The sequence below is a fragment of the Alligator mississippiensis genome, chromosome 7, assembly GCF_030867095.1.
Source record: "Alligator mississippiensis isolate rAllMis1 chromosome 7, rAllMis1, whole genome shotgun sequence".
NCBI classification, from domain to species: Eukaryota; Metazoa; Chordata; order Crocodylia; family Alligatoridae; genus Alligator; species Alligator mississippiensis.
In genome coordinates this window covers 45432987-45504359 of record NC_081830.1, presented here as the reverse complement: position 1 = coordinate 45504359, position 71373 = coordinate 45432987, and the positions used below count along the sequence as shown (strand labels likewise).

The 71373-nt window shown below is 43.5% G+C and overlaps 2 protein-coding genes across 2 annotated transcripts; one reads left to right on the top strand and one right to left on the bottom strand.

Annotated features, from left to right (window-relative positions):
- The first annotated feature begins 27839 nt into the window (after positions 1 to 27839).
- COPB2 (COPI coat complex subunit beta 2) lies at positions 27840 to 50504 on the top strand. The gene is made up of 22 exons (XM_006257987.4): positions 27840 to 27949; positions 30462 to 30599; positions 31808 to 31894; positions 35099 to 35225; positions 36630 to 36778; positions 38392 to 38538; positions 39896 to 39995; positions 40487 to 40629; positions 41785 to 41984; positions 42584 to 42694; positions 42969 to 43057; positions 43186 to 43292; positions 43579 to 43722; positions 44535 to 44665; positions 44949 to 45156; positions 45497 to 45607; positions 46164 to 46378; positions 47010 to 47102; positions 47189 to 47369; positions 47500 to 47568; positions 49571 to 49663; positions 50140 to 50504. The coding sequence occupies exons 1-22, from the start codon at positions 27947 to 27949 to the stop codon at positions 50236 to 50238; spliced, it is 2745 nt and encodes a 914-aa protein (XP_006258049.2). The 5' UTR covers positions 27840 to 27946; the 3' UTR covers positions 50239 to 50504.
- A 597-nt stretch (positions 50505 to 51101) lies between these two features.
- On the bottom strand, positions 51102 to 60907 carry MRPS22 (mitochondrial ribosomal protein S22). Its single transcript, XM_019478708.2, has 8 exons — positions 60769 to 60907; positions 60331 to 60494; positions 58853 to 59017; positions 57639 to 57782; positions 56554 to 56637; positions 53632 to 53777; positions 51585 to 51693; positions 51102 to 51317 (listed from the first exon to the last, which is right to left on the bottom strand). The coding sequence occupies exons 1-8, from the start codon at positions 60896 to 60898 to the stop codon at positions 51225 to 51227; spliced, it is 1035 nt and encodes a 344-aa protein (XP_019334253.1). The 5' UTR covers positions 60899 to 60907; the 3' UTR covers positions 51102 to 51224.
- Between the last annotated feature and the right edge of the window lie 10466 nt (positions 60908 to 71373).

Here is a 71373-nt window from a genome sequence, read left to right as displayed (position 1 = left end):
GGCACACACAAACAAAGACACCCAACCACTTCCTGCTGCAGGCAGCCAGGAACGCAGCTTGGCCGTGTTTGGAGCAGCACCCAGCAGGTAAGTGTGTTAGGGGGGAAGGGACATGGAGGAGGGAAGGAGTGGGGGGGGGCAGACTGAGTTCCCCATGGTGAGGGAGGGAGTGGGGCAGAGGCAAAGGCAGGGGCTGAAGTGAATGGGGCCCCGGAGCAGGTTGTGGCATGGTTGAAGCCCCGGGTGCCTTATCCAAGGGTGCAGAAGTGGGGGCGGGGCGGGGCGGGGGCTGCTCCCACTGTTGCACATACCCCGGGGGAGGCATGGGGGGCACATGCCCCCCAGATTTGTGTGCAGGGCAAAGGTGGGCTGCCTGCTGCATGCTGGGCTCTGCATCCTGCTGCCATTGCCTTGGGAGCCACACATGATGCCTTGTGCCTCTCATGTGCTGGCTGCCAAGACAACAGCAGAGGGGTGCAGAGCCCAGAGTACAGCAGGCAGCCCACCTCCACCCCATGCTCAAAGCTGGTGGGTATGTGCCCCCCAAGCCTTCCCCAGGGTGCACGCAGCAGTGGGAGTCCCTCCGCACCCATGGAAAGACCCAGGCTGCTCTGGGAAGGGCCTGGGTGGCGGGAGGGCCCAGGGCCTTCTGTGCTGGCCTGCTGGGGAGGATTAATTAACATGTATATACCGTGTTGATTTAGGAAAAACAGTCCTTAGGAACTCAGATAAGCATTGCAAATATCAATCCCCTCAAGGGACACTCAATTGGGTTTTTGTAACACAATAGAGCCTATCAGGAACAAAGTTACACCTTTATAAAGTCAAATGTGCCAACACCTCACGCTGACTAAGTATCAGGTCAACTGCACAGCACTTTAGATCAGTGGTTCTCAACCTTTTTTGTACCAGGACCCATTTGTAAACATTGATGGTCAGTCCCAACCCAGTGCCCCTCACTCCCACCCTGCCACCCCCTACCTCCCAGTGTGTGGAGCAGGGGGTAGGTGTGGGGGCAGGGGGTGCTCCAACCAGCCCCTTGCAGGCAGGAGCTCTGCCAGCCTGAAAGGGAAAAGCCATGGTTTCCCATGTTTTTCTCTTTTAAAGGAGAATCAATTTTTAAAGTTTGCTTGTGACCCTTTCATATATTCTTGTGACCCACTTTCAAGAAATGCTGCTTTAGATAACTGCAACAACATAGCAATGCTTACAAAGGCTTATTACCACCTCCTAATTATATACAACAGCATAAGCTCCCTCACAGAGGCTGAGAACTGGGTCTGTTAAGGGGATGTCAATGATAGTCTATTAACCCTTAATTTGAACTGAAATTTGATTTGAACTCTGTGATGCGAATCAGTTAACACAGTTTAGAAAACAAGGAGCAAGTTACAAACTGCCAGAAGGTTCACCTTGTCTGAGGTCATCGTTATAGGCATGCTTTGGCAAGCCATTATGATAGAAAATATTCAGAGCTAACGCTAGTATGAGAAGAACTTTGGTCAATTCTCAAAATGTGTGAACCATTTTTTTCAGTTAAATAAGTGAATATAGATTTTTCTTTGTACTGTGATGAAAAGTATTTCTTAGCAAATCAAGAATTAAGTATAAATCATTTATAGACAAACTGTGACTGGGAACACAGCTCAATAACCCTTTTTTCAAGGGATAATTTACTACTATAAGGAATATTGACAACAGAATTAACTGTGCACATTTCCATGCATGAAAAATGTGTACTTTTTGGTTAAATAATTACTTTTTTATTATTGTGTATCTGGAAAATCAGTTCAAAATAACATGTGGAAGGCAGTCACAGTGGCCAAGACTTAGCTAAAAAGGGAAAATGCTGCTTAAGAGTCCTATGCATTGCAGCTGGAATCCACTTCCAAGGATGCAGTTTAAGAGTGAATGGATTTCTTTTCTTCACTCTAGAGACCAAGGCATAATCTTTTAGGGAGTATAAATAGTATTAAGAAATGTTTAATGCATTCAGGGAGCAGCTTAATAGTAATATTTTTCTGCATCTTGGCTCTTTCTGAAGTCCTCTGTGGCAAGGACAGCAAATAACCTGTTTTTTAGGACAGCAAATCACCTATTTTTTTTAGAAAAATAATTGTGACACTACCAATTCTAACAGTAAATTTACATTTCGAAAACCATTTCCATGACACTTACTTTTTACCTAAAAACTGGGATTAGAATAAATATGCTATCAAAACCTGGAAGACAACCGCTGCCTAAGAGGGCTCCAAAATGACCCGCTAAATGGAACTGGAGAGCTCCAAGAGACATAAGCAGTTTTATGATAGTAATAGTACTGGTTAAGGGTCACAATGATTTGGAGGGGAACCTGAAACAAGGGATATGGCAATCACTTTACTCAGACAGATATAAAAGAAATGATGTTTAACTCAAGTGGCTGTGTGTACTCTGCTTAATAAAAAGGATATGGCTGTGTGAAAAATAGCTAATGAAGAAACACTGGAAATTTCAAACTGAACAACAGGTCAACAGGCTAATTTAATACCCAATAGTGTATGCCTGCTATTTCAAAAGAAATTGAAGAAAGATGTTATAATGTCCCTAGAAAAGCATGTAATACTATTTCATTCTTGGAAAAAAATTCTCATTTTCTTTCCAGTTAATGGTATTTTTCCCCTCTTAATTAAGATCAATTACTCTTGTAATATTAAATCCTATATTATAACTGCAGATGCTAGTCATATTCAAATAAGTGTTCATTTTTTTTAGTGTAAAAACATAATATTTATTAATCTTACTCAGGCTTACACTCAGGTTTACACTCATGCTACTGACTTTCATAGAGTAGTTGTGCTGTGCAGAAATGTATTTATAGTGCTATCAAGTGTATTGCCTTTCAGATAGCACTGTATACCTGTAACTTGTCTTCCTCCTAGGAACTGGACAAAAACAGAAGGAAATGCATCAGAAAATGATTGAAAAAAATATGTAAAGAAAAAGCAACAAAGGCACTTGGGGGTGAAGGAAGGTGTCAGTTATATGATGAAAAATGAAGTGAATGCCAATGTCTCTCTATAGGAGTTGCGGATATGTGGTATATTACAAAGTTTCAGTCTATCTATTCTTCAGCAGCAAAGAAAGAAGAGAAAGTCAGAGGAACTGGTCAACCACATTAGCAACTTCCTGTAACACTAGCTCCATAAATTATTTCTGAGCACCTCAACTATAGGCACACAAAGTTTACTTAGCTAAAAGCCACTTGAACTGCTTGACAGGAATCGGAGCGCCAGGTGTAGCTGTCATGTTAACTGGAATTTCCTCCTTTGATTTAAAGTCAAGTCACACTTCTTGCATCCGATGAATAGCCTACTTTTTTGCTCTGTCCTCAAATTTTAATGGAGCCTGTTCAGTCTTAAATGTCTTTGGGTATGAATACTGCTCTGCTGAGGCCTAGTGGAACATTAATACCATTTTCATGGTTGCTACCACAGTGCTTCCTAAATAGGCTGTTACCAGAGTGCTTCCTTTTCCCTGGCTTTCTCTTCAAAAGTGACTGTGGTTATTATATGGATGAAATACAGCTGTGTCGCTTTGCACTGAGAGGGCAGTAAGCTGCAGAGCTGCACATGAGGGCCAAGAGCTCCCCCAACCACTAGCAGTGAAGGCAACTAGAACCTAGCCTGCAGGATCAGGAGCCCTTGCTCCTCTAGAACCTCCCCCTACCCTGCCCTGTCCCACCACTTCTGCCACTGCCTTTGACCCCACCTGGGATTGTGTCCAACCCTCTCTCCAGCCGCACTGACTCTACCGCTGCAGAAAAAGCTCAGGCCATCCCCAGTCTCTTCCTCGTATAGTTCAGACCACAGCTCCTACCATGCACCATGTCACCTGGAGCCTGCATTTAAACAAGGCAGAGCAAGCTGCTCTTGGCATGGATGGCTCCTCAGGAACCGAGTGCTCACAGCTCCACATCTCACCCCTGGATAGGGACTGCAAGCGCTGAACCCCACTTACTATTGGGGCTGCTGACTGCCGTCTGTCCTTGCGGCTGAGCAGCAGCCTCCAGTGACAGAACATGCCTGGGTCGGCCGTGCAGTGAAGCCAATGTGAAATGCTAGTGGAGGGATTTGCTTCTCTGCCCACCTAGGCTGAGCAGCAGGGGTGTCACTGCAGATTGGCACCTGCCCAAATGCTGTTTAGAGGCACTTAATTCTGGAAGCACTTCAGGCCTTGGTGAGGGGTCTGGTAGCTTGGCTGCATGGACAGGAGGGGGTTTCACTTCAACTGTCTTTCCTCACAGATGTGTGATTTGATTGTGAAACAAGCATGGCACTGATGTTCCAAGGCATCCTCCACTTAAAAAACAGCCTTGACTCCTACCTTTACACAGGGTAGTGAAAGCACAGGTCATGTGAGTACGTATATAACTTATAAGTCCAATCTTTGCTTTGAACAATCTGTGTGCGTGAAGTTGGAGTTAACTCATGGGACTAGACGAGCATGCAGCCCTGGAGCTGGCGCATGGGACACGAGATCTTGACTTGGTACATGAGATCAGACTTGGCATGCTGGATCCAACCCAACAAGTGGCTCCAGACCTGGTATGCAAAGGAAGACCCAACAGGTGGTCCTGGATCTGGTATGTGGGGTTGGACCTGGCATGCAGGGTCCCCATGTAATGCATGGTTCTGGCAGAAGGCTTGGCTCCCTAGCTAATGCTACTTGGTTTCTTCAAGGAATATTTTTTTCTTGCTCCTGCCTCTTAAGAACAAAGTGTGTGTTATATACAGGGGTGTGGTATATGCAAGAAAATATGGTAGTGGTCTCAATTTTTTTAAAGAACAATTTTTCCATATTTCTTATCCACAGATAAGTTTCAGCAACTTCTTCCAAAAGAGAACTTGTACCAAAAAAAAAGCTTAAAATTGACTGTATGCATTTGTACTGCACTATAAGACTGCCATGTACATCTTTAACTAATAAGCTCTGCTTTCTTCAGCTTCACTATCAAAAACAGTGGAGATTCAAGGAGACAGCTGTTGCCCACGGAAGTAAACATTGAAAGTACTATGTTAGGTACCCGTTGCTTACTTATTGCTTTTTAATTCAGGCTTAATTGAGTTTTTCTCCTATGTTAACTTACTGGTACACTGAGAGAATTGAGGAAAACTATTTGGCTCATTTTACAAAGCCCTCTGGGGTCCCCTGACTGCCTCATCTTTCCTCACCCCCATCTCCCAACAGAAAATGTTTGATTGCTTTAAAGTTGCAGAAAACCTCTTTTCAAACTAGAGAATTTATTTCTCTGGTACCTGAGTCAGAGATCTAGATTGTAGAATCTTTTTTCCCCTCTGATTTTAACTGTAGCAGGTCTCATGAGATGTAGTTCTGCCAACCTGGATTTGATAAAACAGTTCTATTTTTTGAAGTACTGAACAAATAGAGGTATATATAAAATCTGAGAGGTTTTTACTTCCCTTCCTATTGCTCTCTTGTGGCTGCAAAACATCAAAAACACAATACTGTGATTTGATTTGGAAAATGCAAATATTAGCAATTCTGGTAAGATGTGGCTATAAGCATTTAAGGTGGGGAGGTTGTTAAAGAACATTCCTCCCCTTTCCCTTACCCCTGCCCTCCAAATACAGTTAGTGAAGGAGTCTTCTTGGCTCTGGTTAAAATGTAACTTGTATCAAGGCAAGTACTGATACCATTGTTTTTCTGTTAAAGACCTAGTTTCTGGTTGCATTTAATTTTTCTGAACATTAATCATTAGGCTGAACTTTTCTCCTGGGTGTTGCCAATTTAGTGGGGGAGGTTGTTTTATTTCAGTAAGGTCTGGAGGGGGCAGATCCTTTTTGTGTACAGTAACCAGGTGGTTGCAAAAGCTACTCTGGAAATATATCCCATATATTCTGGTTGGAGTATTGTAGCTGTGATGGTGTGGGAAATGTACAAGAAGCAGGGATTGTTAGTAATAGCTACTTTTGATAACTTTTTTTTGCTCTACAGTTTTACTGTCCTCTTTTGCTTTTTTAAGTGATTGCTTTCATTTACATAATGAAGTCACTGTTTTATCTGCTATTTAACTTACTGTCTCTGCTTCTTTCCCAGACCTGAAAGCTGGCCTAACATCTCTTCCAACTATTCATTTGGTCCAATCAAAGATACTACCAACCTCCCCTCCCCACACAAAAAACCCCCTAAAAACTTGCTTCTCTATGTATTTTGGGACAGGGACTTGGAATTTAGGTGGTATTTGCCCTAATGCCATAGAGGTTTCTTTTGCTATTCCTGGAAGAACACCCACACACACCCATGTTCAAACTTGTTAAGAGTTTGGTTCTGTAAAGACAGTCAGTAGTGAGTGTGCTCCAGCCTCTAAGGGCACTGGCAGATGTGCAGCTCCCTGTTGTAACTCATGGTGCTTCACAGACAGTGCCATGAGTTAGACCAACCCTCCCAATCCAACAGACATTCACTGTTGGATCAGGAGAGTGGAGATTGAACTCCACTTAGGAGCCAATCCAGTGAGAGAGGCTGCATGTTTGCAGCCTCTTCCCCTAGCCCCACTTCCAGTCTCCCAGCTTCACTGCTGTGTCAGAATAGAAGGGGGAGAAGGCAGGGGAGGGGGGTCCATTCTACTGCTTGCCTAGCCTCCAATCCACCCATCCCACCGTCCACCCCAAATGGAACTCCCTCCCCTCCTGTCCCCTGCTCCCTCCCCACCCCATCCTGAAGACAGCACTGGGGACTGTTATAGGAGACTGTTACCTCTATGCTAGCAATTCTTAGCTAGGGTGCCATGGGGTGCCATACACACTAGTACTATTAGGTGTCCAAACAGCTATACATGATTCACAAGATAAACCTAGAGATGTCACATAGGAAACCAGTGTCAAAAAACAATCTGACCTGTTGTGGTCTTTTTGAGTTCTTTGTAACATAGGAATTGCTCTATAGTTTATTCCATAGTAAAAAAAAAAAAGAGTGGAAGCTAAGAGCTGGCATTTTCTCAAGTCTAATGAGGCTGAGAACCACTGTTCTATGTCCTCAGTGTTCCCCTGCTAGTACTCAGGAAATGAGGTGGAGGAAGTAGCCTAATTAGTAACACAAAGCAATGAGGAAAGTGAAGAAATTGTTGCAGGATTTAGAGAGTGGGGAGAAAAAGAAGGAAAGAGAGGGGATGTGGAAATTGAGGGGAGAGGAAAAAATGGGAGACAAGCTGGCTGGATTAAAGAAGGCCACTGGGTAGTACAGAAGTGTGGATAGATAGGGGAAAAGTCAGAAGCAGAGGGAGAGATCAGGAGCCAAGAACATGATAAGATACAAAAATAGGTGTGGTGGAGAATATGGGCAGAAACATGTCTAACTAGAAAAGTATGCTTCTATTCAGAACCCAGAGCTGAATGCAGGAGTTCTGAGTCTTTGTATTCCTATTCTGTTATCAAATAGATGTAAATCCCAGTGACATATGCATCTCTTCTCCTTCTAATAACCGCAATATACTCTGCCAACTACTGCTACCAATTACTTCCAGTGGAAGAGGTCTCTGCTGTGACTTGGGAGGTCCAATCCCTACTGATCTCTGTGCAGCCTTAACTTCTAATGAGAAGGTTTTGTGTGTGTGTGTGTGTGGCGGGGGGGGGGTTGTTTAATTAATTCTACAAATTGGGGTACTCTTTGAGTCACCACCAGCCTCCCGCTTCCACTCCTGCCCTGCTGCTGGCCCAATTAAATGGCTTGTGTTTGACTTCATGTATCATTACCAACAAATTTTAAAAGCAATGATTCTATTTATAAACTGGATGTTTCCAGGAATCAGACACTGGATGATTAATCATGTATGTCAAGGCTGTCCAACTTTTGCATTGCCAGGAGCCACATGCTGTATACTGCATGGCAGCTCACACTCCTTGCTCCTGCACTGTGGTGGTCACCCCCAAGTGCACCAAGCCACAGACTCCTCTGACACCATGGAGGCAGGAACAGGAAGCTGGAGGAGACCCCAGTGTTGGGCATTGCGTAGGGACATGTGACCCCTGGAGGGGTCCTCGATCACCCTGGGGGAAGCCCAGAAACTCATCTGCCACGACTTTGATCGAATCTTCAATGGTGGGTTCCCCTTCTGAGGACTCTTCCAGGTGGGTCATGCCTCCTGGTGGGTATCTGTGGGGCTCCACATCCCCTACACCCCTTCCATACATCAGCCTCCAGGACGAGTCAAGTAGTTTCTGTGTGGTATGTCCTCCAGTTGCGCCAGTCTTGGCTCTGCACATTGCCTGTGCTCCCAGAACAGGTGATTCGCCCTGACCTCTTGGTGTCTCCCTGTGGCCAGCTGGCCACCCACCATGGGTCTAAGGTGACTCCTGACTCTTGGAGCGATGCCCATACCCCAGCCATCACAAGAGTGAAAAAAAAAAGAAAGAAAGGAAAATCCAAAAGGATTTGCCAGAAAAAAAAGGAACACCGGAAAAAAAAAGGAACCTAAGGGCATAGGCTAGTCCCCTCTCTTCCCTCACAGCCCTCGTGCCTCGGGCTCGAGCCATCCCTCAACATCCTCCCTCCTGCTGAGGACTCCACTTCTTCTTTTCCCACCAGTTCTTCAGTTGTATGCCGGCACTACCTGCGTAGGGCGTGGAGAGCACCTCCTTTGCCGGCTGTTTCCCCCGCTTACCCCGAGCCTCTGCTGGTGCCAGCTTTTATTCCAGACAGGTGGCATTCCCCAATGATGTCAGCCGCCTGAGCCGGCCCCACCCAGAAGTAAGTGTGGCTTATAAACTGCACGGGTGGCTCTTCCCGGCGCAGCTCATCCTGCACCTCCCAGCCTGAATTTGGTAAGTTTGCCTTGGTTTCAGGGCTTTCTCTGTGGGGGTGAGTTACCCTCACCCCTTGTCCTACCGCAGGGGGTTTCCCCATCTCCCAGTGGCTGTCTCCCTGAGACAGTTGGCTTCTGTGACTGAAGGCCATTGGCAGAGCCAGGATTAAAACTAACAACCTTTTTTTTGTATTTGGGCCTAAGAATGATTCTCAAAGCTGCCTCTCATTCCAGTTAACACATCTTAAGTAGTAGTATGGTCACACATTAATACAGTTATTGGTGTGATAAAACAAGAAATAAGTCACAGTTATTACACAAAAAATGTATAATAACTTTGTGGTGGGTTCCCATCATGCCTTAAATGGCATATGTGGCCTGTCTCATCAGGATTCCCAACCTGGGGACCAATGCAGCAAGAGTTATCTGTGCCCCTACCATGTATCAGAGTCATTGATTCCATCTGTGCCATGGAGGCTGGATGCATGGATCATCTGATCTGTGTCCTCAGTCTCCAGGGCACAGCAGAGCCCTTGACTCTGGTGTGCCCTGGAGGCTAGGAGTACAGAATGATCTGCGCTCCCAGCCCCAAGGCCATTGTGTCCAGCTGCACCCTGGAGCCTGGGAGCACAGATTACCTGCTTTGTGCTCCCAAGCCCTATTACTGAGATTAGGGTTAAGCAGTAGAGTTAGAAAGCTGCAGAACTTCCAGATAATGGGCAGCAAATTATATAATAGCCTGTTGAGGTTTTCTCAGCTCAAAAAGAGAAGAAGCCAGGGGCTATATAAGCCCTGCACCAAAGGCAGAAAGAGTAGTTTGATTTGGGCAGTACTGGAGGAAAGAGTTAATTGCTGGGAGCAGAGAAGCAGTGCAAGGAACTGGAGACTGATGCTGGCTGTGCTAGTTGAAAAAGCTCCATGTGCTGACTTGTGAAGTAGTAAGGGAAACTGGTGAAACTGTGAGTAGGCCCACGGCAGCCCAAGCTGGGAGAAGCCAGCAGAACTGAGTAGAAGCCTGGGAAGAATTTACAGAAAGGCACCCCAGCTGTGTTTGATTGTGTTTGAGTTTTGCCTCTTTTCCTCCCCTTTGGTTACTCCCATGCCTTGCAGCCTGAAGGCACCTCTTGGCTTATCACTGAATTGGTAGGATGCCAGAGGCCCTGTGAACCATGACCAGCCTGTCAGAACCCAAATGATAGTGCAGGGTAGGAAACCCAGGATGACCATTTTGGTTGTCTGGAGGCAGCCTCCCAGAGTTAGTAACAAAGGTTGGGGACACAATGGTGATGAGAGTGGAAGGGCTGGGACTAGAGTGGCCACAGGGAGACGCCCTACCTGCCACAAGTGGCAGATCCTGTTATGCTCTGCTGTCTCATAGGGTTTAGAAGGGCAGAGCAGTGTGCGTTTCCAGCCTCCGGGGAGCAGCCTTTGATTCCAGCTGAACCCTGGAGCCTGAGAGTTGCAATCAGTTGCTGCTCCCAGCTCTTGGGTACAGCAGTCAAGGGCTCAGTAGCTGACTGGGGCTCCCAGCCTCCAGAGCACTGCGGAGCCTGTAAGTCAACTGCACTGCTGAAGCTGGGAATGGCAGCTAATTGGAGCTCCCAGCCTCAGGAGCCACATCAGCCAATAACTCTGCTATGCCCCAGTGGGTGGGAGCAGCAATCAGCTGATTTGCACTTTCAGCCCTTGGGGCACATCAAAGCCCTTGACTCAGATATGCTTCTGAGGCTGGGACAAGGATCAGCTGACTGCTTTTGAATTGCTGGAGCAGGGGGAGCCCAGGATCATAGTTGTGGGTTCCTACTTTATTGACAATATGGTGTGATAGAGATCTGATCCCTGAACCTATAATTGCACCTCCTGGCATGCATGTGTAGCACGGCAGGAAGCATGATTGTTGGGATTGCACATGAGATCCCATAGAACCGTTACTGAATGCCTGCCAGGGGCCTTAGTTAACAACTAATGTTTTTCTTGTCAGTGAAGTCATAGGTGTGAATTGCTTACGCAACTCATTGGTTATTCCAGAAAGACATTTGGCCACTAAAGGCCCTTCTATGAGGTGAAAGGGGATAGGAATGTACCATGCATCAGCTGCTGTACAGCAGATTCTACAGCACTGATAGTGTTTACATCAAATTCCAATAAGTTTATAGACTTACCTTTGTCCAATACAGGACTTGAACTTGCATTGATGGAGCAAGATGCCTTCACCATTCACCCACTATACCGTATCTCAATTTGATGGACTTATTATTTTATCTGCCCTCAATTATCTCATATAAGCAGATGCTGAGTCTAGATTTCCTCCTCCTGTATTTTTGTTTATTTTGTTCTCTACATGATGGGTCCACTGGCTATATATTACTGTCATTATCGTTGCTGTTTAAATATGTTGTTGTTATAATACATGGACCAAAAAGAAATTCAGTTTCTAGCTTCTTTCCTTTCCTTGTCCATTTCTGAATTCCAAGATGTGAAATTAAGATCTTTCTGCATTCTTTTATCTCCATGGCACAGCATACATTCATTTTGGGGAATTATTCATTCTAATTTGTGTCCATCTGAAAATGACCCTATAGCCAAATCCTATCAATACCTTTAATTAGGGCTCTTAAATTTCCACAGCTTATGCAGCAGGAATAATATCTTGCAAAATTAAATATGCTGTTTGCCTCCGGTTTTTGACTTAGCAGCATAGGTGCAAAAAGACTGTAAAGTACAATTTCTCTAAATCATGTACCTTGGATGAATTTTCACTGTTGAAAATTCTGTTGCTTATGTTCTTTGCTGGATTTATGTTTATTTAAGGTAACCCCAGAATTTTAGGAAGGATGGCATGCTGGACAGCCTTGAGTCAGAAACTGATTTCTGTAAATCAGTGTTCTCCCACCTTTTAAAGTAGGGGATCACTTTTTGAATTAAAAAGCAACCCAAGATCTACCAACTCCCCATCCCCTGGCCAGCAGGTCAGTCTGTGGGGAGGGAAGTGGGGGACAGAGGCAGAGGGAGAAAAAATGATTTGGGGGCACACCCCTTCCCAGCAGGTAAGTCTGTAGGAGAAGGGGTGGGGGGAGGGGAAAGGGCTGTGGGAGCGAAGCGGGGCAGATCAAGCCCCAGCGGTGAGGGAGGGAGTAGAGCACAGGCAGGAGCGCAGGGGCTGGAGGGAGTGGGGCCCCGGATGGGCCAGGTGATGGGACAAGTATGTGTGGTTTCCCCCTCCCCCTTGCCACCATCCACTTTTGTCTCTGTCAGTCTGCCAACTTATGGAAAAGTTTTGTTATATGGGAGAACATATTTTATTTACATGTAATGCTAAATATCCACATGACGTACCTAACTCTGTACATCTGTTGTATGCACGGGGCATACAGTGTGAATTAAAAACAAGTGGGAATCTTATCAGGGGATAAGGCACAACACTGCTTTTATTGGAACATAAAACATAAAAGGAATAAAGAACAATAAGGTTATCTGCTTCACTCATTCCCATATATACTCATTCATTCATTCATTCATTCATACAAAAGAAACAAGCACACGTACAGATAGTTAGACAGTCCTGCAAAGGATAAGATATTACCAAGTTCTAAAGATGCTTGGGTCAGTCTTGTGGCCAGCCAGACCAACCATGAGGAATGGAGTCAGGTCTTGTTGGATGCGCCCCAAACTCCTTCTTGCAGGTAGACAGACCCAAAGCCTTTTCTTTTGTGTTCATTCTTTATAGTGATAGCTGTCCATACAAGCCTATAGATTCCTCTGAGTCAGATGTGAAGGTCATCCTCCTTGTCCCATTGGCAGGCTGGGATTGGTAGGACATGATCTTCTGGCTTTGTGGTCTGCAATCTTCTGGGGGGCAGTTGCTTGTAATCTTCAGCCGTGAGGGTGAAGGCATGGTTTAGTATTTGGTAATCCTTAACTGCTGACCTGACATCGCTGCAACCCTCAACTGTTAAACCACAGGGGCGCATCCACACATGCAAGAACGTGCGCTTGCAGCAGCTCAAATAGAAGCGGTGCTAATTTGAGCTGGGACTTTTTGCCTCAGCACATGTGCTTGGACATGCACTTTGTTGTGGTGCAAATTGTGCCACTTGGGGCAAAATAACCCTGCCTGGTTCCTCCTGGATCTGTAGCCAGGGGGAGCTAGAGCCCAGGGCCAGCACCTGTGCTGTCCCCAGCAGTATAAAAAGCTGCCCTGTCCTGGCCCCAGCAGTATAAAAACCTGCCCTGGCCAGCAGCTCAGGGTTACTTGACCTCAGGAGCTTCTGGGGCCCAGGCAATTGGTATCTGGGGACACTAGCCCTTTGTGTCAGCTAGACTGCTGAAGCAGCATCCCAAATTCCCTTTTTAAAGTACCCCAAAATCCACATTATTCTACAGTTAGAACAAAAGAGAGAGAGAAAGGGGGATTGATCAGATGGGCAACGTTTTATTGCTATATTTACAATGTTAAAAAAAGTTGGAAGCCTACCAGTGTCTCTAGCATAATAATAAACTAAATCCTAAAAATCTATGTTTTAATATTTGCTTTAGGTTTCCACATGGCGGGTGTGTGATGGGGGGATGTGGGGTTTGCAGGAGGGGGTGGGAAAGGGGGTGGGAGGATGTGGGTGGGTGTGGAGGGATGTGAGTAACTGTGTGGATAGGTGTGGGGGAACAGTGGGTGTGGGGGATGCTTAGGAGGGTTGGGTCCCCTGCATGAATGCTGCATGCCCCCAGTGGCTGGCAGGGCACGGTGGTGCTGGTGGCAGCAGGAGCGTGGTGGCAGTGGTAAGCAGGGAGCTCCCGCAGACCTTGCCGGCATTATCAGCAGCAGGGGGAGGGGTGGCAAGCGGTGAGCACCCACAGACACCTCCGGCAGCAACAGTGGTGGCCAGCAGTGATCACTGACTGGGCACAGACACCACTGGTGGCAGGGGGGGAGTGGTGGCAAGCGGCAACCACCTACAAGCACTGCCGACAGTGTCGGCAGCGCCTTTTTTGAGGGGGTGCACTGCCATGCTCGGGGGGTGCACATGCACCCCCTACGCATTGCCAATGGTCCCCTGCCCCCCACAGGGCAGAGACCCCCCCCCACCACCACATGGACTACTCTGCCTGCAGGGTCCCAGGCCCCCCATGGGCTACAGCTTCCCCCCAGCCCCCTCACTAGTCTCCAGCCCTTTGCTCATTCCCCTGCTCTTCATCTTCTGGAGGCTGGAAATGAGGAGAACAAGCAGGAAGCTGGAGAGAATAGGAGAATGAACAGGAGGTTTGTTCCCCCCACCCCCGTTGGTGCCTCCAGCTACCCATTCATTCCCCCCATCCATCGTTTATTCCCCCTGCCCCGTTTGTTCCCCTGCTCCCCATTCATTCCTCTGCTCCCTACTCATTCCCCCTGCCCCCCGTTCATTCCCCCATCTCCTGTTCATTCCCCTCACCTCTGTTCATTCCCCCAGCTCCTCACTTGCTCTCCCAGGCCCCCCACACTCACCAGCAGTAGCAGAGAATGAGCAGGAGGCTGGACAGAGCAGGGGAATTCTCCAGCTTATCTCCAGGGGCTTGTCTCCAGCCCCTGGCTCTTCTCCAGCCTCGGGAGGCTGAAGACAGCAGAGGAATGAGCAGGAGGTTGGAGACAGCCCTGGAGACATTCCCCTGCTGTCTGCTGCTCTCTTGAGGCTGGAGACAAGCAGGGGAAGGAGCAGGGGGCTGGAGACAGCCCCAGAGACATGCCCCTGCTGTCCCCTGTTCCCCTGAGGCTAGAGACAGCCAGGGAATGTCTCTGGGGCTGTCTCCAGCCTCCTGCTCATTCTCTGGTACTGCCATTGGGTGTGAGGGGGCTGGGAGAGCCAGCACAGAGGTAGAGGAACAAACGGGGGGCAGGGGGAACTAACCAGGGGTGGGGGGAATGAACGGGGAGTGGGGGGAGCAAGCTGGGAGCTAGGGGAATGAACGGGGAGTTGGAGTAGGTCCCCTCCCCCCTTCCTCCTCCTCCAGGCCCCCAACCCCCTGCTTACCTGGCAAAAGTCGGGTCCAGGTCCCTGGAGTTTGCACCAGTGCCCGCCCAGTACGGGCAGGCAGCGTGCTTTAGGACTGGGGAAAGGGCCAATCACAGAGACGCTCTCCCAGAGCGTCTCTGGAGGACTGAGCCTACAGTTGTCTGATCCGTTTTTTTCCCCCAGGTCTTTGTTTGACCCCTGTATATCTAGGGATCTAATTTTCATTTCCGCATGTGCCTCAAAAAGGGGTTTGAGATGGGGCAAGAGGCATGTGCGCGCTCATCTGGACGCACCCCAGAAGGTTATTTTCACCTGCTGCCAGAGGACTGTTTTCCTTTACATTGTCACATACTTACATCACTCATTTCTTTCATTCATTACCTCTTTTCAAGCATACCAGATATACCACAGACCTTACATAAACATTTTCCTTATACTATATTTAACCTATAAAATCACAAAACAAAATGACTGTTACACTTATGTTAAGCAATGTAAAAATCAAAATGGAGTCTCAACTAAGGCTAAGTTACACAGTTATTTGAAAAAACTAAAATGGATATTGGCTATAAAATAATAATTAACAAAGCAATAAAGGATATTATAAAGGCAATACTAAGAGTATACAAAGACAAATTAACTTTAGCCCAACATACCATGGTTGTTAATTTAACTTGTGATTCTACTGTTTTTCTCAGCAAGTAACTCCTATATTGAAGCATACAGAAAAAAGCTTTTTTTTGCTTAACTCTGGATAATATGCTCTACCATTATAAATGTGAAGTCAAATGTAGATGATATGCTCCACCACTGAAGTCAAATATGACTTCATTTTAACTACCTGAAATCTTAACTATTCTACTTATCAGGAGGATGATAAAAGATACTACAATGAAAAGGCTATATTTTACTAAAGTTAGATTTTAAAATTGGAAACAAATTTTGTTGGAATTTTTATCTTTATTTTTTCTGGTAGTAGAAGTATCGAAGTAATAACTAAAGAATGATCATCAAGACAAATAAAGAAAACGGGTCGGTCTTATGGATTTCCTAGTAAGCTCAAGAGGCAAATTTTCTATTACTTATCTGGTCAGACTTGAGAGAGGCTTTAAAAATTCATCACTGGATCTCTAGCTGCTATCTCTCAGTAATTTCAAGGCCAAATGTGCACAGTTTACAAATAAAATGCTTTTCTAACTACTAGCCTTGCAAATTCAAGCTAGGTTCCAAGAATACATTTGATTACACTTTATTACATTTCATCCTGTTCTATGATAGGGTTATAAAACATATACAAAGTTATGGTGCTCTGTAGCAGAAATCACTGAAGGAAATGAGTTATGGTCCATATCTGTATATTAAAAAAATAAAGCAGTAAAAAAGGACTGCCAAGTCAAGCACGCAACAGTTAGCAAATACCAGAATTAATGTTATCCATGCAACCCTAATTCAGCTTCTTATGTGTATGCATTATAAAAAGTCTTTAAATACATGGTCTTATCCTATCCTTTTTTTAAAAGGACTTCAGCCTCTTTCACTGCTGAGGATGGGATGGTGCTCTGGGAAAGAATCAGAGTTATGTATTGAAGGAGGCTGTCTGACCTCTGTCTCAGTTACAGTCAAGATATGATTTGATAATTCAATGTGCTACAAGGATTCCAAGTGAGTTTTGAAAAAAACAAGAGAGAGATGTTCTTAAACTAGGCACACAAAATAAGTCAACACTTTTAACAATACTGACCTTTACATCTAGACTTCAGTTTACTGGCTGGCTGTAAACTGAAGATAAAGATACCACTTTATCTGTGGTAACTGTGTTGAGATGGTTAAGGTATGTGAAACACTCCAATACAATGGTGAGGACATCGCAGAAATGACCAGGAGAAAATGTGTGGCATTCAGTGTAGCATTTAGGTTGCATGTAGAAAATTATGTGTGTGGATTCAGACTTTGTGCGGGAGATAAAAAGAAAGTATTTATTGGCTACCTGTTTATTGAAAGAAAAATGATCTATGGAAAATAGCATGTTACCATGTAACTAAAGAATAAATTGTAACTGTAGTTGCACAGACAACTAGAATTCTGGCATTCTCTAATTTTGAGTACCTGACTTTGCAACCCTAATATTTGAATGTAACTTTACATGACTTTGTAAAGGAATGAGGCAAGTATAACTTTCATATTTGATTTTATTTCTAGAAGAGTTTATAAGTATTAACCTTAAAATTATAAGTATTAACCTTATAATTATTAACCTTAAAATTTAGAGCTACACTAGTGCCAGAACTGAAAACCTACATGATGCTAACCAGGGATCTGGGTTTTCTGTTTGCTACAGAAAAAGACAGATTTCCCCTTTTAAGGAAAAAGATATGGATTTTCTCCTTTAAAGGATAGAAAAGCAGGAAATGGGTTGCTTGGGGCTGGGGGAGCAGGAGGAGGGCAATCGGAGGCAGGGAGCGCCACGTGCATGTGTGTCTCGCCCTGCCCCGGCCCCTACTTGGCCCAGCCCCCCAGGGAGAGAGTAAGGACAAGGGGAGAGGGTACCTACCGGTCCCTCTCTGGTGGGGCAGTGTCCCCTAAATCCCGGTAGGAGATCTCCCCTTAGCACAGGTAGGGGATCTCCCCCCTAGCCCAGGAACAGCTAATTTCCGACGGTGGGACCACTGCGCATGCGTGCAGTTTAAAAGGGCCCGCCGAAGGAAAAAAAACCCAGACAGGCTCTGGGAGTGGCACGAGATGTGTGGGTGCAAGCCCACTGTGCCCCCGCTCCCCCAAAGCTCCCCAGTGACCCCCAACTGCCACAGAGCGCCCCCGCTGACCCCCAGCAGCAGCCGGAGGTAAGCAGGGCTGTGGTGGATAGGGACTAGCCCCAGCCTAGCCACGGGGAGGCGGCTAAGCCGGAGCTGAGGAGGGTCTTGCCTCGCCCCAGCCCCTACTTCGTCCAGCCACCCAGGGAGTCATGCGACCGGAGCTGCATGAACAGACTGTGCAAACAGGCGCGCTTGTCTGCCCGGTGCGCGAGTTAGCAAGGAGTTTGCGTTGGAGGGCGAGCAGGAGGGCCCGAGGCCCTGCCTGTGAGCCCGCTTGGGTAGGCATTCCCAACTGTAGCCAGCCTACCAGCAGCATGCCGCAGACGGGCACATGCCACAACTCGAGGGTCCCCTTGGGGCCTGCAGCCTCCCCCTCTGGCACCTCAGAGACCTCCACCCATGGTTCCGGGATCCACACAGATGGAGCCTCTGGCTCTCAGCTGCGGAGGCTGCCTGTCTCTTTTTCAGGCTCTGGGACCCGGGAGCATGGCCACCACCCCTTGTGAGGTCTGCTTCCTTTTGGGGTCTCTGGCATGCCAGCTGGAGGAGCTCCAGGCCGCAGTCCAGAGACTGACCTGGTGGCACGGAAGTGGAAAGGGATCTTGGAGTCCTAGTGGACTCCAAGATGAACATGAGTCGGCAGTGTGACGAAGCCATCAGAAAAGCCAATGGCACTTTATTGTGCATCAGCAGATGCATGACGAATAGGTCCAAGGAGGTGATACTTCCCCTCTATCGGGCGCTGGTCAGACCGCAGTTGGAGTACTGCGTGCAGTTCTGGGCACCGCACTTCAAGAGGGATGCGGATAACCTGGAGAGGGTCCAGAGAAGGGCCACTCGTATGGTCAAGGGCCTGCAGACCAAGCCCTACGAGTAGAGACTAGAGAAACTGGACCTTTTTAGCCTCTGCAAGAGAAGGTTGAGAGGCGACCTCGTGGCTGCCTATAAGTTCATCACGGGGGCACAGAAGGGAATTGGTGAGTATTTATTCACCAACGCGCCCCTGGGGGTTACAAGAAATAATGGCCACAAGCTAGCAGAGAGCAGATTTAGATTGGACATTAGGAAGAACTTCTTCACAGTTCGAGTGGCCAAGGTCTGGAACGGGCTCCCAAGGGAGGTGGTGCTCTCCCCTACCCTGGGGGTCTTCAAGAGGAGGTTGGATATGCATCTAGCTGGGGTCATCTAGACCCAGCACTCTTTCCTGCCTATGCAGGGTGTCGGACTCGATGATCTATTGAGGTCCCTTCCGATCCTAACATCTATGAATCTATGACTGCGTGCCATCAGGGACTGTGAGAAGGAGATCGACTCCTACTGCCAGGCCCTTCTCCCCCAGGAGACGGAGGGTAGACCACAGTCTCCCTCCAGGACAAGGGAGGACCCGGGGACCTCCCATTCCATCCAGACAAGGGGTTGGACCAAGGTGGTCAAGGGCCCCCAGGCCCGCCACACCAAGGTCCCTGTCCCACTGGAGCTTTGCAACAGGTACGAACCTCTTGCAGCCCCAGCAGAGCCTGCTAAGTTGCCAGCTCCCGCAGGTAACACAGGCTCTACTGTAGCTACTGCCTCCGCTCTCCCTAAGATAAAACGCAAAGTGTTTGTCATGGGAGAGTCCATCCTGAGGGGGACTGAGGGAGCAATCTGCCGCCCTGACCCCTTAGCCCGGGAAGTTTGCTGCTTCCCAGGAGCCCGTATCCGAGACATTGTAGAGAAGATCCCTAAGCTCCTCCAGCACACTGACCACTACTTTATGCTCCTTATCCAGGTGGGCATCAATGACATGGCTTGGAGTGCTCCCAGCTGGGTCATGAAGCACTTCAGGGATTTTGGAGTGAGGCTAAAGGGTTTGGGGGTGCAGGTGGTGTTTTCTTTGATCCTCCCAGTCTCGGGCTACGGGCTGAGGAGGGAGAGGAGGATCCAGGTAGTAAACCAAAGACTGTGGCGCTGGTGTCACTGTGCAGGCTTTGGCTTCCATGACCATAGTCTGCTCTTTGGTAAAAGAGGCAGTGAGCTGCTGGGAAGGGATGACCTCCACCTCTCTCCACTGGGGGGGAAGCTCTTCTCAGCCAGACTGGCTGACCTGCTCCACTGGGATTTAAACTAAGCCTGCCAGGGGACAGGGGGACTACTGCCACTGCTGGCCCACTGCGCAACCCTTGCAAAGCCAGCAGGCCAAGGCACTTAAGGGAGCCCACCCCTGCCCCAGCCCTGGAACAATCTGTAGGCAAGGCAAGGGAGCCAGGAGCTTGGGCAATAAACAGAAGGAACTTGTCCTCCTGCTTAACACAAATAATTATGATGTCATAGGGATAATGGAGACCCGGTGGGACTCCACTCATGACTGGACCACAAGTATAGATGGCTATACCGTGTACAGGAGAGATCGAGTGGACAAAAGGGGCGGGGTGTAGCTCTCTATGTCAAGGAGAGCTATGCATCCCTGCAAGCCGACACTGGTGACCAGGGTGGATGACTGGAGACCCTCTGGATTAAAATCTGTGGGGAACATGACAGGGGACACAATGGTGGGAGTCTACTACAGACCTCCCACCCAAATTCAAGAGCTTGACCAGGAATTCGCCAGGTAATTGACTGAGACCGCATGCTCCCAGTCCATGGTTGTCATGGGAGACTTCAACTACCCTGACATCTCGTGGGAAGAGCGCTCGGCCAAATCTGAGCAGTCACAAAGCTTCCTCTCGTGAGTGGATGACCTCTATCTGACACAAGAAGTCTATGGGTCAGTGAGAGGTAAAGCGCTGCTCGACCTGGTACTGGCAACTGGGGACACCCTAATCAGCGACCTAATGATCGAAGGGAAGTTGGATGACAGTGACCACGATCTGATTACCTTCACCATCTGCCGTAAAGCTGGCAAGTCAGTCAGCAATACAGAAATCCTCGACTTCAGGCAAGCTGACTTTGACAAGCTCAGGAGACTTGTTGGTGAGGCCCTAAGGCACCATGACCCAAAGGGGAGGGGAGTTCAGGAAGAGTGGTTGCTCCTTAAGGGAACGATCCTAGATGCACAAGCGAAGGCTATTCTGTCTCGGAGGAAAGGCAGCAAAAGGGCACAGCAGCCCCATTGGCTCAGCAAGAAACTAGCGGACCTCCTGCACCTAAAAAGAAAGACCTACAAAGGATGGAGGATGGGATCCACCTCCAAGGAGGAATATTCCGCACTGGTCCGGACCTGCAGGGAGAGAACCAGGAAAGCCAAGGCTGTGACAGAACTCCAACTGGCCTCTAGTATCAAGGACAATAAAAAGTTCTTTTTTAGATATGTGGGGAGCCAGAGGAAAAGCAAGGGTAACATTGGACCCCTGCTAAACCAGACGAGACAACTGACAACTGATGCCCAGGAAAAAGCCAACCTACTAAATGGGTACTTTGCGTCAGTCTTTCACCAGTCCCATGGGGCACCTCTGCCCATCACAGGACAGGACAGGGAGGCCCGAGTGAGGGAGATTCCTTGCCTTCTCCATCAATGCTGACCTCATGAACGAACACCTTGAGAGACTGGACACCTTCAAGTCAGCTGGCCCTGACAATCTACACCCCAGGGTACTCAAGGGGCTGGCTAGCATCATAGCCCAGCCCCTGGCACAGATCTTAGAGAACTCCTGGCACTCTGGTGAAGTGTCTGAAGATTGGAAGAAGGCCAATGTGATGCCTATCTTCAAGAAAGGGAGGAAAGTGGATCTGGCAAACTACAGGCCCATCAGCCTGATCTCTATCCTGGGGAAGGTCTTAGAAAAGATTATCAAAGAGGCAATTCTTAATGGACTGGCTGATGGCAACATCCTGAGGGATAGCCAGCACGAGTTTGTTGCAGGTAGGTCTTGCTTGACCAATCTCATTTCCTTCTATGACCAGGTGACCTATCACCTGGACAAGGGAGAGGAGATTGATGTATATCTTGACGTTAAAAAACCCTTTGATCTAGTATCCCACCTCTTGGTAAAAGTGGCCAATTGAGGCCTCAGGTCCACCATGATTTGCTAGCTGGGGAATTGGCTCAGTGGTTGGTCCCAGAGGGTGGTGGTTGACTGAAGTCAATCGTCATGGTGCCCTGTGACCAGTGGGGTCCCCCAAGGCTCTGTCCTTGGATCTATATTGTTCAACATCTTCATTAACAAAGTGGACGCTGGAGTTAGAAGTGGACTGGCCAAGTTTGCCAATGATACCAAACTTTGGGGTAAAGCAGCCACACCTGAGGACAGGATGGTGATCCAGGCTGACCTTGACAGGCTCAGGAAATCAGCGGACGAGAACCTGATGGTATTTAACACCGAAAAATGCAAGGTTCTCCATCTTGGGAAGAAAAACCTGCAGCATCCTTATAGGCTTTGCAGTGCTATGCAGGCTAGCTCTACAGATGAAAGAGACTTTGGGTCACGATTGACCACAAGATGAACATGAGCCTTCAATGCGATGTTGCGGCTAGCAAAGCAAGCAAAATGCTGGCTTGCATCCATAGATGCTTCTCAAGCAAATCCCAGGACATCATTCTCCCATTGTACTTGGCCTTGGTGAGGCCGCAGCTGGAGTACTGCATCCAGTTTTGGGCTCCACAATTCAAAAAGGATGTGGAGAAGCTTGAGAGAGTCCAGAGAAGAGCCACGCGCATGATCAGAGGTCAGGAAAACAGATCTTACGATGAGAGGCTGAGAGCTTTGGGACTCTTCAGCCTGGAAAAGCACAGGCTCAGGGGTGATCTGATGGCCACCTATAAGTTTATCAGGGGTGTCCACCAGGATCTAGGGGAACGTTTGTTCACCAGAGCACCCCAAGGGATGACAAGGTTGAATGGTTATAAACTCCTGCAAGACCATTTCAGGCTGGACATAAGGAAGAATTTATTTACTGTCCTAGCCCCCAAGGTCTGGAATAGCCTGCCACTGGAGGTGGTTCAAGCACCTACTTTGAACACCTTCTAGAGAAATTTGGATGTTTATCTTGCTGGGATCCTATGACCCCAACTGACTTCCTGCCCCTGGGGCAGGGGGCTGAACTCGATGATCTTCCAAGGTCCCTTCCAGCCCTAATGTCTATGAAATGTCTATGGAAGGGAGGAGGGAAGGGCTGTGTGGGGGGCAGATCAACACCCCCCACAGTGAGGGAGGGAGTGAGGTTGGGGCTAGGGTAGGTGCTGCTCAGCAGGAGCGGGGCAGGTTGGAGACACAGCTCATCTGGGAGGCATGGGTGGGGTGTGGTTCCTGCCCTGTGCACCGCTCTCCTGGTGGCTCGTCTCACCACTGCTCCTGCTGCTCGGTCCCAACCTGCAGCTGCAGCTCGCCCTGCTCCACCCCATGCAGGCGCTCTGTGCAGATCTGGGGGACACACATCCCCCATACCCTCCCAGACAAGTGGCAGGAGCCACCAGGAGCCACAGCAGTGGGAGCCGCCCCCCCACTCTTCCCCCGGATGAGCCATGGCTCTGCCCGTGCCCACCCTGCCTCAGCTGGGCAGCACTTGCCCCAGCCCTATTCCCTCCTCACCATGGGGAGCATTGATCTGCCCTCCCACACCCCTTGTCTCCCTCTCCCCTTTCACCACAACATACTTACCTGCTGGACTCAGCTGTATCGGAAATCGGATCAATATGCCTCCTTAAAAATCGGCTATCAGTATCAGCCCCCAAAATGTCTATCAGTGCACCCCTAAATGAGACTACAGGAGGGAAGTACTACAGTTTACGAGTTTTATTATTTAGGTTTACATTGTTTTTGTCTTGTACAACATTGGTACCTAATGTTAATAACACCTTTTCCTTACACCTAGTGTGCTCAATTAATCTTCACCTTCTTCCCTGTTAAGTCTGTGGTGAGTTTTGATTCAGTTCATTGTACTGCAGCCATTAACCCCTCCCCATAATAGTACCTCAAACTAATTCTGGATCTGAAATATTTACTTAAGTAGTAAGCTGTAATACTTACCTGATAAAAAGAAATCAATGGAAAATATTTGCTTTTACAAAACAAAGTTCTAGCAAGAATTATGGAATACTTAAGATCCTAAAACAATTCCCAGAAGAAGCAGGGGAACTTAGTTGCATTATAGGTTGTTTGTTATCTCATTCTATTCTGGTGGGGACAGGGACAAGGAATCTAAACAAGTTGAGTTAGTAAACTGGGATTCAAAGAGAAATGCCGTGATCCTGAGAAATGCCATATGAGCCTTCAGAGAAAATAAGCAGCCTGGAAAAATAAATGAGAATCCTCGCAGTAATGCTGGAGTACTGGGAAAATAATCAGAGCAGGGAAACACTGAACCCTCAGGACTTGAAAATCTACTCGAACAGTTTTTAGACATTTCCCTTTTTTCACTGGTATTCCTTTCTTGTTGAAGTTACTTTTAATACTTAAGTATTTACACTGCAGATGCTTGCGATGGCATCTTATGCCATCTTAAACTTGTACAACTGGAAAATGAATGAATGAATAAACAAAAAACAGTGTCCCATCCAGCTGAGAGGCAATTTTATTCCCCTATTATCATTCAAATCCAAAACTTGGCAATAGTGTTACTCCTAAAGTTCTAATCATTAGCACTAGGATTGAAGCTGAAATCTTGGAAAAAGAAGTTCTAACAGACCGGTTATATTAAAAGGTTATATTAAAGTCTGATTTAAAAAACCAGTCTGATGAAACACTCTATCATTGTTTTCTACTAACTACTCTTGAACTTATAACCTCATTTTGTAAGTTATGCTTTACTTCAGTGCATCCAGTAAATTATAACATATTTTAATAATGGCAGGATTTTGCATACTTTATTATGGAGCAATTTTATTACACTTTTATGCCTTTAAAAAATTAGTTGAAGTATCAAAAATAAATTACTGCAGCCTGCAGTGCACATCAGCCAATCAGTTATGTAAAATCACTGTTTTTTTCTTTTTCTTCTTTTTGGTTTAAGTATAACCAATGTATAATGGGGTGTCTCAGTTAGTCTGGTGACTTTTCAAGAGGAGCTGCCATATAAGGGAAATATAGTCTGCAACAGTAAATATGTTCCAGCTAGTTTAATACTGTACGGGAACTAATTTGTGAAGACCAAGTGTGCAATCGAAAATTTTAAAACAACAGCCAGTTTCACATTGTGCTTTTTGACATGCCTGTTCGTTTTTAATGTGAGAAATACCTGTAACAAATAATAGGCGAATAGTTTGTATATTAACATTTCTCAAATCCTTTGTCAGTCGCTCAAGGTCTTCCTTCTTAGTTCTCAGAACTTGTTCATCCCTTATATTAATTTTCTGTGCTTTTGGTTTTAAAACATTAAGGGTCTCTGGCAGGAATTCACAAACTAGGCTGATTTCATGCCACTGCAAATTCCTTCCTTCCTCCTTCAGCTGTTTTCTTCTTTGTTAAACATCCTTCTCTCACCTTCCCCTACTGAACCCATGTGCACTATCAGCAGCTGCTTTGAAACTTGCTTTAGACTTCTTTTTAAATCTTCTCCCTTCTTTGGACAGGACTTGCTGTAGGAAAAAGAACTCCTCAGCTAAGGAAAAGCATTCAAAAAGCTTGAGCCTGAATGGATTCAATCTTTTCAGGTCAGGCTAACTTGGCTAGACTTAACCAGTTAGTAACGGGAAAGACATCCCTTCTGGACTGAAAAAATGCAGGCGCATGCCTACAGTGGCTCAAGTTGGGTGGGGCTACAGCATCCCTCCCTTCCCTTCCCTGGCAGGATGCTCTAATTTGGGAGAGCTGGAGGGAGGAGTTCTTCCCCTCCCCACCTTGCTGCTCCTGACAAGCAAGGGAGTCAGCAGGGAGTTACACAGCATTTATCAGCCCAACAAGAAAACAAAAGCTTCTCTCATCAGTTGAAGCTCTTCTTAAACAACTTTTTCCAAGGAAGGAATGGAGTACCTGCTGACCTGTTAATTAGCTCCAGAAAGCCCTAAGTGGACTCTGTCCTGTTCGCCTTTGTCCTATCTGCCTTACACAGACACCTCTCAGCATTACCTAGCTGACCCCATGCTGGTTATGGTCCGTGCTGTGGGAGAGAGGAGGGGGGAATCCCTGCTTGAGCAGGGAGTGGTGGTGGGAGGAAGGGGCACAGGGAAGCCAGGCAGCTGTGCCTGTTGTTTCTGCTGGAGCTCCAGCCACGGAGTAGAGGGGAGAGGCCAGCCCTGCTCTGGAGCAGAGAGCCCCGCCCAGAGCTGCAGCAGGGGTGTGGCAGCAGTGAACAGGGACCTCCTGCAGGTGGCTGCAGCAATGTTGGCAGCGGGGCATGGGGTGGTGAGCACTGACAAGTGGTTGACGACCACCCACAGACACCGCTGGTGGTGTTGGTGGCGAGGGGGGAGGGTAGTAAGTGGCGACTGCCCGCAGGCACCACCGACACCGGCCAGTCTCAAGGGGTGCATCGCTAATATCAGGGGATGCATGTGCACCCCCTACACATCACCAATGCCTAAATAAATTAATTCTGGTACTACATTCAACCAGGTTTATCTCAAACCAGTTTCAGCCATTTTCAAACTCGTTTATGTGCATTGAGTGTCTGTTCTGTTACAGGTTTAAACCAGTTTCTGATCATTTAAACCAGTTTATGTGTAATGTCTGTTCCTGACCCTCCACTATAACTTCTCTTCTCCCCATGTTTTTTAAAACTCCTGCTTTCACCACCCCGATCTTTTTTTTTGCTGGCTCTTCTCTCCTTCCACCTGCCCCAAAGCCCTACAATAATAATAGCCTCAACTGTTTAAGATGCATGAGTCAGACTCCAGGTATCATGAAATTGGCTGCAAAGTCCCAGAGTTTAGGGTGTGCTCAGATCATGGTCTCTATAGCTTGTCTATGATGAAGGTCTTGATCGAGGGTCTCATTACACATGATCTTGTTACACCCTCGATACAACCATGATCAAGGGTCTTGTTACACATTTCACTTTGATCTGCTCAAATGTCAACCGGGATTAGGGCCTTGTTACACCTTACACCATAAGCCACACAAATGTTGATCAGTGTTAATGCTAGCTTGTGTTTGGAGCGGTCACATTAAAAACCTTCTCTGACATCCCCAGCGGCAGTGCTGTGACTTGCCACTAGAGGGCTGGCAAGCAGGGGTCTAACTAGGTGCTATAGCTGCAAGTTGCCTCTACGAAGGGGCTCCCAACCTTTTTAGATTGAAGACTGAAACCGCAGACCAGAAGTGGCTACTGACTTGGAAACCACGAACTAGCAGACAACGTTTTTTATACTCAGTATAAAAAAGGGTTGGCTACTGGTCCGCCGTATGCCAGTCACTTCCAGTCCACAGTTTGCTGGTTCACGGTCACTTCCGGTGACACCGCGTGGGGCCCTGTGGCTGGAACAGCAGTCAAGACACTTCCACCTGGCGGGCGGGCGGGAGGAACCAAACCTCAACTGTGGCAGCCACCACCACAGGATAGGATGGGCTGGCCCTCCTGTGGACAGGCAGCCAACCGTTCGCGGCCCTACACCGCCACAGCCCAGGGGTTGGGAAGTCCTGCTTTATGGGGCTGGTGAGCCAGGACAGGCTTGTATCCCTGCTTGGGGGTGAGGGCAGGATGGGATATGAAGCTGGGAGGTGGACAGGAAATGGGTGAGGGAAGGGTGGCGAAATGACTCAAGTCAGTCGCTGAAGGATAACATAAAAAGTTAAAAAGGAAGGAATTTAAAAAGAAATGAAGAAGTAAATTAAAGAAGGTCCCATGTTTTAATAAACGGGGATTTGTTGGTCGTGCTTTCCAGGGTGGCCGGGCGGTGGGAGGCAGCCCCAGCGCACGGGGCCGGCGAGGGAGCGGGCTGGTGCCAGGACCGCCCCCGGGCAGCAGAGCTCTGCGGTAGGAAGTTTGTCCACACAGGGGCGCGGGGGAGGACACTGCAACCTGGGACGCTGGAGGACTGCAACTTAGGCGAGTCTGTGAGGCGCAGGCGCACGCTAGGCCTGAGCTGGGTCAGGCGGAGCGGAGACCAACCTGCCCGGCAGGAGCAGCAGAGCTGCGAGCCGCCTGATGTGCACTGGAATCTCGCTCAGGCGCGGCCGTGGGAGCGCGTCCGGAGCCGCCCAAAATAACGTACGCCAGGACCCCCGCGACCCTGAGCTACCTGCCGGCAGCCCTGGGAACTACAAGTCCCAGCAGCCCCCGCGGTGGCACAGCGCCTTGCGGCACGAACGGCCGGTGCTCCCCGTCGTGCCTCGCTCCCGGCGCGCCTCGATCTCGCGGCCTTTGGGGCCGGGAGCGGCTAAGTCCGATGTTCTCGGCGGTCTCTCGCGTCTCGCGAGAGCAGAGGTGGCGGAAGCTCCACGTCGCTGTGTCGGGAGCAGGGAGCAACACCTTGGCGTCCCCGCGGCGTCCCCGGAGCCATGGTGAGGCCAGGCCGGGCCGGGAGTGGGTTGGGGGGCTCTCGCTCCGTGCTGCACAGGCTGACGCTTGTAAAGGGGCCGGGGGCCGACGAGCGCCCTCTTGCCAACCCTGGCCTGCTGCGTCGTTCCCCGCCCGAGGAGGCTCCCTGACTCCCTGCACGGGCTGCGCTTGCTGGTGCTGCCCTGACGGGGACCTGGGGGCCGCGACAGCAGCACACAAGTCCCTGGCAGCTGTCCAGTGGCTGCCCCTGTCACCCAGTAGCTGGCAGCTGCGAGACCATCTCAACCAGAAGCTGCTTTCCCAGGATGAGTCATTTGGGGCCGTGATGGCACTAATACAGGCGTCCCCAAAACCTTCAAGCAGTAAATGTGCACAGCCGTCTCTTCCACTGTGTTTTAAGACAACTGTGCTCAATTTTTTGACCTCACAGGCTGGATTGGGCTCCGTGCGCCAGGCTCAGGCCCTACGCTTCCTCTGCCAGCCCCGTGCTGGGATTGTGGTGCAGTGTTCACTGGTCTTGCATGCTAGGATCAGGGCCTGCATGCCAGGGGGGACCCTGGGGCCTTGCGCTGCCCCCGCCCAGCCCTGTGCAGTGGGATTGGGCCCTGGTGTGCCACACCGTGCACACTGGAATTCGGCCCCGCACTGCACAGGGCTCTGATATCTGGCTCGCAGGTCTGGAAATTTGACAGCAGGGGTGCCGCACCTTTGCTCTCTGGCTGCTAAATTGTCAGCCTTGGGGAGCTCCACAGGCCAGGTAACATGATGCCAGGGGCCAGATTTGGCCTACAGGCTGGGAGTTGAAAGTGAAAAATTAAAAGCCTTCAGCCAGCTCACTGAGTTACAAGTTCTGTGTGTATCTGAGAGAGTCTTCAGGTTATATATGCTATAACTGTGTGTCAGCTACTTATATTTTAAAAGGAAAGAAATAATGTTTACCGGATTTCAGAAATATAATAAGTCTAATATTTGCTAATGCCAGCTTTAGTGTTCTCATTTTGCTTTTCAGTTTGAAGCTAGTCAAATGCTTACATTGCATTATTTCACCCATTTGGGAGGATAATCTTTCACCAGAGAACTTGTTAAATCAAGCAATTCTAGGTCAACCCATTTTGTATGTACTATTGAGAATTAAGTTTGCTCTTTTTAGAATATTCCATTCTGTGGCATATACTAGATGCTCCAGGGAAAAAAATACCTTGGTATAGCATACCCATAAAATGTCAGGTAACTTAGTTTCAGATTGCCAACACTCCTAAATAAAGAGGTCAAGATCAGTTTTGTTTCATCTGGCTTGGCAGCTGATAATGGACAAGTGTTTTTGCATCATACACAATTGCCATATTTTGTGGTAACTGACATTCTCCCTTGAGTTCTCAGCAGAAGCCCCAAGAGAGGAAAAGATATTAAGATCTACTGACTTTTTTGTCTTGGAAGCGTTTATTTAGCCAGCCAGTAGAAGTTTAAGCAGGGCTGGGTAATTATTTGGGCTGGACACTTAAGGAGCTTTGATGAGCTGTTGAGGGCTGGGGGGTTGTGGGGAGGAAGTGTTGAACTGGCCTCAACCTGTCCCATCATGGCTGTTTATACCACCCTGCATGCCAGGGGAGGAAGGAGAGAGGCATGGAGATGCCAGTTGGTCCTATCCAACCCCAGGCCTGTTTGTCCCACACCCTCCAGCAGGAGTGCCAGGTGAGCAGGTTCTCCTGGGTGACTGGCACGCTGCTCCCTGCCCAATCATGGCGCCATCCCACCCGCCTGGCTGAGAGTGCCTGCCTGTGGGGTCCTGGGCTGGTCTCCATGGAGACCCTGCCCATCCGCCTGCTCCATCTGGTGCCCCTGGCAATAGGTGCAGGGCAGGCAGGCTGGGGTGCCTGGGCAGCAGGGCCAGTTCTGGTGGCAAATGCTGGCAGTGGCAACCAGAAGAAACCAGTGCTGCTGGGTCTGTCAGGAAGCTGGTGTCAGCCATGCCACCCTTGCCCAGCCCTGCAGACTACAGCTCCTGGAATACCCAAGAGCTGCGCGTAGGGATAGGGTGGGCTGTGCTTTGCACCAGATAGGATCTCTGCATCCGGGGACAGCAGGATTGGTTTTACACACCATGACCTGCATTGGATAGAATCAGTTGGCAGGCTAGGTCTGGCCCATGGGCCATATTTTACCCACTCTGGGGCTTAAGGCTACATGGGGCAGAGTATTATGAGGTTATGCATGGTTTTGTTTTTTTAATGTTATTGTTCAAGTAGGTGAGAGGAGAAATACACATCCTTTGCGCTCCTTTGGGACTCACTGAGGTCAGTGGTAGTGTTGCATTCAAAATCAGTGCCTGTATGTTTCAAAACATCTCTTATCAGAGCAAGAAGATAAGAGAAAAGCCATAATGTGTATATACCTGGAAAAGCAGAATCAGATAGGTATATTTTTGGCCTGTCATTTATTTGGTTGGGTTACAAATATGTTAAGATTTTCAGTGCCAGTTTTACACTGAATAACCTAGGGTTCTTAATTTTATAGCCTCTCCGACTTGATATTAAGCGAAAACTAACAGCTCGGTCTGACCGAGTGAAGAGTGTAGACTTGCATCCCACAGAGCCATGGATGTTAGCTAGTCTTTACAATGGAAGCGTCTGTGTTTGGAATCATGAAACACAGGTAAAATTTCTGTTTTCCACTTTTTATTTGAGCAATGTTAATATATAATAATGCTTTGATACCCATATGCTGCTTACAGTGATGAATGAAATACATTCCACTGTAACAGATGTGAGGAAATTTAATTTATTAATAAAGGATTCATTGCTTTTTTATCTTAAAAAAATATTGCTCTCTTTACAAAGGGCCTGTTAACTATCTTTATCTTGCTGGATGGAAAAGGGCATAGAAACTAGAGGTACACCGATACTAGAGGCTGCGCTTAGAGTGGGCGGTGGTGGGTGTTAGGAATGAGACTACGTGGGGGCGGGGTTGCAGCCACTGCAAAATTCACTGAAGCCCTCCCTCCCCCATAGCAGCACTGCTGCCACTCGTCCCAGCCCAGCCCAGCCCAGCCTGGCCCCTTGGCTGGGAAGAGCCTGGACCCCCTGCTGGGAAGAGCTCAGTGCTGCCCCCCAGCCTGCAGCAGCAGCCTGCCCTTACTGCACGTATAGATCAGGAGTGGGGCATGCATCCCTCATACCCTCTGATGGTGCGTACAGTGGCGGGAGCTGCCCCCACCTGCAGCTCCTCCTGCGCCCTGCTCTAATTGTACAGTGCCTTCCCCTACTCTAGCCCCACTTCCTCCCTCATCTCAGGGGCCTCGATCTGCCCCTCCCCCACAGCACCTTCCTTTGCGCCCACCCCCCCCAACAGACTTATCAGCCAGACACTGCTCTCCATGCTGTGGGGCTGCATATCGGCAGTTAGATCGGTATTGGTCAGTATGGCTTGTTAAAAATCGGCCGTTGGTATCGGCTCAGAAAATCTCTATCGGTGCTTCCCTAGTAAAAACTCGTCATTTTGCAGTCTGCATGATGCCCCAGTGTAATATGCAGTTGATTTCACAAATCCTGAGGAATAAGATGTTTCAGGGCTTGTTTTTTAACATTGTGTTGTGATTTTTTGCAAAAAGGCATTTTTATTTCCATGCTAGTTTATTATTCCAGTAGACGTGAGATGTTCGATAGAATTTTGGCAGTTTAGTTATAGTTATGCTATAGTGTAAGTACTTTCATTCTTTGTAGCCAAATCCAAAGGAATACATAACCTTTGTTCCCATTCTTATATATTGCAACTACCAAAGCACTGGGCTGTATCAAAAAAAGTGGAGCCTGTTTGAAACTGGCATTTTCTCAGTAATATACCTCTAATATTTTCATTTGTAGACTCTAGTGAAGACCTTTGAAGTATGTGATCTGCCAGTGAGAGCTGCTAAATTTGTGGCCAGAAAGAACTGGGTTGTGACAGGAGCAGTAAGTTATCATTCTTTTTCTTTTCTTATTTGTATTTACCCCATACCTTTTCACCACCTGAAATTGTTATTTGATACTAATTTGCATACTGGGCAATAAGACTTAATAACTGTTCCCTCCCTCCCCCCCAAAATCCCGCCCCCCACCTTTTTCTGATCTATTTAATAAGATAGCAGTGAAAACTGTAAGCTTTTACTTTGAAGTGGTTGCTGATCTGCAGGGATCCTGGTTTTCTCTGATAAAAAAGTTGCAAAATGCATGATTAAAATGAAAGGCCCCTTGTTTCCCCCCCTCCCCCTCCCTCCCTACAGCCCCTCTGGCCCTGCTGGTGCCCCTCCCTCTGCCCCTTTTCCAGCCCTGTGGTTCTGCTAATGTCTCTCCCTCTCCCGCACAGCCATCCCAGTCTTGCTGGTGTCCCTTGCCTCCCACCCACAGCTCCCTGTCTCCTACCTTTGCTGGAGGGGGCCCCAGCTGCCAGGGCTATGGGGCCAGGGACCTGGGTCTGCAGTCTCTTGCAGGAGATGGGCAGCTGCTGTTATAGAATGGAGCCTGGCTGCCTGCCTGCTACGGTTTCGGGGGATGAAAGGGGGCAGCTTCCTGCCACTACGCGCACTCTCGGTGGGGCAAAGGGTTGCGTGCCCCCCAGATCTGTGCATGGGGCAGGGGCTGGCTGCCTGCTGTGGGCTCAGGCTCCCATCTTGCTACCCTCCCCCAGGGCCTGCACATCCCAGCCAGTACACCTGGTGCTGCAGGACAGAGCAGGGCTGCACAGGGGAGCTTGTTGCAGCTGTGAGCTCGGCTCTGCCCTGGCGACACATCCCCTGCCCACTTTGCAGCAGTGAGGGGCACAACCCTGCACCACCACCCTCGCTGCTGTTGTGCATGCAGGGGACAGCTTGCCAGGCCAGTGTGGATCTTGCAGTGGCAACAAGCTTTCCTGCTCTGCCCTGCAGGGCTGGGTCGCACTTGCTGGGCTGTGGAAGCCCCAGGGGAGGGCAGCAGGGCAGGAGCCCGAGCCTGCTTCAGGCAGCCTGCCCCACACACATATCTAAGGAGTACAGGTCCCCCCCATCCCCTGGAGTATGCACAGCAATGGGGAGCTGGCCCCTCCCCCTGGCCACTGGATGAGCCACCTGAGGCCCTCTCCCACTCCCTGCTGGGGCCTCAGGCCCCAAGCCCCATGTATTGCCCAGCTGGGCAGCAGCCCTAGCCCTGCCCAGCTCCCTCCTTCCCTGTGGGGGGCTTCAGTCCACCCACCTTCCACTTACCTGTGGGACCTGCTTTCCTGGCTGCCTGGCAGCCATGTGCATATATGTGCACATGGCGCCCCCTACCTGACCATCACCCTCCCACTCCTCCCAGCCCCTTGCAGGCTAGAACTCTGCCAGCTTGCAGAGAGCTCCTTGCAACACTGCAAAATCCATAGGTTTCTGTTAAAATGAGAAATCTACATTTTCCTCAGACAAAGGGGAAAAGTCTGTGTTGTCCTCCATTTTTTAGTGGGACACAGAAAACCCAGATCCCCACTGATCTGACAGTATAGACCCAGTCTGTGCTGTCAGCAAATATAAGCCTGGCACCCAGCTGTTATAAGTTGGTTAAAAACAGTTTATATCAGTGTTTCCCAAACTTTTCCAACCCAAGATAGCCTTAGGTTAATACAAATTTTCCACAGCACACCTGTTAAGGCATTCCCCATCCTCATACCTATTGTAGCTCATTGCCATGGCAAAGTTCTGCAGCACACCTTTCATTTCTGATGGCACACTGGCTGGGAAACACTGGTCTTGATAGTACTTCAGTGTTTCTTCGAGTAGGTTGAAGTCATAGACCATCCAGGGAACCAGATTTAAAAGTTATCTTCTGTTTTTGTCTTCAGTTATTTTTAATATCAGATGCTTGGCCTTGGAAGCATTTCTGTTCACTTTTAGAATGTAAGCCACTTTCATCTATTGACTGTTTTTATCAGTGTAATAAAATGAATGATAATATTTTGTAAAGTTGCATTGCAGCCTTACAGGCTGTAATACATTCTTAACGTGCATTTTGTATATAGTTGTAAGTGCTTGTTTTATTTTGTTTATTGATTTGCTTCTCTATGGATTTCAATTGAAATTTTTCTTCATGTGTTCACAGACACATAGCTGCAGATGGGAGCATAAATTAGTATACCTCTATATGAGCCTTTGCTGCTCACTGAAATAAATGAAATCACAGTTTTTGATTGAAGATGTTTAAACTTCTAAAGTTACAACTTAAAATGTAAGGTTAATGTCCTTGAAAAGGTACTGAGGAAAAATGGTTTTCTGTCTCCCTAGTTTGTTACCAAATATAAAATAAGGTATTTCCTACACCTTTGGTTGTCTTGGTCAACATTAATGCTTTCTGGCCAATGCACTATTATAACAACATGTATGTCATGCTGTGGGGAAGGCTTTCATGTACACTTTTCCAGTTTCAATTCTGCAAGCAGGTGTGTAGGAAAGGAGAGGAGAAAGTGGGCCCAAGAAAATGTAAAGAAAAAAATGGTCAAAAGATATTTATAGGAGTGCCTGATTTCCATTGATTTTCAGCAGGTCTGGCTAAATGGGCACAAAAACAATTTCTTAGAAGTAGAAATGGACACATCGGTTGCTTTGTTAACTGCCTGTGTATGTGCTTTCACTCTGTGGTAAAAGGAACCTATCCTGTGGTAGCTTAGCCATGTTTCATTGGTGTTGCATCCAAAATGCGATTACTTAAAGCTAATTAATTAAAGCTATTAATGGGATTGATAATGCCATAAAGTGTTTGTGTAATCCTTTCTAGCAGCATACTCCTTCGGCATTGATGTCAAGTTTCACTACAATTACATGGATAGCAGCTCTTGTTTTCTCATAATTGGTTGTTGTCTTCAGGTAGCTCCTACTTTCATTACAGTAAGAAATGACCATTTAAGCAAGGATCACTAATAGAAAATTTCAATCCTAGTTTATTTTTTCTCAGTTAAAAATGTATTGAAATACAACAATGTGTTATAAACCAAAACTAAACAGGAATAGTTGTGCCAGTTGGCACTTTTCTTTCTTCAAAGACAAGTTCCTAAAGAACTGTGGATTAAGAATCTTTTTAAGGTGGAATATTGCTTTTAAGTACTTGTTATTTAATGTGACGTATACTTGAACAGAGAGGCTTATTTTAGTGTGTTTTATATTTTATCCATAGGATGACATGCAAATTAGGGTATTCAATTACAACACCTTGGAAAGAGTTCATATGTTTGAAGCACACTCAGATTATATTCGTTGCATTGCCATACATCCTACGCAGCCCTTCATTCTGACCAGCAGTGGTAAGACTTTTCAGATAGAGCTTGATTATTTTTTTTCTCCAACAACTATAATCAAACTGTTGTTTTCTATCTAATAAGAGACCATGTGTCATGTAATGTTGTTGTTGAAATAAGATGTGTTGAACAAGTAGTTTACATATCACATGTCATTTCTTATTATTTCTTAACTGCTTTTGCATTTTTGGTGGAGTATTGGTTATATTTAGGTTTTGAATGTAACAGCTTAGGCTCTTGTAATAAAAGCCCTAAAGTTGCTTAATGTCCAAGTGCAAAGTTCATATGGATGCTACAGACCTTATTGGCCAGATTGCCACACTGTTATTGGGTATATTAAGATGAATTTTAGTTTGGTTAAAACTATGCATCATGGCAGTGCTTTTAAGAAGAGATTGGGAAATGAGTGATACTGGAAATGTCTTAATGCTTACTACATTAAACAGAATACTCTATCCATGATACAGACTTGTTGGTCTCTCATTGTGCCTGTATCCCTCATTCTAGACTCCCTGCTAAGCCAACATGACTTATTTTTGAGCCTTTTGTACTGATGGGCAGTACACAGAAGTGTTTGAGGTGGATCAATGTACTGCCTGAGCTTGACACTTGACAAAGGGGAAGATATAGGCACTAGCTAACCAGTCTTTATCCTTAAGAAGTTAAAGGAAGTCATATCTTCAGAGGGGTTTGCTCAGAATGCCCTGAGGTAAAAAAAGAAATACTACAAAGATCCTTACAGAAGTGGAGCCTGAGAAATTAAACTAAAGTGAACAACCTTCTGAACAAAAAAAATAATACAATTGAAGTGGCTATCTTGAAAGAAGACAAAAGAGGCATAGGTGAAATGGAGTCAATGGTGGTGTTAGGCTTTTTTAAAGTACTAGTTCCAATGGCAAACTGGTCAATGAGGTCTAAAGGATATGTTGGTTTAATCTATTCATTCTATTTATACCTTTTTATTTTCCTTGCTTTAGAATTTATTATATACTCAAACTCAGAAAGGGCTTGTCAGATGTATATTTTAATTAGTATTGTTAATTGGAGGGACGGATAATGGAAAATGCATATTGTTTCTCTGTTAGTGTGTGTTTTTATTTTTGAGGAATGTAATCTAAATCCAAAAGAGATTTCAGAAGGCACATTTAAAAAGAAGACCTATATGTCCCATTATGCTCATAACAGATACATTTGCATTTTGCCTTTGAACCTCACTGAAGAAAAGTGAGTCGAACAGTATGCTTGAAGAACACCACATCTGCTAAATTATATAGCAGTTTCACCCCCTTTTTTGCAGATGTCATGTTAACAGTTTACTTTCACTGAACCATCATTATTAAACCTACAGACTACAGAATTTAGAAATGGAGATAATTGAATATTTGAGACTGACTCTTTTTCTTTCCCCAGATGACATGCTTATTAAACTCTGGGACTGGGATAAAAAATGGTCTTGTTCTCAGGTGTTTGAAGGCCACACCCATTATGTTATGCAAATTGTCATAAATCCAAAGGATAATAATCAATTTGCCAGTGCATCGTTGGATAGGACAATCAAGGTACAGGAACTACCATTAAAACAAATCTTGGTGAAATATTCACCAGACAGAATGTGTAATCCTATGGTTTCTGGATAGAAAATGGAAGAATCATTACACATTTTGTGTTTTATTAAGATTTTTGTGCCATACTATATGTAAAGACTTACATGAGTTGGACTAACCTCTCTCAAGTTATAGTTAAACAGTCGTACAAATCTGCTGTGCTCACTTCAGAGAAAATATTAACAAGTAAAGCCTTTTCATTGCTTTGGACTTAAGCTGCAAAGTGTCTTGCTTTACGGTAGGGGTGCACCAATTTAAAGATTTTTCTTGGCCAATACCTATGGTCAATTATTAACCAGTCATACCAATTAATGCTAATCTGATAGCTGATTTACAGGTATGCAGCCCCCGCAGCCTAGTGCAGCGTCCGGCTGGTAAGAAGTCTGTTGGGGGGAAGGGGCAATTTGAGGCCCCAACCGTAAGGGAGGGGGTGAAGCAGGGACAGGTGTTGCCCAGCCAGGACAGTGAATGCAACCCCAGGAGCGGGATGAAACCATGGGTGGCTCATCTGGGGACTGTAGGTGGACGAGGAAGGGGCAGCTACCCCACCACTGCGCGCACCCCTAGGGAGGCGTGGGGGGCATGCACCCCGCCCCCAGATTTGTGTGTGGCATGAGGGTAGGCCAGAGGCCAGGGGCTGTACCAGCTTCTTCCCAGCAGGGGGACTGAGCTGGGGCTGGGCTCTGAGCAGGCAGGGGCAGGGCGAGTGGCAGCAGCACTGGGAGGGGTGGCTATAGGGTGAGCTACAGCCACCCAAAAATTCCCTGTAGCTCCCCGTAACCCTCTTTCTAGTGCCACGCCCCCACCACACCCTACCCCCGCCCACCCTGAATGCAACCACAGCCCAGCCCCTTACTGGGAACAGGCTGGTGCAGGCCCTGGCCCTGAACTTGCGGTGGGCAACCTGCCCTCACCCCACACACAAATCTGGAATCTGGTGGGGGGGAGGGGGGGAGAACATGCCCCCCATGTGTCCCCTAGGGTGTACAGAGCAGTGGGGAGCCACCCCACCGCCCTGCGCCTCCTGGAGAAGCCACCCATGGTTCTATCCTGCTCCCGGCCCTGGGGTCTCATTCACCACCCTGGATAGGCAGCGCCTGCCCCTGCCCCACTCCCTTCCCTCATTGTGGGGGGCCTTGATCTGCCCCCCTCACACACCTTCCTTCCCCCATGCCCCTTCCCCCCCCTTCCCCACCACAGACTTACCCACTGGATACTGCTGTCCAAGCTGCTGGGATGCATTCCTGGCCACATGCATGCTGTGGTTACACCCATGCATGTGGCATTTATCAGTGACATTGTCAGCTAGACTGGCCAAAAAAAGCTGATTGCTGATAATTTTAATTTTTCTTTTATTGGTACCAATCCGATACGTGACCGATATATTGGTGTACCTTTACCTTCAGTTTTCATCTTGGTAAGAAAATAGTAAGCAGTGGTGTAAGCTCTTCATTTGTGAAGACTTCCTGTTTCTGGATTTTAAAAATGCACTAAGACAACTCATTATTTCTGACGGTATTGTCAGAAAGATCATTGTTCGTATATGATTGGTTCTTTTTTCTTTCAAGGTGTGGCAGCTTGGTTCTTCTTCGCCTAACTTCACTTTGGAAGGCCATGAAAAGGGAGTGAACTGTATCGATTACTATAGTGGAGGAGATAAGCCCTATCTCATTTCAGGAGCAGATGATCGCCTTGTTAAGATCTGGGATTACCAGGTACAGTGTGTTTAGCTCTTACATGCTTTGGTACCTTCAGATTACTGGGAAATCTCAGTAGCAAAGCCATGGAAATGGAGGAAAAGGAACAACGGGAAAATGTTCTGCAATGTCCTTATCTTTGAGAAGAAAATAAGGTCACATATTTTACGATCAAATTTCCAGAAGAAAAACAACCTGAAACTAGTAGGTCAAAATGATATACCACACTTTTTTTTAAATTTGTGTGAAACTATACAAATTAATTCACAATTGTTTTAACTTTCAGATTTAAATTGATGTTGTTTTTAACAGCCTGGATTATTTTCTTCTAGAACTGTCTTACAGTGGATTGTATCTCTGTCTTTGTCCCCTTACTCCTGAGACAGACTTGCCATTGTTTCCTTGTGTATCCACTTCCTAATTTTTCAGACTATTTTTAATCCCTTTATTGCTATTTGTTCTGTCATCTCTGGTCTTGGTTGTGTTGCTTTTTCCTCATTTAGTATATTGCACCTTGGGTTTGGACACAGGGGAAGAAGTGGGAGATTAAGTCCATTACTTTTTAGGCATGAGCTAAATCGGGCACAGAGAAGAGAAGGCTGAACCTGTGGAGTGTTGCCATACTCTGGTGCTCACAGGCTTTTTTGCAGTTGACTATGGTAGGGAGTCACTGTGGCAGCTGTCAGGAGGGAAGGGAGAACTGTCGTAAAGGCATATTCTATGCTTGATTTCAAGTTTTCAAATCATACTGTTTTAGATTAAGTTACTTTGAAAGTGAGAGCTTGTAGCTGATACTATAAAGTTCCCATTCCTATGATGAGTGTGGTATAAATGGCTGTGTAGGATATTGCCACCATGTATAGCTGTGAACGTGAATGAATTCCTTTCATTTAGTCATAGATGCCTCAAGCATCGCCCCCCCCCAAACAAAACAAAACAACAAAAACTAAACAAACCGAAACCAACCAGGATAACACTAAATTAATTTCCCTTGTGATTATGTTCAGAGCTTTGTTTAGCCTTCAGGGTTTGACAAGATGAGCATAGATACTAGTCTTGCTACCATGTCAGCAAACACTGAAAAGAAGATTGTTTTATAGATACGAACCTGATGGACTTGGGAAATAAGGAGAAACCACCACATCTGTGGGAAGTAATGGCATATTTGGTGTCATTTTTCAGTGAGGGCTATAGTATGCTGTTTGAACCAAATTGAAGTAGAAGTATGTATCACCTTGAAAAAATGAGAAAAATATGTGCTCACAGAATTCTTACATTAGTTTTCTTTTAAAGCTACTGATCTTATCAGATTGAATCTGATGATGTCATAATGTTAAGATTTTATTTTAATTTGTATGTATAACTTCTCTTGCAGAATAAAACTTGCGTGCAAACACTAGAGGGACATGCTCAGAATGTATCCTGTGTCAGCTTCCACCCTGAGCTCCCAATCATCATCACGGGCTCTGAAGATGGTAACTGAAGTTTTTCTGTTTTTAAAATATGTGGCTATATTAACATTACTTGCACACAATTCTGTCAGTAATTTTTTTTCTTTTTCTTAAACAACCTCAGCTTTGTTCTGTCATCTAGGCGACACAGCCAGATTATGTAGTGATACTTTCAATTTGCTTAGACTTAACTTTAAAGTTGAAGTGTTCCTCCTGGATCAGACTTTAAAAAAAAAAAAAAAAAGGAAAGAAAAGAAAAGAGAAGACAAAACTCAAAATAGTTCAGTACTTGGGTGTCAGAAATGTCTCATTTGATATCAGAGGTAACTAAATGTCACATTCTCTCTGACCTTGGGCTCAGACTGAGAGATTAAGATTCTAGTAAATTTAAAATGTTGGGTGTTAGTTTGATGTGTCATCTTTGAATGCTTACTGTTAAAAGGTGTAATGTCAAATACCTCCCTCCCTTTCCTGTGAGAGGAAGAAATCAAAATTATTGTTTTATTTTTCTCCAGGAACAGTCCGCATTTGGCACTCAAGCACTTATCGCCTAGAAAGTACCTTAAACTATGGCATGGAGAGGGTGTGGTGTGTGGCCAGCTTGAGAGGTTCTAATAACGTGGCTTTGGGGTATGATGAAGGCAGCATTATTGTTAAGGTACTTGCAACATGTTTTAGTGAAAAGATCATTTTTGTATTACTGAGACAGCTGTTAAAGCAGGGGTAGTCAATTATTTTGGCTGATAGGCCACTTAACGAATTTTGGTAAGCTGTTGAGGGCTGCACACATACAATCTTTCAGAAGATATTTTAATGAATTATAAATAAAAATACCAATTGTATATGTTATAGTTGATGTTTGATCTTTTAATATTTTAATTTTATTTAAAAAATAATTTTTGTCCTAATTTTTTTTTTTTTGAGTAGTGTGTATATATAGAGGTAATTGCATAATAGCTCAAAATAAAGTCTTATTCTTGTATATTTTGTGTGTGTGGGGGGGTGGTGTTTGTCTTATGAACCAGCCAGGGAAGGGGGGAGGGCACATGCAGCAGAACTCGCCCACATGGGGGAGTCCACATCCTACCTCTTCCATCCCTCCTGTGGCACCTCTCATGGGGCCATACTCCCACCTGCCCTGCACTTCCCATCATGCAGCTTCCCAGCAGGGCTGCTTCCAAACACTCGGCCACATATAGGTGGCTTGTTATTGTGCCAGGCACCCGAATAGGGGGAAGGCAGCCTGGAGCTGGAGCCCTGCATGGTGAGGCAGGAGGTGCCCAGCTAGAATGTTCCCTACCACCTGTCTGGGCATGTGGTGCCTGACTTGCCTCCACAACCATCACTGCTTCCCCACACTACCCTGTCTGGAGCAGTGCAGCAGGAGGAGGTGCTGGAGGTTGGGGGAGCTGAGCAGTACCTCAGAGGCTGCAGCAGTGGTAGAGCAGCCATGCTGGGAAGCTACACACACTGGCTTAGGCTGGGGCCAGGGTGGTACTGTTGGCAGACATGGGGTGGGTGTAGTCTGAAGCACAGGGCTGGCTGCCCTAGGTGGGACTCAACCCTGGGGGCAGCTGTGGACTGGATACAATTAACTGGTGGACCAGATCCGGCCTGCACACCATATTTTGCCCACCTCTGCTTTAAAGTAATGAAAACTGGCATTTTAAATTACTAGATATATTTTCATGGGGCCTTTCATTTTCATTTTAAGCAAAGCCATTAACTAAGAATCTCTCTTCTCCTCCTCCTCCTCCCCCCCTCCCCCCCCCCCCCCCCCCCCCGCCAATTATCTATATGTTGCTCTTATTAGCTTGGCCGTGAAGAACCTGCCATGTCCATGGATGCTAATGGGAAAATTATTTGGGCTAAGCACTCAGAAGTCCAACAGGCTAACTTGAAAGCTATGGGAGATGCTGAAATTAAAGATGGAGAAAGATTGCCACTGGCTGTAAAGGATATGGGGAGCTGTGAAATCTATCCTCAGACTATTCAACATAACCCTAATGGACGGTAATGAATTTTTCTGACATTCAGAAAAAATATTTTAATCCTGGTTCTAACTCCTTTTTTAATTTAGAAACATGCTATACAAGAAACATGCTAGGGTGAAGCCTAAGGGCCAAGCAAGAATGGGCAACCCTGAACAATCACAAAATTGTAGCAGTTGTAGCCCCAAAGAGATTATAGTCTAAATAAGCCCAGCATCAGAGTAGAGAGAAGCTTAAAACACACAAGCAACATGAACAGTGTGCTGGAATGAACAAAACGTTTGTTGCCTTTATTTTTTTTAATGGATTTAATTTAGAGAAGGTGGAAATAAAATGAAGGGGAAAGGATATGAGGGGGACAGGGAAGAAGAGAAGAGGGTATGGATTGAACCTGAATTGAAGTGAGTGGGAGGGAGAGAGTTCAAGTAAACTTGCTTGGAACAGGGCAGAAAGTACAGAGAACCAAGGTTCTCTGAATGTCTGCAGACTTCTGTTCCGAATGCTTCTGCAGCTACTCCTTCTGGCAGGAGCTTCTGATCACTTTCCAGATAAATTTATTTCCAGTCATGTTATGAACCTGCATGTACAGCTCACTAACACTGTTTTTTTATCATTCTTTAGGTTTGTAGTAGTATGTGGGGATGGTGAATACATCATTTACACAGCTATGGCTTTGAGAAACAAGAGTTTTGGTTCTGCCCAGGAATTTGTATGGGCACATGATTCTTCAGAGTAAGAATTACATCCTTTTTTTATTTTAAATGCACTGTTGTTGGTTTTCAGATTCAGACCAGTTCATAGTTTGGGCAAAGTTAAAATGTGGATTGGATAACAGACACTGAAGAGTTTCATGTAATCAAATTATAAATAAAAACACCCTTATTTGGAAGAAATAGCAACTAAAATAACCCAGATAGCTAACAATTTGTAACAGCTTATGGTTGTAGTGTTTCTTTATCTTGTTAGCTCAGTAACATTTTGTAATGTTACTTTTTGCTGCATTTAGGTATGCAATCAGAGAAAGCAATAGTGTTGTAAAGATATTTAAGAACTTCAAAGAGAAGAAGTCCTTTAAACCTGACTTTGGAGCAGAAGGTGAGTTTTTATTTGGATTTCATAAATCTACCTTAATAAAAATCTTGATAAGCCTTTTTTTTTTTTTTTTTAAATGCTGACCAAGTGTAGCTTAATTAAATCTTAATTTCTCCCCCCACCCTTTGAAGGTATCTATGGAGGCTTCTTACTAGGTGTAAGATCTGTTAATGGCTTGGCATTCTATGACTGGGACAACACAGAACTGATCCGTAGAATTGAAATTCAGCCCAAACATGTGAGTTTTGCCAGATGCCAGTTTAAGCTTGTGTATGTCCTATTGTGAATTATTTTTAGAATACAGTTTTTCTGAATTTGGTACTGTAGTCTTGTGAATTTGAGAGAGAAGAATCATTATTTTTAATTCTTGTCTCCATATTTTATATTGGAGAGAAACTCATAAACTAATATCATGTTGAGGCCCAAAACTGGAAGCACAAGCTAACAAATATTGTAATACCTAATTTGTCATTCTCTCTTAATAGAACCCCTGAAACTTTTAATGATGTTTGTTTTTATTGTAGATTTTCTGGTCTGACTCAGGTGAACTTGTCTGTATCGCCACAGAAGAATCATTCTTTATTCTGAAATACCTGTCTGAAAAAGTTGCAGTAGCACAGGAAACACATGAGGGAGTCACTGAAGATGGGATTGAAGATGCTTTTGAGGTAATCACATTCTCAGTTTTAATAGTAGCCAGGGCAGTGCCCAGTGAAATCAGTGAGAGGCTTTCCTCTTAATTTTAGCAGTTTAGTCTTTAAGTTCATAGATGTTAGGGTTGGAAGGGACCTGAGTATGTCATCAAGTCCAACCCCCTGCCCTGGACAGGAAAGAGCGCTGGTACCAGCTTAACTTTAATCTGCAAGATGTTAGTGGCACACAGTTAGCTATTAATAAACAAAAAAAAGGTATTGTAAATTTAATTTTTTTTTTCTGTTACAAATTTAGTTTTGAGGCATTGAGTACCAACTCAGGAATGCTTCTGGCCAAAACGTGATTTAAGAGATTTTGGCCCTTTTTAAAATAAAGTATTTTAAAATGAATATTCCCACCCCCCACACCCCTCCACTTCCTCATTTAATTATTTTTAAAACCCCCAAAATTAGTTAATACACTAATAATAGCTTTCACCTCTCTGTAATTTTATTTCAGTATAATATATATGAGAACTGATGTGCAAGAATTGTCTTGGGGCATGTGCTGTAAAGGGTTCTAAATTAATGCTTCAAAAAAAATCTTGCATACAGATCTAAAAGTTAAGGCAGACAACTGTGGTAAAGGTACCATTTTTTAACTGATCAAAAGATGAATTAATAGTGTACATTTTAAAAAGAGTTTTTTAACTAACAAAATTATTATTAAATACTTTAACTTACACTTTGTGCTCCAGAAGATAGAATGTTAAGTTTTAATTTGAATAGGTTTCCCAACACAATTATAATGTTGTTAAAATACGTTTTAAAAAATGCTTTCCATGTAGGTTCTGGGTGAGATTCAGGAGATTGTGAAAACAGGATTGTGGGTAGGTGACTGCTTTATTTATACCAGTTCCGTGAACAGACTTAACTACTATGTTGGAGGAGAAATTGTCACTATTGCCCACTTGGACAGGTGAGTCTGTTTGTTGTGATAGCGTTTTGTGAAGCTTTTTAAAAATGTTATGGGAAGTTTTTCAACTTGGCACTAAATTGCTTGACCTTTCAGACTGCATTGCTTTTTCTTACTGTGTAGTTTAAAGTGTGTTGTGCGACACTGTAATCTTGCATAGAATACACTGTTTCCCAGATATGTTTGTTTTGCTAGTAAATCCAGAATAAGGTTTTAGATGTGTGCTGTTATCAGAGCTGCTAGCTTGTTAGGCATCTGTGATAGAAAAACATTCTTTTTGTTTCAGGACAATGTATTTGTTGGGCTATATACCTAAGGACAACAGGCTTTATCTGGGTGACAAAGAGCTAAATATTGTCAGTTACTCCTTGCTGGTTTCAGTGCTTGAGTACCAAACTGCAGTTATGAGGAGAGACTTCAGTATGGCTGATAAAGTTCTTCCCACAATTCCAAAGGAACAGAGGACCAGAGTTGCACATTTTCTTGAAAAACAGGCAAGGAAACTATATATCAGTCTTGCAAAATTTAAACAAGGTTGCTAATATAGAATTGCAGCTTTTCCAGAAATAGTTTTAATTAGATTTAATTTACTGTGGAAGAAAATGTCAGATTATTGCATGCACACATTTGATTTTTTTTCTCCAATAAAGTTTATATTAGTATTTTTTTTACATTAAGCCTTAGGATGTAATTGAGAGAAATAATCTTTGTTATTGCCTATGTAAAAAAGTTTTTGTATTAAGGTTAAAAGGTGATGGCTTAGTCCTGTTCAAATGCATCTACGTAGGGTATGGTTGAATCTGATGACTACAATATGAATTTTATTTTCTTAAGGGCTTCAAACAGCAAGCTCTTGCTGTATCCACAGATCCTGAACATCGCTTTGAGCTTGCTCTTCAGCTTGGAGAATTAAAGATTGCATACCAGCTTGCAGTGGAAGCAGAGGTAAATACAAAATTCATCTGGTTAACAAACTGAGTTAAATGTGTACTGAAAACACATCCCTTCATGTTGAGATTAATTTAAGAGGGCCAAAGTCTTAAAGAGAGATTTGGTATGTTGTGATGCAGAGAAGATATTTGAACATTCCTACTTATTTTTGTCTGCCTGCTCCTGTTATTTCTGAGTAAAGCTAAGGATGGATACAGCAAATTGGTCATGTTCTCTCAGGCTTATTTCTAGTGTTTTATTCCTTTTACTAGATGGAAAACCCTATTAGTTGTCACAATAAAGTTGCATAAACTTCCTTTTTTGTCATGCATAATGTGCAGGATACCACAATCCTGCTATTAATCTGCACTTGGAACAATAGCAAGTTGAGAGGCTGTAGTAACATAAAGATCCTTTGTAGAGGGATGTTATCCGATCCTAATGAAGGACGAGTAAGATTTGGCAAATGGCTGAATTAATACTTGTCTGCAGCTTTTGAAGACATTTTAAAAATGTACTTTATGCAGTATTTTAAGAAAGTTTTTTTCATATTTATTTTTTCTTTTTGCAGTCAGAACAGAAATGGAAACAACTTGCTGAGCTTGCCATCAGCAAGTGCCAGTTTGGCTTAGCCCAGGAATGCCTGCACCATGCACAGGACTATGGAGGCTTATTACTCTTGGCTACAGCATCAGGAAATGCCAGCATGGTGAACAAGCTAGCAGAGGGAGCAGAAAAAGATGGCAAGAATAATGTAGCATTTATGAGCTATTTCTTGCAGGGAAAGTAAGTAGCAAATAAGGGCTTGTTTTGATTTCTATAAAACATGGAATTCTGAGACAAAGTGTAGACCACAATACAAATTCCCAAGCTAGTAACCTACCTGTGGCAACTACTAAAATAGTTTGTGGCACTCTCATGCCTGTGCACATCAGCTAGGATAGAAGCTACCTAAAAATGTGAAATATAAAAATGGAGATATATATTTTCATAGAATGGCAAGAAACTGTTGACTTCTAGACTTTGTATTATACTGTAGTGCTATATTTAAGTATTTAACTGTTAACGTGAACAATGACTTGAAATAAGAGAGATCAAGAACTTCAATAAGTTGGATTAGTGCCATGTCCCTAATATAACATAATAATGATAACAAGGGATAAATTTGAGCATGAAGCTCCTAAAATAAAAATAGGGATGTGTGATGTATGTAATTTCAGCGTTTACTTCGGTGTGCCTTTTCACGTATGACCTTTGAGAGATTTTAATTTTAATACATTTACCATAAAATACATAGAAACCTGAAATTAAACTTCTTTGTTCTTCATTAATTTTGGTAACCTCATCATAGAAACAATCAAACTGCAAAATCTACCTCTATTAATGCATTGACTAAACTTCAGTTTTAAACTTCTAGGCTTGACTCCTGCTTGGAACTCTTAATTAAAACTGGACGTTTGCCTGAAGCTGCCTTCCTTGCACGTACATATTTGCCAAGCCAAGTTTCAAGGTAACTTTAAAATCTGCAAAAAGTAAGAATACTGACTTTTTTTTTTTTTTGTGCATAAAGCAAATGTATTTTTTTTCTGTTATCAGGGTAGTTAAACTATGGCGAGAGAACCTGTCTAAAATCAACCAGAAAGCAGCAGAGTCCCTTGCTGATCCCACAGAATATGAAAACCTTTTCCCTGGATTAAAAGAAGCTTTTGTTGTGGAAGAATACGTCAAACAAACTCATTCTGACTTGCGGCCTGCCAGGGAATACCCACTTGTCACCGTAAGCAAGCAGAAGGGTTTTTAAAAAAAATACTTTTTATGGGTACACAAATTCTCAAATTGTTTTACAGAAAGATTTATTGCTTTAAAGCATGCTGATGGAAGTTCTCTGCTGTTTTTTGTTTTGGTAGCCAAATGAAGAAAGAAGCTTACTGGAAGAATCGAAGGGTTTTGAACCTTCAGGAGTAATAGTATCAGAGGTCAGTGTTGTAGCTGCACAGCAAAGTTCCAGGATTAGTATTGTGCAATAACAGCTGCTCTGGGAACAATTCCTGCATTTTAATGGATATGTTATAGCATTAGTTTGCCTTTACTGTGATAAATCTTGGCTGAGTCACTTGTCCCCTTGCTCAAAGATGTTTACTTAATGCACTCATAGATGTTGACTAGAGAGAATACTGACTAGTAGTTTCATTACTTTGAGTTACTCTCCTTCACTTTAAATTTACTGCTTTGTCCGTATTTGAATGGGAAGATATGTAGTGCTACCTAAAATATTAGGAACTCTTAAAATACCGTGGATATCTTCATGTTGTTACATTTTGCATTCTTGTCACATGTGAATAATTTAACTTACTGAAGACAGCTGCACATATCTGGACCCCTTCTCCCAGGGTAAATCAAAAGCATGCATGCTGACTTCAATTGGAATTAGATACTAGGTATAAATCATTGACTGCCGTAAAGAGGAATTTATTATTTTTGTTTGTCACTTGACCCCAGGACAAATTGACTTTGTTTGGAGGCTGCATGTTAATCTTCAATTGCAAGTAGAACCTCACTTGTTCTAATTCCAGTTTAGAGAGTTGAGACTACTTAGTTACAAACTAAAAGCTTGTTGGGCAGGAAATGTAGTACTGCACACTGACTGTCTTTCCTGATTTATAGTTGCGGACAAATTGTAGTCAAGTTCTGCTCTGTTACACCAGTGTGGTTGGCTCTTTTCCTCAGTAGTACTGTAGTTATGTGATTTGTAATGAGAAGCAGAATATGGTCCTAGAAATTGGAATAGTATTTTTTTCTGATATTTGGAATTGGAATGTCTGCTCAGTCATAACATGACAACGCATGGTCAGCTATAATACTTGCAGGAAAGTAATAAATTAAAAATACTGGCAAAAAAGGTGTGTACTAAAATCTGCCACTTGATATGTACAGTTGCTGGTGCTATTTCAGTGTCTTTTACAAATGTGCTTGTTTAACAACAGTACAGCCACGATGGGTATTTTTATACACTTACTTCTTTTTCCAGTGATGCACCAGAGATCTGCCACTTTGGAGCAGACTCAGTTAATCGAGTTTTCTTCGCACGTGAACTGAGGCAAACTGCACTGCACCACATGCCATTGTATAAGGTGCAAAACGTGTGTCAGCGTGCACCTCCAAGGTGCTTTAGTTCAAAAGCACGCAGCCGCCATTTTCTCAGCACTGACACGCCTTTCGCTGCACCCGGCACTGCAATGCATACATGTGTAAAAATGCCCTTAAGCTATAACTGCTCAGTTTAAAGATGCTAGTGCTTCATGAGTTAAAACTGTAGCCATTTTCTAAAACTGTAGTTGTGATTTGGGGGAAGGCTGTCCTTAAATCCTTTTTTACAAAATAGGACAACACAGTATTCAGGACTTTAAAGTCTCTCTGAAGTGTTTGCTACCCTACCTCACTTCCTGCAGTAAGATTAAGTATACATAAGTTTATTTGAACACCATAGTTAAGTCAGTTTAGACCAAATTGTTGGCCCAGGTGTGAAGTCTCTTAAAATGGGAAAGAAAATGTTGACCTACTGGTGTTCTGACTTTTCATTAAAGGTGCCCTGCAGCACTGAAGACTTCCTTGCATTAAGTGTGCTTCTTAGAACTTAACTTCTAGTGCTAGACCCTAAAATGTATGAGTTTTACATTCTTAAAAAAAAACTTCATGTATGAAGTGAATTAAAGTTTTTAAATGGAATAAGAGTCATTCCTTTACTGTGGTGTTGCCAAAAATGGCTGTATCAGCACTGTGTCACCTCATCTGAAACTATTTAAGCCTCAGCAGCAATGGAGTACTGTTGTAAACTATTTAAAGATTTCCCATACTTGAACAAGCCTGTCCCTTTGGGGGAAGTATGATTTAAACCTGCCTAATTCATACTCATTCATATAGTTTTGATTCATGATGGTGTAACTTGTGAATTTGAAATCTCATTTTCATCTTACAAAGGAAACTGAAGAACGTGTTCCATCTCCTAATCTAGTAATGGTGTCTCCAGTTCCAGCAATGTCTGAACCACTTCCAGTAACAAAAGATGAAAAGGTATTTAAATGTAAATGTTAACAGTATACGTGAGAGGAAGAAAAGCAAGTATTATATTTACAACTTCAGACTTCCTCGACTATGTAACACAAAATATCCTGAAAGCCTCAAAACTACCTTAAATTTTCACTTTGATGTGACTGGTTGCTGGTTATCTACAGTAGTGCCTAAGAACAGACTGAGTCTTGGGGCCTAGGGTGCTGGACATTCCCTCTCACTAAAGAAAGGTTGAGGCAGTTTTTACAGAACAGCAGCATGGACTGTGTTTAAAGGCATCAGCTTCCATTCAAAACACAGGTTGTATAGTTGGGTCTTAAATGACAGTAATCATGTGTTAAATAGCTATTGCTGATATCTGAATCTAACATATTCCTTTACCACCTCCAGCACCATAAAAAGTTTTCAAAAACTCAGAAAACTTAGAAGTACCCTGTTTTAACTGCTACTTACCTAACTGAATACTTTCCTTCTCCCAGGTACTACTAGAATTGGAAGAAGAAGATTTAGATAATTTGGATCTGGAGGATATTGACACCACAGATATTAACCTGGATGAAGATATCTTGGATGACTAAACTAAACTTTTCATTTTAAGTGACCAAATTCTTAATTGCTCACTCCCTACAGAAGAGTGGAATTATATGGACTGTGTGTGTGTTGGAAACTAGCTTGATTTTTATACAGTAGCTCAAAAACATAGATACAAGAACAGGGTCCATCTGTTTCATAAGGTGAATCTTTAAACTACAATATTTTGAAATTCATTATGCAGAGCACCTTAGGTGTAATAATAGACATATATGTTGTCATGCTCATTAAGAAATAAATTGTTTTAAACAGACTAGTTCTACTTTTGCTCATGTTACTGCTGGTATTAACTAGTTCTGGCTATTTTAAGGAAGTTTAACATCCTGCAACAAATACGCAAAGGAAAACAATCTTGAAAGCCAGGCATAATGGTGGTTGAGGAATTGTTACTTAAAATGCTAGTTACCACATACCTGCACTTCGGTCTACAAAAAAATAAGTCTTAATTTTCAAGAATGCACCTCCAGAGAGTTCAGTGAATTGAAGTGAAGACTAATTCTAGTTGAAATAGCTCTAATTAGCAACCTTACACCCACATATTTCCTCTCTAAAGCCATTCATTCCCATGCATTTATTCTATTTAATCTTACTTTATTTTTAAAATAGATGAAATTTGAATAAATTAACGTTGCACAAAACATTTAATTTTTCTTGGGTCCCTTGTATCATCGTTGTCCCAGTTCCACTACTGAAATACAGGCAATAAGGAAGTCTTTCCCATAAGTTTGCTTATTATTTGCAAAAGCAACACAATACCATTTTCCGATAACAAATAGAAGGCAGGTGCACTGTGCATTGTTTTGCTGTTTAGTGCCTTTTTTACCTGAAGTAAAAATGCATAGCCCAGGCATATGCTCAAGTGTTTATTTTGGTGTTATATACAGAGTTAGCAATATGCAGCTCCTTTTCCATATATTAACATGATGAAATAGATTTAAAATTTACCAAAAGATTAAATAAGCCCCTTTCTATTTCATGAAGCTTCAGAATTAGTCAGTGTTTCTTGATAAGCTTGAAGGGCCAACTCTATATAGCCTTCTTTTTGTGATTCTGTTTTTATAAATACCTGTTTAAAAAGAAAATAGACATTAATAGTCCATCCATCTATGGTGTATTAGCAATTTTATTTATTAATATACAAAGTGTTCTCCATGGCACCTATACTGCTACTTACAACCAGAAAGTCATTGTGTGATTTAATACCTCTACCCATGAAAGTACATATTTTTATACAATCAAGTCTAAAATACGGAAAGAAAGTTTGAGTACTGAAGCTTAGGTACCTAAGAAAAAATTTTAATGCACTTTCATTTAATAAGAAAGCATACTATACCTTTATTAAGTCTACCCCATGAAGTTCCTGTTCTTTGGCTTCTTTTGCTGACTGGCATTCAGGATGAACCATGTGATATAAACTGATTAAACTTGTAGCATCATCCAGTCTAAACAAATTAAGAGAGTCATCAATATCTGCTTTTCGGGGGGGGGGGCAGTTTAAAACTTAGAACAATTGCACAACTTGTAGCATTGTATAAAAGTACATTAGTACTTAGCCCATTACCAACTTACGACATGGAGATAGGCATTCCAGAGTTTCTCTTTGTCCATTTCAATCTCTGTTTATGCCACGCTGAGGAACATTACCATGAACCAGTTTCTTTGTTCCATTAGCCATATACTGTTTAAACCTCCCTCCTCCAAAACAAGTTTGAGCACCCTTTTCCTATTTTAAAAATGTGGTGTGGCTTTAAGTGGTGATTACTACTTAAAATAACCTCAAGAGTTCTGCTAGAGATTGTTCTTTCCAAATCTGCTAGTGTAGGAATCCACTAATCCAGTCCATTTCCAGAACACTATGATCCAAGAAGTTGTTTTTCCATATTGAAAGTTTGAGATTCTTAAATCCCTGAAAATATGGCTGAAACTTGACTGAGAATAAGATTTACATTAATACTACAGGTAGACAGACTAATTGAAGCCAAAAAAATACAGCATATTTGAAGAGACACTTAACAGGAAAAGTGATTCCAGCAATTATGGAAGCTTCTCCATATGACTTTCTAGCTTGTGATTTGACATGTACATCCGTTTGTTGCAGCACTAGAACACAACAGATCTCACTGATCTTTTAAAGGTAAAGTTTCATGCTCTAGAAAGAAATGTTTATTGCTACCCACTGAGTTTTTTGCCTATCCAAGTTCGATATGAAACTCTTAAGCTTAAAAGCTTCCCTTGTTTGAATTGCAAAATTAACTTAGTAACTGCTACCCAATCACTCAGGAAAACTTTAAATCCTAGATTCCACTGGTATTAAGAATGTTTTCTATTTTCCACTATTTCAGCTGACAGCTGTTTAAAAAAAAAAAAAAAGATGCATACCCATCCAAATGTTAAATAGCATATCATCTCGTAAAACCATTTTTATAAGCTACCCACAGTATGCCAATATTTCAATCATGTTTTTTTCAGTAGCTATTAAAAGACTGACTTGTAAGGCCAAGCATATTTTTAGCCACTCAAGTGTTCAGAACCCTTAGAGCAGCTTCTGCTCTTGAGTAACTTTTAGTTCCTGATGTTCATGCAAGTGAAGTCTAAGAACAGCTGGTATGAGACCCACTATAGTGCAGGTGCTCTTAGACAAGCTTCTGAGACTCCAGAATACTTACTCTGCCATTCATACCAAAATTCAGTAGTTCTTCATTTTGGACAAATATAAACTTATGATTAACATGATATTTCATTCAGAACACTGTTCCTGAAGAGATATACTAACATATGCTATTTATTTGTACTGTTAATTCTAAAATGATTAATAGGATTAAGTTAACAACCTTCAGGGTCATCATTGCGTTGCACTAAGGTGGGCAATGGGCTGTAGATTACGGATTCCTTTAAAAACAGAAGTTCCTGAAAAAAATGACTCGATAGGCCCAACATACTATTACTGGTACACTAGAGAGCATAACAATGACATGTAATACTTTTGCATCCTTAAAAAACGTTACAAGTACATACAATTACTTAACAGTCATTGTAAATAATTTCTTGAAGCCAAAAACCTGATTTACCAAACAAGCTGAGATGAGATATTATGAGGGGTCTCTTTTATTTTGATGTTCCAATACCCTCTTAAATTGTTTTTGTTTTCTTGTTGCTCTCCTGTTTACATTATTCTGTTTCCCTACTGTAAGCTATCCTGAGCCTTTGTTACAAAAGGTAGCAAATGAGTAGAATAAATACATACATGAAAAAATGGGGTGGACTGGAGGTAGGTAGGCAAGCTGTATTTTTGTACTAGACTTAAAAAAAATTATTTTGTGTTATCAAATTAAACTTCTGTTTTTTCTAAGTCATGCCAGGAGCTGACAAATAGTACTTACAAGTCTCTCTGGATCATATCCATTAGCAAGCCATCGGTAGTCTTCTTGTTTACTAGATACCACACCATTCCTCCAAAGTGTCTTGTTGAACGTAGCAGATCATATTTGGCAGTTTTATCAATATCATCATATATCTGATGATGAACCTGCCCAAGTAGAAGTTGGAAGTTAACGTTAAGAACAGATTTCAGAAAAAATCACTTTAAAATTCCCTTTCAAGAACCTCATTTGTCATTCTTGGCTTACAGTCCTGATCATCTTCAAGTCTTTGTTTCACTTCCTGACAATATTCTATTTTTTTCAACGCCTACAGGCTCTACAGCAGTGCTGACAGCACAAACTGCTTCAAAGTTGTTAATCCTATATTGTAGGATATGCAAGAGTCCTAGTTCTAAACAATGCCTCATCACATTAGAATATTCCAACTACCATAGGTTGAAGGGATATCTCTTTATTTAAGGCCTTTTTCTTTTTAATATAACTTTTTCACCCACCAAAAATGTTAACAATCTGAAGCTCATTCCACTAATTCAGAAATACTGAATCCCAGCCCACGGGCTTCATCTGGTCCCTACAGCCCTATCACCTGGCCTACAGGGCTGCCCACCAGCCTGAACACTTGGTGGCAAGGTGGGGAGCACTAGCAGCATTAATTGCTCCTCCCCTACACTGGCATAACTTGGAGTAGGAGACTGGTGGGGGCAATTGCCCTGGTGCCAATTTATGCAGGGGAGAAGCAGCTGCTGTGGGTGGCTGTGTTTGCTAACACAAATGCAATGGTAACCAGATTTGCTATAAGCACCTGGTCACATCCTTACACTACTGGTCCCAAGGGCAAGGTAGCATGGCCCTGCATAACTAATTAGGTACCAGGGTCTGATCCCAGCACAGGGAAACTTTGCAGGACCCAATCCTGGTAGGCAAAGGCAGTATAGTTTGCCAGGGACTGATCTCGGTGCATGAGGCCTGATCCAGCCTGTGGACCATCTCCATGCCACTCATTTGGGCCAAAAGGTTGAGCATTGCAGCACTAACTGAGTATACTTAAGTGACAGGACCGATCTTGTAAAGAAAAAAAAAAAAAAAAAAAAAGAGACAAGAGTTGTACACTCAGCCAAGTCATCCACATAAAGAACCAGTAACAGAGAATCTCTAATCTCCAATCTCAGTGCTTCAAAAGAAACAAGCAGGTAAAATGTGTCCTTCTTTAAGAGGCTGTATGGCTACCATAATTCAATCTTGGATAATAGACCAATAATTTATCTTTTCATGAAGTAATTTTCACTTTCCACATAACAACAAAAGGTGTTATTTTTGGATTACAAGCACTGCATGAAAAACAACAGACTAGCATTTTACAGCAGAAATGTGCACCATTACTAGGGACGATAGACAAAAAAAATTTTTTACAGTAGAGCACAAAGTCATGTTCCTGTATTTTCAATGAAAACTAGTAAGAATTTTACCCTATGATACCCTAAAAGTTAATCAACATTTCCAGGATCTAAAAACTAAGGTTAAAAGCCTGTATCTGTATTGATTTCAAGAGGAAGCCACTGAACACTTTGTAGTTCCAGGGGGAAAAACCCCCCAAAACAAACTGTTTAAGTATTTTAATGGAGACATGTAAAATGAGAAGCCAACTGTATTTCACTTTGGCTAGTGCCCATAAATAACTGCAAGTAATGACACTTTTTTTAACTTGGAATATTTATGTTTTAGGATTTTGTTCCAATCAGATTTTGTGCACAAAGGATTTTACTCATGTTTGTAATACTGAAATAACTGGATTGTTATCCACCTAGATAAAATTGTACAAGTATTAGTTTGCACGAGATCAAATGTCATTTTTAATATCAACAAAAATAATTGTAATATTAAAAAAAAAAAAAGTAATTTAGAGCACTGCCTGATCAATTGCTACATCTGTGAGACAACTTTAAATTTATACTTCTATCTGAATTTTTTTAGTCAGCTTTTACTATAAATCTTTCACATAGCAAGAGAGAAAACATTTAGGCAGGTGGTAAACTTATTAACTCAAGTTGATAAGACTTCAGGGCAGCTGTAGCCAAGCTTTTATAAATATTTTTGAAATCTGTTAGACTTCCAGCTAGTGGTATTCCTTTAACTTTTTAACTGTATAGAATCAAGTTTTATATGCATCATTGATATTGCTTGTTTCAAAACAATCCAGAACGTCTGGCAGTTAGATTACCTGTACAACTGTTCTTTTTTGCATTGTCAAACTGATAAAATATTTATGAGACATCTTAGTCACAGCGGGTGCATCTACATATGCAGTTAACGTAACACAAAAACAACTCCAGAACAGTTCAAGCCACAGGAAACTGCTTGTAGTCACAGCATCTACATGTGCACCCTGGACAGCAGTAATCTGAGCCGGGGTAGAACATGTCCTGGCTAGCAGGAGGTACAGGGTCAGCTCCAGATGGCAGTGTTGGGCTGTGGAGAGGCTGGCTGAGGCATGAGGGTGCAGAACCTGCGAAGCCATGCAGTTAGATGACAGCCAGGAGTCTGGCCCCCCCCAACCGGTCACCATCTACATGTGTATTTCAGTGCAGTTAAGCACTCGATCATAAGATAGTGCTGTGTGTGACAGTACTATCATACATCAGAGTTAATTAGTTTACTGTCCTAATGCCAGCGCGTGTAGACTGTGACTTCACTGCAGAGCTAATTATTCTACTCAGTAAAGCGCAAGTATAGATACACCCAGAGAAGGGCACGTTACAAAAATCAACACACACATTTGCACCCAACTGAAAATGTAACTATTCAACTATTAAAAGGCAATTATATTTGTGCTGCGTGCACTGCAACAGTTCAGTTTCACATCAAAATCTACAAATCTTTTCACTGGGAATCAGCTTCCTATGACAAAAAAAATATTCAACTCACTCTGATATAGTCAGCTGAATCCGGCTCAAACTGTGAAATGCAGAGATTAAGGATATCTTCATGACGGTCTTGATGTAACACTTGCTGAAATGACCGTTAGTTGGAATTTACAAATTAGTTTTAGGATGTCCCCAGAACAATCCATAACTAACAAAAAACCCAGTAATTATGGCACTAACACCTTGGTGAAAATGACCACGGATGCAAAATAGCTGCTTTTAATTCTACTGTGCCAAAATAAAGTCGTAGGCAACTCTTGATTCTCTCTACCATGGTGTATGCATACGAGAAGTCTAACTGGGTGCCTGATGAATCCACTTGTACGGAGTCCTGCCACCATTGATACGTATGCCTAGGCAAGAATATGGAGGAGTGAAGGCTGTTCAAGACCTACGTTTAGACCACCGAGACAGAATTCAAAGGTCAGACCGATTCAAGACATTCAGTGCTTCAACCACTCTAGCTTCTGCCATACAGCAACAGGTAACTGCTGCTGACTGCCCAACACCTCAGCGAAGGCTTGTTTCTGTCAGGGTGATATCCCTTAGTCTTTCTCCAATCAAAAAGTAGCTATGAGGCAGTGGGAGCTAGGGTTCTGAGGCACCATATATTTGCCTAATTTTGGGGGTTGCAACATTGTAGTATTTTATAGGAGCTACCCTGCCAGGAGTAGCCCTGCCACACTGCTGTCAAGTCCTCCAGTAGGATGCAGTTTATGGTCACACCCAGAACCACAGGATAAAATAGAATGTCAAGGAAAACAAACTGTTTCCCAAGCACCATGTTATCTTTTCAGATTAAGAGTAAGCAAGAGTAGCCACACTTATTTAAATGTGGGGCTGTAGATCAGCAAGTACTTATTTACTTAGCTGCACAGGATTTGTTTGTGAAGACCTGTGAGTTAATTAAAATAACCTATTCTAATGAATACATAGGACTAACTGCCTGCATGCTTCCCTTAGTTCCTGTCCTTTAAGCATTACAAAAGAACTGTCTGTAGGCCCAGCCTATTCAAATCTACTACTTTTCAAATGGTACACTGAAGAGCGGCATTCACTACGAATTTTCAAAGCCACGAGATTTACCACAAGATTTTTCTCCTTGAACATTGGTGGTGGAATAACTTTGCGTCCTTCTCTCGGGAAGAAGATTTGTATCATTCTATCTCGTTCTTCCCAGGAAGCTTTGCGTAATACACCACTTGGTTCTCTAACCACAATGAAACGCTCCTGAAATTGAGAAGTAATAAAAGTCACTTCTTTTTTCTTTAATTAAGCCCATCCGTCCTATTTCTTCCCCCCTGTAATATTCAGAAATAAGGTTTCAGAAGCTCTGAGTGGGAAACCCAGGATAACCAGAGTGCTCCCGAACAAATAAAAGATATCAGTATTCCTGTCCTTCAGGAATGAACAGGTAGGGTTGGGAGCAGCCCAAGTGATATGAGGCATGCAGTTCTGAACAATTAGGCTGAAGGGCTCATGGTAGAGAACCAAGGGAAGCAGTCAGAAACAAAAAGAATGGAAATGTAATTGACCTGAAAATAGCTTATAGCATGTGCTGAATTCCATATCACTGCTCCTTCACTATAGTTGCTACCCAGGGTAGCTCAACTGAACCAGAATGGGTATGCTAACATATAACAATCACCCCACTATGCAATACAGTAGTGTGATACAAAAAGTATAGAATCAACGACAGGTATCAGGAGCTCTTCCAAGCCCAAGAAAACATAAAGCAGAATATTATTTACAACAGTGGTAGCTTTTACTTCATCTTCACAGCCATCAACACTAGACTAAACTTAGCGTTCTTCATACGCATACTTTAAAAAAAAAAAAAAAGATTGTTTTTTCTCCCCAAAAATCTTCACATCAAATGGATTTTTTATTAGGGTTTTTTAAAAACAAAAACTGTTTTAATATGCAAGCAAAACCCTGGCTGCAGCTCCTTTTGGTCTGCGCTTAGTCTGCACAATGCAGGGGAAAGATATGGTGGGCCTCACCATCCACTATAAATATTTGATGGACTTTAAGTATTTGGCTATCAAATATTTGTATATCACACCCCCTTCCAGAAAGTTCCTGTGTTATTATATCCAAACACAATTACCTGCTGGTAGGAAAGATTGTGAAGCACATTTGTCTTATGTACTACACATGGTCCTGAATTTGAGATTCTTTTTCAACAGATTGGTATTAGCTAACGTTTTCAAATCTAAACTTGAGTCCCTGTAGAGTTGCAAACAAAAACAATAGCTCAGGGCACTGTTGTAGAATGAAAATATTAGTAAGTTACTCACCCTGTGTGGAGTACTGTAAGTTAAATCAGTGAACACATACTTGACAGTTTCTGTTCCCTCAAGTAGCCTATCTTCTGCTAATACATCATTAATTGGCTCTCGCTCACTTAAAACAGGAGGCATTTTTAATTTATTTTTGGCTTCCTCAATAGCTTTTTCTGTGGCCTATTAAAGAAAAATGTGTTAAATGTATACAGAAATATCACATTGTGTTGAAAAGCTAACATTCAACATTGGGCTGAGTACTTTAAAAATAAACTCTCCTCACCTCTGGATCAATTTCAACTATAAAAAGGCTTATACTATCATAATGCAGACAATCTTTCATGGAAATGATATACTATTAATCCTGACCCAGAAATGTTCTCTCTCATTCCTTCTACAGCTTGGAAGCTGACAAAGGTAAACAAAAAATATGTTCATGGGAGGTTCTGGATGAAATAAATTGGGTGGTTTCAATCATGTCCCAAGACAGATTTCAAACCAGTAAATATTATCTGTTTAGGAGATACCCATGATTATTGTTTTGCAACCTGAACTAGTTTTCTTGCAACTCCAAATCCCTGGGGCAACATGGAAGCAGCAGGTAAAGTAATTACAATTTTTGGGTGGATATTTAAACGTGGAACAGATATACATAAAACAATAGGGCTGGAGGATGGGCGAGCATTTCTTTAATGAAACTTTTCCCCATTGTTGAAAAAGCCATTCCCATATAAAGTAAACAAAAAACAAGAAAAAAAATTGAGTCAAAATAATCTGAGTTATTAAAAAGAATGACTGGTGTCACATTAAAATCTAGTAAATTAGTAAAAAAAGAGAGGTAAGAGAACTTGCAGGCTTTCTAGTACTCTAGCCCCAACTGGCCTGCCACTTACAATGAATTTTGTTATTAAATTAATGTTTGTTATTATTATTAATTTTTGTTATAAAAAAATTCTATTTGGTTGCTGTGCCAGCGTCTTCTATTTTTCACGTAACTGCAGGATACAAAAAAATGAAGCGTCACCAAACAATTACACTCTTTATTCTGTGCACAAAGATATTGCATAACTATTATTGGACAAAGAGGAATTTGATTCTCACTACACTGAACATACTGGATTTGATGCAACCTTCCAGAGATCTTGAACAGGCGTAAACATTACATTTCTTATTCAGGGTTCACAGGAATATTTCCCATTCAGCTTCCTTCACCTATTGCTTTTCAACTCCTCTCACAAAAGAAACAGCAATCAAGTGACTTGACCATCACTTGAAGCGTTATTGATTATCTGAATCTAAAAACAAAGATTTAATCTATTGTAGCAGATGCATCGGTGTGGATGAGAGAAGGGATTCAAATACATATTCAACCATGTGTAAGGGCAGGTCTGTCAATACGACCACTGTGCTTGCAAAAGTGCTTTGGAGCTTAATTAGTTTGAAATTTTTCCAATTAAAAAGAGTGCCGTTATCAATATAGATTAGCACCATACCTCCTCCAACTGTGCGTCCGTCATTGTCTTGTATGTCGCTGGCTTACATTTCTGTTTAAGAGGCCTAAAAATCTTCTCTAAATTCAGTCCTGTCATCTTGTAAAGCAAGCTCTGAACGGCTTCATCTGTAAAACGAGGCTTGCTAACATCGGGCGTGTTTCTCGCTGTTAACAAAAGATTTTAAACATGTTTCCGTTTATGCTCAATTCAGACAGGCTGAGAACAAAGTCAGCTCGGAGCCAACACCGGGGTGGGGGCGCGAGGATTTCACGTGCAAGTCCACCCGCCTTTGCTCAGGAGTCAGCTTGGGAGGATACCTTCTCGCTCCCCTGTGTCTTTCCCTCCCACAGTTCTCAGCCCTCAGCCCTGCTTCTCAACCGCTTCAGCCTCATGTCCCCCGGGCCGAGCGCCGACAGCCAGCGGGAGCCGCTCACGCACCCGCCTCCGCCTCTGCCTCCGAGCCCGTGGCCTGGCTGAGCCCGCGGCGTCCCCACAGGCCCCGCCGCAGCCCCCCGACCATGCCCGCCGCACGTCCCCACAAGCAACGGCACGCTCCGAGCGCCGCCATCGCTGCCACCGTCACCTCCGGGGGAAACGTCACCGCACGCGAGGCGCGCTGGGAAAAGTAGTCGCCCGGGTGGGCCCTCGGGGGCGGGGCCAATTGACCCGCCCCGCCTCGCCTGGCCCCGCCCCGCGGCGCCCAGTGTTACCGGGGAGACGGTAATTACCGTATTTACGGGATAATGTCAACCCTGGTCGAATGGAAGCGGAAGAAGAGTAGCAGTGTTGCGTGCGCGGTCACGTGTGGGCCCGCCCGTTGTATGCGGGGTGAAGCGCCTCAGGGAGCCTGGCCTGGCCTGGCCTGGTCTGCCCACAGGGTCGCTGTCGGCTTGTCCTTATGGCTGCTTGCCTGCAAATAAAGAAATGCTTCACCTTTGCTGACCAGGTCACACTCACTCAGTGGAGACTTGTAGTGAGCAGTATCAGGTAAAGAAGAAGATGACTTAATTTGCATACTTATTGGCATACTTTTTCAGGGTACACTAGTTTTTCAGCAAATAGGATCGTTTGGAGCTTCCAGTACAATCGTTTCATCTTTAAGACCTGGCAATGCTGCAGCTCCTGCCCCTCTTCCCGGGAGCGCACGTGCTGTCCTTTGCTGGCGCAGCCCCTGCCTCCAGCTTGCCCCGTCTAGGACCCCGCAGCCCCCGGCCCCAGCTGAGCTGCCAGGAGCTGAGTGGGCAGGGGGCTGCAGCCAGGAGCTCCCTGGGGACTGTGGGGCCATCTCCCTGTGACAGAGCAGCTTCTGTCTCCACCCTCCACATGGCCACCCCACAGTCATGCTGGAAGATTGTATCCATTCCCTCCCCTACAACATCTCTTCTCCAGACTCATCCAAATCCACAGAGTGGAGGGCCAGGGGGTGCGTCCCGTCAACTCTGCCCAGAGGCCCATCTTGGAGCCCTTGTCATGAACGGCTGGTGTCTCCCGAGATTGGGGGGGCACCATGGAGACGAGCGGGGACTGCACACAGCCACCAGCGTCGGTGTTGGCGGGGTGTGGTGGGGGAGGGTTGTCGAGTGGCAAGCAGGGACCACCCGCAGACACCACTGGTCGCGTCGGCAGCGAGGGTGTGAGCAGCGACTGCCCACAGAAGCCGGTGGTGGCTTCGGCAACGGGCAATCTTGTGCCCTCCAGGATTCCCCCTACGCATTGCCTATGGCCCTCATTGTTAACCTCTGGCCCTCACTTCTGTCCTTGTTGGTGCTTTAGCTGCGCCAAGGGATCTCTTGGTGCTCATTGAACAGCCTCCTTTAAGAACAAGAGCTGAGCATTGCTGCCTGGGCCCATGCCCATGATCCTTTCATGCTCCACACACAGCGGCACAGAGCAGATGCTAAAAGGGAGAGCAGCAGGACTTTCCCTCATTCCTCTGCACTTGCAGCCTTCAGCATTTACACTGGAGACCACTGCTCCTATCCTGTCTCTTATGGCCACAAAGAATAGCCTCTGTCTCCACCTTCTACGTGGCCACCCCGCAGGTCACGCTGGAAGATTGTTATTCATTCTCTCCTCCACAATATGTCTTTTCCAGACTCATCCAAATCCACAAGTTCCAAAAGCCCACTTAGGCTTTGATAAGTTGATGTTTTATGATGCAATGTTCAATCTTCTGACTCACTGGTGGCAAAATCTCCTGTACACCAACAGAATTGGTGTATCTGATCAGCGGTCATTGTTTCTCCCAGTCTACTTCCCTGAACTTTGGGGAGCTGGATCAATGTATAAAAAGAAAGTAATGACTAGGAGAAGCACACAAATTTATGTTTTCTAAAAGCAAAACACAAAGCCGTTGGATGCTTGATAGACTCATTCCTACAGAACCTTGTTGGGTACTGTCTGGACTGATTAGATGCAGAAAGGGAAAAACAGTTACAACACGTATGTTATTTTCATCTAACAAAGAAAATCAATGTCCTGGGACTCATTCTTACAGGGAATGTTATTTGGCGCATTTCCTTTTGGCTAGCTGGCTTGAATCATTGGTTACATGAGTTGCTGGCTTCTTGTCAAAACAGGAATTACAACATTGTTAGGAAGAAAGAAAAGGGGCAGTGTTCAACAGAATTTGTTTAAGAAGATCAAAGAAAATGTTTCAACAGAAACTGAAAAAATATGCATAGAATCTGTGATATGATGGAGCATCACATATCTACGCAGGTGCTGGTAGTAGGAGGAGTTAGAAACATGGAAAGAAAGAAAGTAAAAATTCTCTTTTTTCTCAGATAGCCTGCAATCTATAAATATTACCTTACAGAGCTGATTTCCATTTTGTGGGAACTCTGATATTTTGAATCTTGTTTTCAATCTGAATTTTTTTTTTTAAAGTAGACTATCCTGACTTTTTACAGCACAAGAAGTTCCAAAAACATTTTGCTCTGGAAATATCAAAACATTTCTCTTTCTGGCTATTTGGTTGAGATCATGTGTGGTTGAATTAAGAACTTGGTTTTCTGGCTTTCTTTTTTGTTTGGAACTGGAGCATGACCATCTGTCAGGGAGAAAAAAATTAAAGCCACATAAAATAAATAGCAATAGTATTAGGTTGTAACATGCCACATATTTTTAAACAGAACACTGCTTGACTTTCAATGGGAACTTTGCTTAAAATCAGTGGAATGATATGCCTTATTATTTTCATTCTTACATACATGACCTGTTCAATGGATGGAGCATGTCTCTAAGTTTTTTAATTTGATGGTTGGTGCTGTGGGATGATTAAAAGGGAAAAAAGAGAAAGAGAAAATGATTAAAGTTTTCATATTACTGTTATTAAACTAAACTAGATTCTATACCTACTAAAGAAGTTACATATTTTTTCAAACAATTATCTGATCTGGTTCCTTCCTAATTAGCTCAAGTTGTGGGTATCTGCTTGTCTTGTTCTCTGACGATCTTTCTAAGAAGAAGAAATGTAATATCTATTAATTAGCATAACTTTTAGAAGATGATGCTTTTTTACTGATCTGATACACAATAAGGGCCCTGTTGCACCACAGTTTTGGACAGCTCCTAACACCTTGAGTTCCTAACACCTAGATTGCCTGCACATTAACACCTGAAACTAGTTTTGAGCACTTGTTATGCAGCTCAAAGTTATGCCATTCTATGGCAGGATTATCTCTGATCCATATTATCTAGCTTGTGTTACACTAAGGTGTAGCTACTGTAGGCTACACTTTAGGGTGAACACCCTGTCTACCCACCTCCCCCTGGCTTGAGGTCTAGTTGGCAGGCAGTATCAAGTGGAGTGCCCCAGGGGTTGCTTTTGTGACTGGTTTTGTTCACTATCTTCATTAACAATTTGGAAGATGGGATGGATTGCACCGTAAGCAAGTTTGCATCCTCCAAGTTAGAGGGTGTAGGAGATATACAGGAGGGTAGGGCTAGGATTCAGAGTGACCTAGACAAATTGGAGAACTGGGCCAGAAGGAATCTCATGAAACCTCATGAGAGAGGACAAGTGCAAAGTCCTGCACTTAGGATGGAAGAATCCCATGCTACAGGCTCGGGACCAACTGACTAATCTCTGCAGAAAAGGACATTGGGGTTACAGAGAACAATATACTGGATTTGAGTCAACAGTGTGCCCTTGTTGCGAAGAAGGTTAACAGTATGTTGGGCTGCATTAATAGGAGTGTTGCCAGCAGATCGAGGGAAGTAATTATTTTCTTCTATTCTGCACTGGTGAAGCCACATCTGGAGTACTGTGTCCAGTTTTGGGCCCCCACTACATAAAGGATGTGAACAAGTTTGAGAGAGTCCAGTGGAGGTCAACAAAAATGATTAAGGGGTTGGGGGGACATGGTTTTTGAGGAGAGGCTGAAGGAGCAGGTCTTATTTAGTCTAGAGAAGAGAAGACTGAGGGAGGATTTTATAGCAGCCTTTAACTACCTGAAGGAGGTTCCAAAGAAGATGGAGCCAGACTGTTTTCAGTGGTGGCAGATGACAGAACAAGGAGCAATGGTTGTAGGAAGGGAAATTTAGGTTAGATATCAGGAAAAATCTTTCTCACTAGGAGGGTGGTGAAACACTGGAATGGGTTACCTAGAGAGGTGGTGGAATCTCTATCCTTGGAGGTCTTTAAGTCCCAGCTGGACAAAGTCATGGCTGGGATGATCTAGTTGGGGCTGGTCCTGCTTGAGCAGGGGTTTGAACTAGACCTCCTGAGGTCTCTCCCAGTCGTAACTTCCTATGATTCTATGACTCACAGGCTAGATGACATGGTGCCACAGGCTGGAGATTGAACTCTCCTGTCCTAAGCAATCTTCTCTCAGTTTTAAATTTAGTTTGCTTTTACTGCCTGGCCATGCCTAACAGCTTACTCCTTGTGATGCTGAAGTGGTAACTGTCCCAGTCTGCAGTTACACCAGCAACTTGTAGAGGTTCCAGTTTTTTAAGCAATTCTTTGGGTATGGGCCCTTATTTTCTTTCCGTATTACTTAAATACTTTCAAATAATGACACTAAAGCCAGATAATTTACTTTTCAATTTAAACTATCTGTGCTTTAATTAGTATCTCTTGATAAACATGCCATATTATTTCTATCTTTACTTTGACATGTCCTGGGCTTTGTATGCTTCCTGTGCATGATCTTTTCAATATCAGCTGTAAATGGGAAACTGGTTATTCCTGTAGGAGAGTCAAAGGTGGCTGGATGTGATGCTAGCCATATTCTCCCTGCTTATGAGCAATAGGATATAGAAACTGGAGTGCCTTAGCCAAGCTAGCCCAATATGCCCTTAGGTACAGGAAGACCTTGGACTTGATTCTCTCACTCATTCTTAGTTGAAGAACATGTAAAACACACAAGATTATGCTTAATACATGTTAACTTTGAGTGGTTTGATGTTAAGCGCACACTTTAGTACTCTCCAAAACCAGAGCATAATTCTAATGTACAGCTCTTTGAAAACAGTAATTGAAATCTTGAGAGAAGGAAAGATTTAAAGCATGTTTGCTGTCATAGGAACAAAGTTAAGCAACAGCTTAAAATACAGATTTTCTTCTAAAAATGAACTATGGTTGTATGAGAAGATGGTCTTATTTAATCCAAATTGGCTTACTATTCAATAGTTGGTTGCAATGTATTGGGTTAGGTTTCAGCCTGATCCTTGAGTGTATGGATTTTTTCATTGAGAAAGACCTAAAAGGGCAAATTCTCCTCATAGTCACACTGGTGCAACTTTGTTGAACTTATTGAGGTTAAGGGAGTAGAGAGAGCCCTTAATATCAGTTTAATGGAATTTTGGTATCTAATTTGTTTAAATAATGCTAAGAAAATTAAAAATAATTTTGAGGAAATAGAAAAGAGGTTGTTTTTCAGATTTCACTAAGAAAATCTCTAGAGTGAGAGGTATACCCTATAAGGGAATTGGGAAGTTATTTGGCAATATGCCTAAAGGATACTTCAGGCCTGTTCATGTATTTGGATGGCAACCCAGCATTCAATTTAATTCACAGAAGTGCTTAAACAAACAACAAAATTTATTAGACTAGCTCTAGGAGAGGTTAAATTCACATTCATTCTGTACTGGAGTAGTAACAGCTGCCATGAGGATTAGCCTTTTGGCCAGTGGGATAAAGAAAATACTATATATATGTGCAATAGATGGAAGTAGAACTCATTAATGTAATTTAAAAAGTAACATCATTTTGTATCAGTTTGATTGAGTGGAATTTTTTTGTATTTTATAGTTAAAGAAAGGCAAACATTTTTGGGGAGAGGTTATACTAGCCAGTGTAATTTATACTTTTAAAGATATTTCACCAGGATGAAGTACTGAATTGTGAAACAGTTGGTAATTGAATATGAACTATTTCTTAATTTCATTTGCCATTTTGAATCCAGTTCTGGACAGTTGCTGATAGAAAAGTACAGCTGTCTGATGGTTGGTAGATGTCCCATGTAAAATACACTACAGGTCTGAGGCTGGAATCTATTGGCAAAGTGCCATTACAACACTATCACTTCCAAGCTCATTATTTTGTCCTTTTAGTTATTGGGAAAGGAAAAGAATGGAATAGCAATGGTGCATGTGCTGTCCCTCCTAGTTTGACAATGGTTCGTGGAAAGGAAATGGAAAAAATATACATTGCTTCTTTGCCTATTTGGTAGACAGTTGAGAGAGTTTCTGCCTACCCGTCTATAAAGTGAATTAATATTTTTCATGAACACTGAATATACACATGTACAAAGACCAGGCATACTAGACCAGGAAGGATTATTTCCCAGTAAAGACATTGTGGAAACTATAAAAGCCAAGACTCCATTTTTCCAGCTGTTTTTTAAGAATGAAACTGGGCCCTAAATGTACTGTGTCCACATTTGATTGTATGACCTTTTAAAAAGTGATGTCTGGTTCTCTTGTTCCAGATAAGAAAGAATCTGGCAACCACGTGGAACATTCTTCTGAGGGACACACTGGACTAGGTTGAAAGCTGTTTCCATTACATCTGCACAGATTAGTCTGATAAAAAGTTATTTCTTACCAAGGAGTCAGGGAGTATTCAAGTAATAAAGATGGCACTTACAAAGGTTAATAATATCACAGACATATTTAATATAATAATATATATTTCAGCAGTAAAATATTACATCTGGTTGTTTTCCTTTCTTGTGTTCCATAGATTCAGTCCACTGCTTTGATTGTTGGATTTTGTTTTATTTATTGAACTCACTGGAGGATTAACTAGTAATGCCACTGTTCACTTTCAAATAAATTGCTACATAAATTCCTTATATTTAGTTAAAGGGAAATGTACATTAATATCCTAACTTGCTCTTGAACCACCATTCACTTTTCCTAACCATGCTTGAGCATCATCCCTTGAAACATTTCAGGCATCTGTCCTGAAGCAACAGATCACTGTGCTAAAGATTTCCCAGTTTTACCTAAGATAATATCATTGGTTTTTTACCAGACCAATAACCCCATCTTCAGAAGTCACCATTGTATAATGGCATACTGAAGACTTTAGCGGCACTAAAAGTTGCTCTTTCTTTCAGTTTCTGTGTTTTGATATTTGACATCCTGGTAAGTGAGCAGCAGTGAAACACTACTGAGAGCACTCGTTACCTGCTTAGGTGGTGTCTGGAAAAGAACAAAGAAGAACTGTGTGTCTGTTTGTGTTGCTGAACTACAACTAGAGAAAAAGTGTCACTGGGACAAACAGTAATCTTATCTATCTCAATCATATCAGACAGGAGACTGAGCTCACCAATAGTAGACTGATGGAGTTATTGGGATTCTGCCTACTGAAATAAAACATCATTGATCTGAAGTACGCCTCTCTGTCTTGTCTAAGGAGGTGGATGGAATCAATGATCAATATTTCTTCCTCTTCTCTGTAATCCATATCATATCATTAGTAAACAGATGAAAAGTACACAATCTTTTTCTATCCCCTGCTCTCTAACTTTACCAAATTCTATACCTAAACTTAGGTTGAAGAGAAAATTGTGCCTTAATGTTTTGTTTGTACCTAAGGTATTAAATATTTATACTGATATGTATATAATACCCAAGTCTGAAAGAAAAAGTGATCAAACACAAAAAAAATGTACCCTACAATAAAAAACAGTCCTTCTTATTCAAGCTTCATTAAAATGAGAAATATTTGTGCTATATTTTATTGTGCCACGAGAGGGCACAATTGAGTTGCCAGAAGTTTATGGAAAATAAAAGTGCTTTACTTAATTATAGGCAGACAAGGTATAGGGATTTATTTGGTAGCTGTGTTGGTCTGAGACAAAAAAAGAAATGCAAAACTCAACCAAAATCAGTCAAAAACCAAGAGTTGTAGAGCTTTGCATTACTTAATTACAGGGCATAGTTTAAACAGACTATTTTCAGTAATGGCCTACATTTGCCTTTGTCTTCCATAAATCTTCCATTATTTTACTTTAATAATTATAAATTATTTATATGCAAATATTGACTCTGGAAACAGTTTAGACAGAATATTATTTACACTAAGAAAATAAATCTAAATTCAGTTTATATCTTTAGTTTGATACCCTATAAAGTAAGGCCTGGCCCAAAGACCATCAAAGAACTTGGATGTATTTCTGTTGAGTGTAGTGGCTTTTGAATTAGGTTCAGAGCTTTTACATAAAATCCATTGATTACTTCTGGGCTGGTGCAGGTGTTGGCTCTCAACCTTGGCTGAACAGTGGGCAGAGGAGGAGAGGCTGGAATTAACATGCATCCCTGCCTATGTGCCATGCACTGATTTTCTGTGTCCATCATGGGGTAGGCCAGAGCTGAAATCCTTCATCCTGTCCTGTGGATCCCAACTTCAGTGCTCAGCCGGTTTTTCAGAGAATGGGCCTTAGGACTAGGCTGTCCCAGCCCTGACTCAGCTGGCTAGAGATTCCATCTCCATAGCAGAGACATGTGAAAAGAGCATCCCTTGAGCACAGTGCCTTGCTTGCTTTTTGGGGGGGAAGCCTGGGGAACAGTGTACTTCCCATGTCTATTTCAAATGTGCAGACAAGAGAAAGCTCAGATTTGGGGTCTCATGTGGGCAGCAGCTAAATACCCTAAGGGCTACTAAACCTGAACATCCTGGCAGAGTTCTTTAAATTTAAGTAGGACAGCACACAGCCCAATGCAATATCTTATGCAATATGTTTCTCCCTAATTGCTCCCCTCTAATGCTCTATTAAGATTAGTGATTTCATCATAGGCTTCCTCTGTCTGAAATACTAAAATGATTTTTTAAGTATCTTTAGCTAATTGCTCTTCACATTTCCTCTTATGCATTTCAATTTCCATTGTATATCAGCTTTCATTGTTCTGCAGTTCTGAAGCTTTTTTCTCTCCTTCTCAAAGATACCTCTTTGACTCCAATAGACTGTACTTTGCTATTTAAACACAATGTTTTTTTCTTGCCTTTCTGATTCTGTTTTCGTGAAGGGCAGTGCACATCTTTGGACTGTTGTCATATGTTAATGCCCATGATGAGACTAAGAATTTCTTTTAACATTTTTTTTAATCCTCTCTCTAATGTGTGCTAGCATGATGCTTTTGGTATAGCTTAAGTCTTAATTTAATGTCAATTTGCTTAGGCAAATCAATCCTACATTTTAAAACTCATTATGGAGTCAGGATTCTCTGTGCTGCCAGAAAAATTAAACAAGCTGTGTTGTCTAGTACAAACAATAAATAAATCTACAATATCTTCCCTCCATGATCAAATGAAAAAACAGCTCAGAGTCACAGATATTTTTATCACATAGAAGCAGATCTAGTAATACAACTTCAGTTTAAATTTGCTGCCACTACTGCCTGTTATGATCTTGCTTTAAAATCTGTGTTTATAACTTTCTTTTATATTACTTTCCATTTAACTCTTAATTAGTGTTTCTATTTATACCCAAGGTTTAATGGATAGCACAGACTGTATCTTATAACAACAGTACCTGACAGCATTCATTGTTTTTATTTTATTTTCATTCACTTCAGTCAATATCAGAAATAAAGATACACTGAACTTATAATTGTTTTACTCAAATTTGGGCCAAATTACAATCATTATTCTACCACCCTGCCAAGCAAGGGGGCAATCCTGCAAACAGTTGAACTGATTCAGTGGAACTGAATAGTTAGCACTGCAATAGTTGGTAGGACTGAGTCCTAAATTAGCCACATGTACTTATGCCATGTACCTATCACCTCTGCATAAAGAAGCCACCTTCACAACTGGAATTATAGTTCACTTTTACATGTGCTGTGGGGGTAGGGGTGGGGATGCTTTAATTAGAGTGGTTCTGAGAGCTGCTCTAATTAAAGTGCTGCAGTGTCTCATGTATCAGTGTCCCTGTGCTTCAAAATGGTGGTGAGGGCACTTAGTTAAAGTGCCCCTTCCACCATTTTGATACGAGGCGCAGAGGCTGACTGGAGTGCGGTAATTACCACACTCCAGCAGACCCATTTAACTGAGTCTGCTCCAATCCACTGTAATTACAGCACATCAGAGCAGCCTCATAGCACATCTACAGGTACCCGTAAAGATTTGCTAGATTACAGGCGACCCTCGCCATTCACGGGGGATACGTTCTCTTATCCCTGAGAATGGCAAAATCCACGAATAAGGCACTGCGTTCATGAACGTCGTCTATGTTCATGAACTCAGTGCCCCTGGCAGCTGGGGAGGTGGGGCACAGCTGCTCTGGCGGTGGCAGCGGGAGCCTGGTGGCAGTGGTGGGAGCCCGGTGGTGGCAAGCGTGGATCTCCCAAGGAGCTCCTTTAAGTGTATTTAAGAAGCAGGTTTCGCATTCGTGAATATTTGAAACCGTGAATGCCAAACCTGCAAATAGTGAGGGTTTCCTGTAGTTAGAAAAATAGGTAACTTTCTAATAAGTTGTTTGATGTTTTTTCCCTTGTTCAGACCTCTAAATGTCAACAGAAGTTGTAATCATATACATTATACCATGTGCTGCAGATATAGCTGTTTTGATCGTTACTGTTACTTTG

Excerpts from the sequence above, each read along its gene's own strand:
- COPB2 (XM_006257987.4), top strand. Across the intron at positions 39,996-40,486 it reads CATCACGGGCTCTGAAGATG|GAACAGTCCGCATTTGGCAC; the intron begins GTAACTGAAGTT and ends ATTTTTCTCCAG. Across the intron at positions 42,695-42,968 it reads TGGGCACATGATTCTTCAGA|GTATGCAATCAGAGAAAGCA; the intron begins GTAAGAATTACA and ends TGCTGCATTTAG.
- MRPS22 (XM_019478708.2), bottom strand. The coding sequence starts at position 60,898 with ATGGCGGCGCTCGGAGCGTGCCGTTGCTTGTGGGGACGTGCGGCGGGC. Across the intron at positions 60,495-60,768 it reads GGAGGCAGAGGCGGAGGCGG|CGAGAAACACGCCCGATGTT; the intron begins GTGCGTGAGCGG and ends TTTTGTTAACAG. Across the intron at positions 56,638-57,638 it reads TCAAGGAGAAAAATCTTGTG|CAAGTGTTACATCAAGACCG; the intron begins GTAAATCTCGTG and ends CGGTCATTTCAG.